The sequence below is a fragment of the Zingiber officinale genome, chromosome 3B (genome assembly GCF_018446385.1).
Source record: "Zingiber officinale cultivar Zhangliang chromosome 3B, Zo_v1.1, whole genome shotgun sequence".
Classification (NCBI taxonomy): domain Eukaryota; kingdom Viridiplantae; phylum Streptophyta; class Magnoliopsida; order Zingiberales; family Zingiberaceae; genus Zingiber; species Zingiber officinale.
The window spans coordinates 32,876,151-32,948,239 of record NC_055991.1 but is presented as its reverse complement, the minus strand read 5'-3'; the positions used below and the strand labels follow the sequence as shown (position 1 = coordinate 32,948,239).

Here is a 72,089-nt window from a genome sequence, read left to right as displayed (position 1 = left end):
TTTTGGTCTCCCGATGAAATTAAGCATCCTGTGTTCGCCCCGAACACACAACTTAATTTCATCAATAATAATTCATTCCACTAAAGAACTATTATTGAACTACCGCACCAATCCCAAATTACATTTTGGGCTCCTTCTTATTATGAGTGTGTTAGTCTCCCTGTGTTTAAGATAACAAATGTCCACTAATTAAGTAAGTTACTGACAACTCACTTAATTAATATCTAGCTCCAAGAGTAGTACCACTCAACTTCATCGTCATGTCGGACTAAGTCCACCTGCAGGGTTTAACATGACAATCCTTATGAGCTCCTCTTGAGGACATTCTCAACCTAGATCACTAAGACACAGTTTCCTTCTATAAGTGATATCATTTCCCAATTTATCGGGCTTATTGATTTATCGAACTAAATCTCACCCATTGATAAATTAAAGAAATAAATATCAAATATATGTGCTTGTAATTATATTAGGATTAAGAGCACACACTTCCATAATAACTGAGGTCTTTGTTCCTTTATAAAGTCAGTATAAAAGAAACGACCTCTAATGGTCCTACTCAATACACTATAAGTGTACTAGTGTAATTATATAGTTAAGATAAACTAATACCTAATTACACTACGACCTTTCAATGGTTTGTTCCTTTCCATTTTGGTCGTGAGCTACTGTTTATAATTTATAAGGTACTGACAACATGATCCTCTGTGTGTGACACCACACACCATGTTATCTACAATATAAATTAATTGAACAACTACATTTATCATAAATGTAGACATTTGACCAATGTGATTCTTATTTCTAGATAAATGTTTATACCAAAAGCTAGGCTTTTAGTATACAACCTAACATTGTCGACATTTTTCAGAGGACATTTATGGCACGATTATGAGAGTTGTCGAGATACCCTTTTAATAAGTAGACTCTCAGTCAAGAGTTTAAGTGACCCTTTGGTCATTGGATTGTTCCTTATTAGAGATATTCAAGTATCATTAGTAAAGAGATTTGACATACTCTTTAGACATGTACGAGTTGATCATTTATTGTACTATACTTAATGGTCAAGTAAGGGTAGTAACCGAGCAACCCTCAGACCAACCATCTTTGAAATTCGTCGAGGCTAATGACAAACAAATATTCTATTTTGGTAATACAAGCCAAGTAATTACTATCTCATGATGTCATAAATATTTACTATCATTAATGAGATTTAACAAGGATAATACGTTACATCGCTCGGAAGTTTGTGTCAATATCCCAGAACACCTACATATGTTTCAAGATGAACTTCTTAGCTTTCCACTTAAAAGTCAAGTGGAGTTCGTGATTGAGATATTTTTGGATACAACTTCGATACTCTATGTTGAAAAGAAGGATGGATCATTTCCTTTAATTCTATCATTACTCGAGGAGCTATTAATTTTGATGGATGATTTGTGATTGGTAAATATTGTGAGATCAGATGTTATAATATGTTATTTTTTGATGATCTATTAGAAGATATTTGACTCGATAGTCTATTATTTGGTATTTATTGTGGATGATGATATGAGGAGTAGCACGTGTGTGATATTTATAGATATGATGATTTGTAATTGTTGATTAGAATACAGACTCGTTGTCAGTGATCTTACAGTTGAGTGCGGATGTTGTACGGACATTATGAGTTCTTGGTAATGCTATTTGAGCATACTAATGCTCCAATTGTGTTCATAGATTTAATGAACTAGTTATTTCTAGAGTATTTGGATTGGTTTATCATTGTCTCAATTGACGATATCATAATATATTCCCAATCTGAGGTGGATCATGAACAATATCTTCACATAGTTCTGGAGATGCTTCGACGAGAACATCACTATGTGAAATTTGGTAAATGCACTTTCTGACGATCTTCTGAGAGTTATGGGACACATTGTCTCCATCATAAGTAAATCAGTGGACTCACAAAAAGATAGAGACTGCTACCAGCTGGGAGCAGGTGAACACAATACAGGAAGTTTGTGTTGGTGCAGTTAGCACTAACGATTTAACCCAGGTTTTGATGAATGACAAATCAGGTTAAGTTAGGTTTATTGTTGATCTAACACTCTGATCGAGTGTGCAGGAGAAGTCCAGACAGGTCGACGGGCTGACCAGATGTCTGGCACGAAGTCCAGCTAGGTCGACGGGCTGACCGGATAGCTGGCGAGAAGTCCAAGCGGGTGCTAACCAGGGTTGCAGGAGAAGTCGGCTAGGTCGACGGGCTGGCCGGATGGCGAGAAGTCCAGCGGGTCGACGGGCTGACCGGACGCAAGAAGTCCCTAGGTCGATGGGGTGGCCGGATGGTGGCGAGAAGTCGAACGGGTCGAAGGGGCCGGACGTCGGCAGTAAGTAAGGTAAGTCCGGAGGAGTGACTGCGAGGGCGCGTTCAGAAGGGAACATTAGGTGTCGATCCGGCTTAGATCCATTTCGGATGTCTAAGTCGAGATCGTGACTAGATTCCGGTCTCGGAAAGACGGAATCTAAGTCATACTATTTGTACTAATTCATACTATTATAAAATGTGCTAACAATCTGTTTTGCAGGATATATATTGCCTCGGACTAACTTTGTTTTGCAGGAAAAGGGAGTTTTCTGGAACAAGGTGGTCCGGCGCCCGGAGCAAATATATCCAGGCCAAGTCGTCGCCACGTGGAGCATCTCGGTTTGAGCAGCTACGTCACATTCCAGGCGCCCGGAGCAACATATAAAAGAAGCGCAGGAGCTTGAGAATCATCTTTCACATCGAGAACTCTGAGATTACTCGCTCTACGCTCCAACGACGCTCACAAAGCTCCGACGACACGATCCCGCTCTTTTAAATTCCTTGTCTGTCGGTACAGCTTTGTTTTTTCTTTTCATTAGCATCTTTTTGTATTTAAATTGTAATTATCCGAATTGCTAGTGAATTGCCCAACGAAAGTACTTAAGGAGTACGGGCCTTCGAGTAGGAGTCGTCATAGGCTCCGAACGAAGTAAAAAAATACTGTGTCTACTTTACTTTTCCGCTGCGCTTATACTCGATATTCTCGAATCGATATTCACCCCCCCTCTATCGAACGATCACGGTCCTACAAGTGGTATCAGAGCAGGTACCGCTCTGATTTGGTGCAACCACCAATCAGACTGGGGGTGAAATTCTTTTTCCTTTTTTTTCCGGTCTTCAGTTTTACACTTAATTCCAAACTGGTTTATCATTTTTTTTAAATATTTTTTGTTGCAATTAAAATTAAATTGGTGCAACACCAATCTATATTTTTCTACTATTTTTTCCCACACTACTAATCCAAGACCAAGTCTTGGGATATTTTTTTGGTTATTTACTTGTGCACAGGATGTCACAACAAGAAGGATTTAGCACAGTACGACCTCCACTTTTCAACGGGGACGATTTTCCGTACTGGAAGAAGCGCATGGAGGTTTACCTCAAAACAGACTTCGACCAGTGGATGAGCGTCACGAGACCCTATAAAATTCCAGCGGACAACTCCGGACTGGATCTGGAATCCGGACATGAAGAAAAAGGCGTTAACGGAAAATAAAGCGATCAACACTCTAATGCGGATTAACAAGAGAAGAACTAAGCAGTCGGTCCACAAAAGCGCTAAAGAGCGTGGGACAAATTGATCGAAAGCGAGGCAGCGATGCCAAGGTAACTAAACGAGACCTGCTCCTAAATAAAATTTTTAATATAAAAATGCAGGAAGGTGAAACGGCGAATCAGCTCCACGCGAGGATCAAGGACATCCTCAACGGGCTTCATGCGATAGGCCACCAGATGGAAAATAGAGACTTAATAAGGTACGCATTAAATGTTTTTCCACGTAATAGTTTGTGGGCATCAATCGTAGATGCCTACAAAATCTCTAAAAATCTTTCTAAGTTAAAATTAGACGAGCTTTTCTGTGAATTAGAATTGCATGAACAAACTAATGCTGGAGCCGAGAAAGGTATAACTTTATTTGCAGGTTCCTCCAAAGAAAAGAAGAGCAAGTCTGAATATGAAGAAGATTCCGACCAAGACTCCGAAGACGAAGAACACCTGGTGAACTTGGTAAGAAAAATGTTCACCAGGAGAAAAAGGAGCTTCAACAAAAAGGACCTTCAAAAGATCAGTTCTCCCTCAGAACAAAAGAACGTGACTTGCTACGGCTGCAACAAAAAGGGACATTACAAGAACGAATGCCCAAAACTGAAGTTCGACAAACTGAAGCCAACCAAAAAGAAGGCCCTCAAAGCAACATGGGACAACTCCTCGGACGAATCGGAGGAAGAAGAGCAGAAACATCAGAGCCACCTCGCACTGATGGCCCACGAAGCTGAAACAGAAGACGAGTCGGAAGATGGAGACGGGTCTGAACCCAAAACAAGCCACGAGTCCGTATACGTTTCCGAAGGCCCGAATGAGGTATATTTTAATTTAAACAAAAAATTCTTTAGAATTATTTCCTGTTTAAATAGTAAATTAATTAAAATAGAAAATGAAAACAAATCACTTCTTGAAGAAAATCAAAACCTCAAGGAACAAATCAAAAATTCAAATCCAACTCAAGATCTAACACTTGAGGAGGAGAATTTATCATTAAAAAATGAGATTAACAATTTAAAAGAAATGTTAGAAAAATTCACAACAAGATCAAAAAATCTAGACTTAATCCTAAATAATCAAAAAGCATACTATAATAAAACCGGACTAGGATATAAGCCGAATTCAAATAAGACCTTCAAATCATTAATAACCCAATACAAATCAACCAATCTAGCTTGGGTTCCGAAAGTGTGCTTAACAACGCAAATAGGACTTAATCAATATTATATACCTAAAGAAAAAATACATTATATAAAATCGAATAAACCAAACCAAAATCCAAAATACAAACCTAAATCAAATTCAAAATTTAAACGCTTTAAAAATCAACAAAATTATCATCAAGTTAACCATAACTATAAAAGGAATCGACACAAACCTAAAACCAAAATTTAAATTAATGCCCAATAATTCAGGGGGAGGCTCCAGAATAGTTGGCACCTCCAAAACTAACTTACCCGACAGGGTAACCTAAAACAAACTAACCCGGCAGGGTAATTAGGATTAGAGACCAAGTTTAACTTAAATAATGGTACTGGTGAAGTTTTTGGATGATAGTACGTTAGGGAAACTTGGGCATCACATGTCTAGAAAGATATGGTTTCGATCTGGTGCATTTGGCCAAGTGGAACTGACCGAAGCTACCCTTAAATGAATCCTAACCAGTTAGACCAAGATTTAGTACTAAGCTCCGTGGATAGGACTATTCGGAAAGCCTCGAAAGGTTGGTTACTACTAATGACGTCCATGTGACTCACCAAACTTAGAAGTTTATCCGAAGAATGCCTATTTGTAGAGACCAAAGCTAAATCTGAATCTAACACAAGTTAAACCAAAACTCCATAATTAAAAAATCAAATTTCATCTCACAAAATCATAGGATTCCCTGATTGATAATATAGATCGGGTGAGATGAATAAGGCTTAAATTTTTTAAACTTAAAAATTAATTTCAAAATTTTAATTTTAAAACTTAAAAATTAATTCCAAAATTTTAATTTTAAAACTTAAAAATTAATTTCAAAATTTTAATTTTAAAACTTAAAAATTAATTTCAAAATTTTAATTTTAAACCTAAAAATTAATTTCAAAATTTTAATTTTAAACTTGAAAATTAATTTCAAAATTTTAATTTTAAACCTAAAAATTAATTTCAAAATTTTAATTTTAAACTTAAAAATTAATTTCAAAATTTTAATTTTAAACCTAAAAATTAATTTCAAAATTTTAATTTTAAAACTAAAAATTAATTTCAAAATCTTAATTTTAAAACTTAAAAATTAATTTCAAAATTTTAATTTTAAACCTAAAAATTAATTTCAAAATTTTAATTTTAAACTTAAAAATTAATTTCAAAATTTTAATTTTAAACCTAAAAATTAATTTCAAAATTTTAATTTTAAACTTAAAAATTAATTTCAAAATTTTAATTTTAAACCTAAAAATTAATTTCAAAATCTTAATTTTAAACCTAAAAATTAATTTCAAAATTTTAATTTTAAACTTAAAAATTAATTTCAAATTTTTAATTTTAAAACTTAAAAATTAATTTCAAAATTTTAATTTTAAACCTAAAAATTAATTTCAAAATTTTAATTTTAAAACTTAAAAATTAATTTCAAAATTTTAATTTTAAACGTAAAATTAATTTCAAAATTTTAAATTTTAAACTTAAAATTAATTTCAAAATTTTAATTTTAAACTTAAAAATTTCAAAATTTTAATTTTAAACTTAAAAATTAATTTCAATATTTTAATCTTAAACTTAAAATTAATTTCAAAATTTTAAATTTTAAACTTAAAATTAATTTGAAAATTTTAATTTTAAACTTAAAATTTTAACTTTAAACTTAAAAATTAATTTCAAAATTTTAAACTTAAAAATTAATTTTAAAACTTAATTTCAAAATTTTAATTTAAACTTAAAAATTTTAAACCTAATCTCTAAATCTTAAAAAAAAAGGGTCAAAACACCAGGGGCGGGCGCCCCTGGTATTCCCCTCTGGGGCGCCCGGGAGGGGATCCGGGCGCCCCACCCAAAATCAACCCCGGGCGCCCGGAAAGGCTCCGAGCGCCCGGAGTTCCCTATAAATAGGGGGCAGCATGCGCCCCCAACACTTGCCACAAGCTCCTTCACTTTTGCCAAGGTTCACTCCGAACCTCAGTGCGAAAGTATTTTAAATCAAATTTTTTTACGGTGAAGACGCTGCTGCGATTCAACCGAGGTCGTCAGATCTATATTTGTCGATGGCTCCTCGGTAAATCTTCTTCACCTATCTGAAAATTTATTTGAATTTGTCTTTTAATTCTTTCTTAGAATATCTTTTTTTTATACAGTAGGAAACGAACAAATACTGGTGCTGGACCCTCTAATGCTAGCACTGACCCTAGGTTTCCCACAGATGAACTAAGGCTTAAGTTTGAGTCAACCATTTATAAGGCCATTAGGACTAAATGTATAGATAGATCGTTCTTTCTAAATTCGTGTGCCTCCGTTATAGAGGTTATAAACCACTATAACTTAAAGAACCTAGTCGAATGTACCAGTCCAGTAAACATAAGTCTGTGTGCTGAATTTTGCAATAACCTAGTGAAAGTAGACGATCTCACCTATACCACTAAGGCAGCGGGTACTGATATCACGTTTTCCCCTATGACTATCCGAGAGTTTTTAGAGTTACGTCCATCTGATTGTCCTTTCTTGTGCTATCCTCCCAGGGATCTACTATTCGGAGATCCCTACTCACATATTACTCTCGATACGATTTATTCGTATTTTTTTGGGGGAGAGAGAGATCCCACTGTGACCCAGTTTAGGTCGGTAGAACTTCGAGTCCAGGACTACGCTCTTTATAGGGTCTTAGTCTGTTGCATTTTACCACTGACTACTCGGGACATCGCTGTGATGCGCCCATTCCATTCATTTTTACTCTATGCCCTGAGTCATAGGTTAGATATTGACATCAGCCTACATATCTTCTCCACCATTATCTACTCGGCTGGATATGTGACTGATAGACGAGTTCACATGCCATACTGTCACATTCTGACAGCATATATGTCCTCGTTGCACATTGATGTCACTAGAGGAGACATTGCCTATATGACCGAGTTCGATGTTATAGCAGCTAGGAACTTCTCCCTAGCTAGGATGACGGGACTATGTCTTGGCGGAGGGGGGCACAACACCAGCACGACCCAGGCGCACAGGGGGAGGCCGAGCAGGATGAGTTCATGCTTGCACTGTTTCCGGAGGAGGCTGTTCCACCTCCACCACCAGCTCGAGCACCACGTCACGCTCCCCGCACTCTAGCCGACTGTATGACCGGACTAGAGAGAGCTATGGCGAGTCTCCAGCAGGAGAACTCTGATTTTCATCGGGACATACGGCGAGAGGTTGCCGAGTTACGAGCTGCCGGGGAGACCCGACACACTGAGCTGATGGCACTTCTCCGATCCTTGGGATCTGGACCACCCCCTTCATCATCTCAGTAGCTCTAGTTATGACTCACTTCTGTAGCTACACTACCTGTAAAATATTTTGGATCTATTTAGTGATATTTCAAACTTGCATTGATTATATTCTATCTGGGTAGCCTAGGAATGTTGAACTTCAAAAATATTTTCAAAAATGGTTTTATCAAATTATAAGTTAAACCTGTTTGTTTGTTTGTTTTCAAAACTTTCCATTTTTAGATTTTCAAAAACAGTTTTGGCCTTAGACTAGTTTTTGAATCCTTAGAAAACATGTACCCATAGGACTAGTTTTTAAGCATCTCACCAACACCTTAGGTTTACCTTGCTTGTGTTTGACAAACATAGAAAGGGGTGAGATGCATAGGCCAACTGTTTGGACTTAAGATGCTTATTTCAGTGCATCAGCATAAGTCTGGACGTTAAATATAAATCAGACATTAATCAGATTAGGTTCATTAGTCAAACACTGATTGCTCATAATCAACTTAATCTGACTAACCAAGTGAAAGCTATTATCTTCTGATAGTTAGTTAGTACCTAATTGGTTAGACAGTTGTGTAATTTTAAGTGTCAAGTTCAGGGGGAGAAATTAATTAAAATTTTGTATGTTTTTGTACATCTATTTTAAAACTAACTTATTTTTAAATGTCAAGTTGTAATTTTGTATGTTTTAAATTTAACAGAGTATTTGAAAAATTGGAAGTTTAAAAGTCCCACCTAATTTTTAAAACTTGATTTTAAAGTTGAAAATTATTACAAATTTAAACCTATTCAGTTTTGTAACATATGCTTGAAAATTAAACTTTCCAAACTTAGCTTTTATCAAAGTAGCCTTAATAAATTTATTTTGGCTAAAATTTTACTTGTTTTATGAAATATTAAAACTCTTGCTTTATTTTGAAAAATCAAATTAGCAAATTCAACTTTAAACTTGATTAACTTTAAACTTATACCTTTTAAAATTCAACTTGACTCCCCCAAGTCACCTTGCCTATCTTTTAACTTGGTTTTAAAAATTGTACTTTTATCAGTATCTTTGAATTTTTTGAACCAAACTTAGATATTTTTCAAAATTAGCTGTTTTTTAAATTGATTACTTTTTACAGTAACTCTACACTATGCTTGTTTACCCTTGCTTATTTTTTGATGAATGCCAAAGGGGGAGGGTTAAGTGGCTAAGTTAGCTAAACCAGAATTGAAAATACAAACTAACTTAAAAACCCTTTAAATGCTTGTTTTTTTCTTGCATATGTTTTCACTAACTTAACCAGGTTGTCATTCCATCAAAAAGGGGGAGATTGTTGGTGCGGTTAGCACTAACGATTTAACCCAGGTTTTGATGAATGACAAATCAGGTTAAGTTAGGTTTATTGTTGATCTAACACTCTGATCGAGTGTGCAGGAGAAGTCCAGACAGGTCGACGGGCTGACCAGATGTCTGGCACGAAGTCCAGCTAGGTCGACGGGCTGACCGGATAGCTGGCGAGAAGTCCAAGCGGGTTGACGGGCTGACCGGATGCTTGGCAAGAAGTCCAGCTAGGTCGACGGGCTGACCGGATAGCTGGCGAGAAGTCCATACGGGTCGAAGGGCTGACCGGACGTCTGGCAGGTAAGTAAGGTAAGTCACTGGAGGTGAGTGACTGCAAGGACGCGTTCCCGGGAAGGTAACATTAGGCGTCGATCCGGCTTAGATCCATTTCGGATGTCTAAGTCGAGATCGTGACTAGATTCCATTCTAGGAAAGACGGAATCTAAGTCATACTATTTGTACTAATTCATACTATTATAAAATGTGCTAACAATCTGTTTTGCAGGATATATATTGCCTCGGACTAACTTTGTTTTGCAGGAAAAGGGAGTTTTCTGGAACAAGGTGGTCCGGGCGCCCGGAAGCAAATTATATCCAGGCCAAGTCGTCGCCACGTGGAGCATCTCGGTTTGAGCAGCTACGTCACATTCCAGGCGCCCGGAAGGGATCCAGGCGCCCGGAGCAACATATAAAAGAAGCCCCAGGCAGGAGCTTCAGAATCAATCATCTGTTTAACATCTGAGAACTCTGAGATTACTCGCTCTGTTGCTCTACGCTCCAACGACGCTCACAAAGCTCCGACGACATGATCCCGCTCTTTTAAATTCCTTGTCTGTCGGTACAGCTTTGTTTTTTTCTTTTCATTAGCATCTTTTTGTACTTAAATTGTAATTATCCGAATTGCTAGTGAATTGCCCAACGAAAGTACTCAAGGAGTACGGGCCTTCGAGTAGGAGTCGTCACAGGCTCTGAACGAAGTAAAAAAATACTGTGTCTACTTTACTTTTCCGCTGCGCTTATACTCGATATTCTCGAATCGATATTCACCCCCCCCACCCTCTATCGAACGATCACGGTCCTACAGTTTGTAGCTTCCTTGGTTTAGCTAGATATTACTAGAGATTGGTTGAAGGTTTCTCTAGCATTATTATGTCATTGACTGGACTGTCTAGGAAGGATATGGAACTTACTTGGATAGAGGTTTACGAGACCAGTTACAAGGGTTGAAATGAAGACTAATAACTACACCCGTCTTAATTTTACTGTAAGATCTAACAATTAAATAATAAGTATTATTAGAAAAATAGCCTTATTAGATTTTTAGGAAATTTTTAGAAAATTTTCTAGATTTAAATGGCGGTCATATGACACGTTTCAAGGGGATGAATGTATTGGGGTAGGAGAAAGCCTATTTAGATATCCTAATTAAGTGGGATTGATTGAGAAAATTGCAAGGAACTAGGGCGCTAAATACACGAAAGCGCAGTGGAAAACATCTAGTTCCTTATCAAGAGGATCCATGCGAAGGGAAGAATAAATAACCTATATACTAAGTTTCATGATAGTTATACCTTTGGTGCCTGCACACGATCTCTCGACAGCTAGGATCTCAGCACGATCAAAGCGTTCGTGCCTCTAACGGTATGCACACGAACAAGTGTCTCCAGTTGTCTCACAAACTCTCAAAGTGGAGAAGAAAACTACCTTAGGTTGTGCTATCAACCAAGAAGGTGAGTTTCGGCCAAGATGAGGAAGAAGGAAGAAGAAGAAGAAGAAAAGTTTTTCATCTAATTATAATGCAAATTATCATCCATAATTTTCATTTATATCCATCTCATGAATATCAAAGGGTTTTTCCCTTTCATCTTCCAATTTAATGGCTCAAAATTAACCATTCAATCCTATAGTTCAAAATTGACTATTCATCTTCCTTGGTGACTAATCATCTTCTTTGGTGAACTCAAGTTCACCCAATGAGTCTAACTCATTGAACCATATCAATCTAAATTGACTCCATGAACATCAATCCAAATTGGCTCCATGAATCTAATTCAAATTAGACTCAATCTAATAATTGGATCCAATTGAGTCTAACTCAATGAATCTAATTTAGATTAGATTTAATCCAATGATCCATCATATGAATCTATCTCCAAATTAACTTATTCTTTGTGTGTGACCCAATAGGTTCTCATAACGTTGGTAATGTACCCAAATCAACATTTAGATACATAAGCAATGAGTGACATCTAGCAAGGCATCATTGCTACCCAAGTGACGAGAAAGTCGAGATCCGACCTAACCTGTCCATGGCTATCAACTTGTATGGCTTGGTCTCTTTATCCTTGATATCTAGATTGATCAATGTGGTATAGACCGTGTCATCCTCTTATCAACCTTTGTGTTTCTTGATCTCTAAGTAGATACACTCAATCAAATAAGCTCAATATCTCATATTGACTTATTTGAGCATGGTCATGCTTTCTTGTGTCCTACTAATCAAGGGGCTCACAGATATCGCTTTTGTCATATGGAAGGGATAGATCCCATCTACATCACTCACATCTCTCTGTATAATTCATTGCATACCCAGTGATCGACTTTATTGTCCACCTTGTTACAAGTGACGTTTGTCGATACCAAAGTACACAACTCCTTATGTAGGGAACCGTAGTGACTTCAAGTCTAAGGACTATCTATACCAATAGTCACATGAGAATGTTTATGACACTCATATAATGATCCATGAAGCATTCTCATGGCAAGTCATTCATTATATATTCTCTAATATATACCCATATGTCAACCTGATATCTCATATCCATTTCTTGTGAGATTAAGTCATCCATTGACCTATATGCTAGTCTCAACATATTAATATTGTCCTTGTATATTAATGCTTGACTAGGAATAGTTAAGGGAAGTGTTCTATATATATTTACAATATCTCACTATTAATTCAACCAATTGATATGTTGTAGATAAGAACCTACTACCTAAGGACATTATTATACTTATTCAATCGGCACTGAATTGAAACAAATATAATAACCAACTTTGCCTTTTATTAATAATGAAATATGCTACAAAATTAAGCCCTTTACAATCATCTCATAATTGGTACTAGGGATAATACTAACAATCTCCCACTAACACTAGTGCCAATCACTGAGATATCGAATATCCATTGACCTAGTGTGACCATCATGCTTTCTCTGTGCCAAAGCCTTAGTCAAAGGGTCTGCAATATTAGCATTGGTCGGTACTCTGCATATCCTCACATCTCCTCTATCGATGATCTCTCGAATGAGATGGAATCACCATAGTATGTTTTTGGATGAGAGCGAGGTTCCTTAGTCTGTGCAATAGTCCCATTATTATCACAATAGAGGTCTATTGGGTTTGCTATACTAGGAACAACACCAAGCTCTGTAATGAACTTCCTAATCCAAATAGCCTCCTTTGCTGCAAATGAAGTAGCAATGTACTCGGCTTTTGTTGTAGAATCAGCGACTGTGTCCTACTTTGAACTCTTCCAGCTCACAACACCACCATTTAAGCAAAACACATACCCTGACTGTGATTTATAATCATCCTTGTCAGTTTGGAAGCTAGCATCGGTGTAACCCTTTACAACAAGCTCCTCATCACCTCCAAAGATCAAGAAATAATCTTGAGTCCTTCTCAAGTACTTAAGAATATTCTTGACTGCTGTCGAGTGACTTTCACCTGGATCTGACTGTATCTGCTCATCATACTTAACGCATAAGAGACATATTGGTGAGTACAAAGCATGTCATACATGATAGACCCTATAGCAGATGCATAAGGAATCTAATCCATGCGGTCCCTTTCTTCCTTAGAAGAAGGACATTGAATGTTCGAAAGACTCACACCATGTGACATAGGCAGAAATCCCTTCTTGGAATTCTCCATGGCAAAACGTTTAAGCACCTTGTCAATGTACGTACTCTAGCTTAGGCCAAACAATCTTTTAGATCAATCTCTATAGATCTTAAGGCCTAAAATATAGGCTGCTTCACCTAAGTCTTTGATTGAAAAATAATTTCCAAGCTAAGTCTTCACTGACTGAAGAGTAGGGATATCATTTCCAATGAGTAGTATGTCATCTACATACAATATGAGAAAAATAACTATGCTTCCACTAACCTTCTTGTAGACACAAGGTTCATCTTTATTCTTAATGAAACCAAACATTTTGATTGTATCATCGAATCGAAGATTTCATCTTCTAGAAACTTGCTTTAATCCATAAATGGATCTTTGCAACCTACAAACCTTTCTAGCATGCTTTGGATCTACAAACCCTCAGGTTGTGTCATGTACACATCCTCGAGTAGATTTATATTAAGAAATGTGGTTTTGACATCCATCTGCCAGATCTCATAATCATACTAAGCTATAATAGCAAGTAAAATCCGAATGGACTTAAGCATCGCAACTGGTGAAAACGTTTCATCATAGTCGATACCATGAATTTGCTTGAAACCTTTAGCTACCAATCTACCTTTATAGGTATGCATATGTCCATTCATGTCAGTCTTCATTTTGAAGACCCACTTACACCCAATGAGTTTGATCCCTTCAGGTGGATCAACCAAGGTCCATACTTGGTTAGTGTACATGGATTCCATTTTGGATCTCATGGCCTCTAGCTATTTCTCAGAATCTGGGCCTTGTACAACTTCCTGATAAGATGTAGACTCGTTGAGACTAACTAGCACTACATCACCATTGTCAGATAAGAGAAAAGAATATCTCTCAGGTAGACGACGGGTCCTATCAGATCTGCGTAGAGCTTGTGTTACTTGAACATCTTGTGGTACCTGTTCAATTTCCATCTATTAGAGTGTATACTAAAAGTCTAGTTTTATGTATAAACAATTATTTTGAAATAAGAATCACATTGGTCAAATGTCTACATTTATGCTAAGTGTAGTTGTCCATTTAATTTATATTGTAGATAACATAGTGTGAAGAGACACACCCATTGGAATAGTTGTAGTGTAATTTGGTATTAGTTTATCTTGACTATAAAATTATACTAGTACACAATGAGTGTACACTACAACAAAAATAGCTCTTCAGAGCGCGCAAATTCACTTTCCGCAGCGCGCATTGCGTGCTACACAATTAAAAGCTATTAAAAGTCCTAAATTATTGACAGAGTGCTTTGCGCGCTGCGGATAATATTATCCGCGGGGTACTTTGAGCGCCGTGGATAATACTTTCCGCGGCGTGCTTTGCGCGCTACGGATAACATTATCCGTAGCGCACAAAGCACGCTACAAATAATAGTTTCCGCGGCATGCTTTGCGCTGTAACGACCCAACTCCTAGGTACTAAGCTGTGAGCCGGATCACTACATTAACTACTGATGCTACTGTGCGGAAACTGGGTAAAATAAAATTTCACTAGTTGACTCTATTAAATTGACAACTGGTACACCCATGCTGTTATAAGGAAGGGTTCAAGACCTTTCCGGTTGGGGTATATGTGCTAAGGAGGATACTTGACCTCCCATCTGAGCTAGAACTCGAATCTAACTTCCCAGCTAGCTGCTGTTCGATCCACGGATCGATCAAACTTGCCCTGCTGGATCGGTCTGCGGACCGATCCAGCAGAGGCTGGATCGGTCGGCCAGACCGATCCAGATGTGTCTGGATCGGTCTGCAGACCGATCCAGGCACCTGGAGACACTGGGATACCTTCTGTTCGATGCTGGATCGGTCGGCTGACCGATCCAGGGAGATACAGTAGGCTACTGTATCCATCTGGATCGGTCGGCTGACCGATCCAGGAGAAGGAAGTGCTGACCGATCCAGGTTCTGATAGTCTGAAACGAAATCAGAATTTCTGATTTCCAGCACTGATTCATGCCAAAACCTCACACTACCACTATCTAATGCATAATAAACATTCTAGCAACATGTAGTAACAATTCTAAACTTAAGCTGAAGCAAGGTTTACTAGTTCATGGCATTTTAACAACTTAAAGTGCATGAAGGTATGAATTTCTTAAAGTTCTAATTGCTTAAAACATGAAACTAAACTAATAAACTGAAAAGTGCTAAAGTAAATGCTAAATCCCCAGAGGGTCTTTTATTCCAGTTCCTTCCACACACATCCTCATCTGCATTGACCTCCAGCCTCCACTGCTAATCCATTTTCCTTTTTCCTGTATCTGCAGTATAAGGAAAATAGTATCTGTAAGCTTTAAGCTTAGTAAGAAACCATCTACCTCACAAAAACATGCAACGATGCATTTCATGACTTTTAAAACATGCTATTTGAAAACCGAGCTGAGCATGACAACATGGCATGGCATATAAAAGCATAAACTGGAACTGAAACATGGCATAGCATATAAATTAAACATGCTTTAAACTGAACATGGCATACTTATAAACTGAGCATGAAACTGAACTAGTCATGCATATATCTAAATCTGTACATGAACTCAAATCATGTAAATTGAACGAACCGAAAGCTAAATTAGTGTTCTCATCTGGTTTCAAATTTGAAAACTATACATATAATAGATGAAAATACTAAACATCTTTGTTGGGGATACGACAAGCTACTTCATGCGCGCATCCCTCGAGACCGGGATTGCAAGTTCCAAATCCAGTAGGGTTACTAGGTTATCTGAAGGGACGACTGTGGGAGTCCAGCCCATGGATATCTGATCCAAATACATTGCCAACTGAATAAAAGTAAAATACTGAATACTGTTTTATTTTACTTCGCTGTTCTAGGTTATCTGAACCTAGAGGCTATTGTGGGAGCCCACCCAATGGATATCTGATCCATATAGCTGTAATAACTGATAATAAACTGAATAAAATGTTTCTAATACATTTTACATGTTGTTAGGACGCCTACTGGTGCATCCTTCTGAACTGGGCATTCTACCGAATGCTTGGTGTGCACTGAGAGCACACCTTATAACTGAAAATTGTAAAACTACTGAACTAACGCTGAAACTAACAAGCGAGAGCAATTATACTGCAGGTGAGGGGTTTCTTACCTCAATCGCAAGGTTTTCTTACGATTCTATCCGCTAGGTTTTCCGGAAAATTGCTCCGTTCGACGAACCGCTTACGTCCTCGCGTTCCTCTCGCGGAGAAGAACCTTTTTCGTGTTGGAGTCGTCGCTGGAAGATGTTCCCTTGACCCTTGGCTTGGTGTGCCGTGCGTGAGGAAGAGGAGAAGAAGAGAGGTGCGGCGGTTTTAGGTTTCGGGTGAGGAAAAACTACGGTGAGAAATAATCTAAAACTTCTCACTTAAATCCTTATTTATATTTACTAATTAATTCATCCAAAAATCAATTATAAATATAATTGATTCCCTCTTCTTTCAGCACGGCCCTGCTGGGTTCAACTGGTTACTAGCATTATCCCTTACACCATAGGTCTCGGGTTCGATTCCCGCCTAAGCTATTTTGCGGTTCTAATTATTTTTGCTACTTCCGCTACTCGGAAAAATTCCGGAAAAATATCTAAAAATTCCAGAAAAATCATAGAATAATTCTAATGCAAGTTTGAGAATTTTCGGGCGTTACATGCGCGCTGTGGATAATATTATTCGTAGCGTGCAAAGCACACCGCGGAAAGCATTTCTATGCTAAGGATAATAATCTGCAGCTTATAAATGTACGCTGTTGATTGTCTTAACTATATTAAAAAAAATATTAATTTGATGAAAATAATAAACCAAAATTTTACAACAAATTTAGTGCAAATAAATCCACAAAATTAACAAAAGTCATAGTTTTTCATTATACCAAAAAAATTTAAAGATCTTAAACAAGATACAAAATCTCTATCAAATTAGTTATTACATAACAACAATTAAACTTACAATTCACACAAATTAATATATTATGTATCAATCACATAATACTATAAATTTCGATAACCATGCAACCGTGCTTCTTATTGCATCATCAAAGGTAGATCCGCTACCTTAGCGGCCCCCCTAGTGCCGACCCCACGGATATGGAGGGAGGTTCATGCAGGTACACAGGCCATAGACGCATGGCGGGGTAAACCCTAGGTCGTCAGTTCCTGAGAATCGGCCCCTGACCATTACGCTAGAGATACCATGCACCCACCGTCTGTGCTACGCCCTGAGGGCTTCTTATTGCATCATTAAGAAACTGCATTTCATCATTTGGTCAAATTAGGTCCACATTTTCCACCAAAACTTTATCAACCCAAACTTTCCAACATGATCCACCAAGAATAACGTGATGCACTTTTGTGTTTGGATACTGTGGATGCAATTCGACCTTCTGCAACAACTAATTCATGAGCAGACCAATGAAGTATCTTACATTTAGTATTAGCACAGATATCTCCACGACTCACATTTCTCAAATTTGACTGTAAGTAAACAATACAAAGTTATTAATTCAATCATATATATTTTTATAACAATTTTGTGATTCAGAAATACATAATTTTATGATAATCACCTGAAAAACATGACCAAAATCATCACTTTTTTTTGCACCAATATTGATATCGCTATTGCTACTAAATTCATTCCCAATACTGCTACAAATGTCACCACTAGCAATCTAATTTTATAACCAAATCGTGTCAAAGCTAATACAACATTAGAAATTTGATCCATTAAGAATCTGAACATTTCTTAATGCAAATTAAGCCTTCAACAAGATAGCTAATACCATTCATGGTTTAGTCAAAAGCCAAGGATACCCAATTCTTTTGAAGACTATTTTATCATAAACAACATAATCAATCCATCTAGTAACGTTGTCTTCATTAACCATTACAAGCATCTCTATGCTTACTTCTAGGACAACCTGCACATAATAAAGCAAACAAAATGTCATCAAAATCTTGTAGCAGGAAACATGATTTACACTAGTCGGTAACGAATAGTGGATACAAATTGAAGATGACCACATAGAAAACATAAATCCTTAATTATGATTATATAAAGCATCAAGATTTTGCAAATACAAACTTCATTCTCCTATTAGGAGACCGACTCTGTGTACCATTACTCCAAATATCTCTAATGCCAGCATGCATCTATGTTTTTATGTTCCATGCATCAAAAGAAATGAAATGTTTTACAATCAGTATTAGTAGAAACAGAATATATGCATATGATAGAATACTTCATGAAGCAAATCATTATAATAAGAACCACATCATAAGATACATCTGCCTGTGATGCATCAAATAGGTTCAACTCTTCATGTGAAAAGTCATCATCAGATAAACATATTACAACAAAAGATAATGAAAGATGAAACTATCAAATGCTCCACATATTTTATGTCAAGTACAAACTTGAATATTATATAACGACTACCAAGAAATTCTAACGCAAAATATTAAGAAAATATTCTTACAGACAAAAAACAAACCTTCATTAGATTTAATGTGTCATCAATAATTAGACAATGTAAAAAATATTAAAAAAATGTGAATGACATTCAAATTAATGTAACACCATTTTCATGAATCCATTTAGAATATCTTGGAACAATCATTGCACCTGGTCAAAGTGCCCTTGGAATATCAAGGCAAAAGGTGGAGTATATAATGAAGCAAGATTGGTACAATTTGATGTTGACACAGCGCTCTCGCTTGATTCCCAAATAGCAGAATGTCTTGATATGCCGAAGGGAACATCTGAACTTGGTCAAGAGTCGAGATCTGTGGTGTTTTGTATTAAATAAAATTCAATGGCAATAAAGGAACCATCAAATAATTGAACTTTGAAATGTATTAGTACGCAACAATAGATAGAATTATGCAAATTAAGTTAATAGAAGTATAGAAATTATGAAAATGTTAAGGCAATTAAGAATATTTTCCTCATTGAAGAAATAGAAATTTCAAAGAAAGAAAGTCATCGCAAATTATATCCAATAAAAACACACTCTAATTTTCATAGGTTTAGTCGAAGACCACCTAGTAATTCCATTAATCCCTCAAGTTAAGAAAGATGACTCCACCCCGCCACTTTCATTGCTGACATAGAAGAGTTATACAGCTTCATCAAGATTCTAACCTATAGCCTATAAAATACATCTGCAATTAAGGACTTACTATTACGGCACGAGTAAGTGACAATCTCCATTTGGTGAGTACATAGATCTATCAGGATTTCAAGATTTAGATGCTAGCGGTAGATAAATTTATAGATCTAACAAAATTCTTAGGGCCTAAATAAGAGGTATGGTGGAAGCAAAACCCCATACTAATTACTCCAAAGCACCTCTTTTGTCCAAAGTCAAACGAAAGGTGAAGGCTACACTTACTGGAAAAATGTTCATCAAACAAAAGCAAGATATCTAACTTTACCATCACTGACCACACACACATGCAAAAATCTAAAATCAATAAAGGAAGGAATAGGTCACCGTAGTTGAGATGATCCTTTATGGCGATGACAGCGTCTTCTGCCTCTAATCGATGGAATCAGGCAGATCATCCCCTCCTCTCAGTCGGTACTAATTGTTGATGTTCTTAGAGGTGGATCTGAAGTCCATGAGGAACCTGACAAGTACTCCTCGTTGGTGAGGTCAGCGAACTAGTTCATCGTGAGGCAGTAGGTGTGCTCCCCGTGGTCGACCATCGAATTGTGCTCTTCGACAATCCGGAGGTTCTCCTTGAAGACCTTGAGTTGATATTCGTCTAGATATTGGTCATTTTCGGCAGGGCGATGCTTGGCCCTCCACTCTAGGTAGAGCATTCTCACTTCCTCGTCGATACAGACAGGGACGACCCTATCTTGCTTGGAGAGGGTGAGGACGTCCTGACAGAGAACAGACGAGATGACAACAAGGGCGGAGGACGAGAAGAGAATGAGGAGGACAATGACGAAGGTGGAAACCATGAGCTAAAAAGAGGGAAGAGAGAGGGCTCACGAGGGGCTGCGAGGGTTTCGACGATGGAGAAGGGTTTTCGATGGGGTGAGATGCTACAGGGAATGATTCGGGGCGGGCGAGATAAAAAAATATGTCTAAGATTTTTAATAGTGTATTTCGGTGCACCGTTAAAATTTTAATTTTTAAAATTATATAATATTTTTAACAGTGTATTTTATATGCGGTTAAAATTTTAATTTTTTAAATTTATAATATTTTTAACAGCACGTTAAAAGTGTCTTGTTAATATTAATTTTAATAGCATACAATTTTTTGCATGCTGTTATTTGTATAAGTATAATACTATCTACAGCGTACTTAATTGGGTGTGCTGTAAAAAGTATTATTAACAGTGTGCCCTAAAAGTGTGTCGTTAATGACGTACTGCGGAAAGTCATATTTGTTGTAGTGATATTGAGCAGGACCACTTGAGGTAGTTTCCTTTTATACAGACTACATAAAAGAACAAAACCTCTATTATTATGGAAGTACGTACTCTTAATCATGATATAATAACAAGCATATATACTTAATATTTATTTCTTTAATTTATCAAAGGGTGCGATTTAGTTCGTTAAATCAATAGGCCCAATAAGTTGGAAAATGATATTATTTATATGGTGTGTTGTTTATTATAGAATGAAACTGTGTCCTAGTAATCTAGGTTGATGATGTCCCTTTGAGGAGCTCATAAGGATTGTCATGTAAACCCTGCAGGTGGACTTAGTCCGACATGACAATAAGGTTGAGTGGTACTACTCTTGGAGCTAGATATTAATTAAGTGAGTTGTCAGTAACTCATTTAATTGGTGGGCATTCAATATCTTAAACACATGGAGACTAACACACTCATGATAAGAAGGAGTCCATATTGTAATATCGGATTGGTGCGGTAGTGCAATAATAACTCTTTAGTGGAATAAGATATTATTGATGAACTTGAGTTGGGTGTTCGGGGCGAACACAGGAAGCTCAAACTCATCGGGAGAACAAAACCAATTCCTGCTCTCGGTCCTTGTTGTAGCCTCTTATTTATAAAGCCTTATGTCCACTTAGAGTCAAGCTTCTTACTCATCTTGTTGTGGCCAGCCAAGCCAAGCTTGGAGCTCAAGCTAAGGCAGCCCAAGCCAATAAGAGGAGCCAAGTTGTGGCCGGCCAAGCTTGGAGCCCAAGCTAGGTGGCCGGCCACATTAAAATAAAAAGGGTGTTTTAATTTTTAAAATATTTCCTTTTGTGGAAGTCATGGTTTTAAAAGAAAGTTTTTAAAATTTTAAATCTTTCCTTTTATAGCTTTCTACAAAGAATTAAGAGAAAAGTTTGATATCTTTCCTTATTTGTAGTTAAAAGAAAGATTTTAATTTTTGATAAAACTTTCCTTTTTTGTAACCATCCACATATTTTAAAATAAAGATTTTAATTTATAAAATTTTCTTTTTATAACCAACAAGGGATTTAAAAGAGAAATTTTTAATTAAAATTTCTTACCAAAAACAAATAAGGAAGTTTTAATTTTATGTTTAAAACTTTCCTTGTTTGGAGCACAAGTAGGTGGTCGGCCATGACAAGAAGAAAATGAAGTTTTAATTTTTTGTTTTAAAATTTTCCTTTTTAGTCATTGGCAAGGAATATAAGGAAGTTTTAATTATATTTAAAACTTTCCTTTTTTGCCAAGACCAAGGATTATAAAAGAGAATGAGGGGTGCCTCACCTCATAACACATCTTCTATTTCTCTCTTCCAATCCTTGGTGGCCGGCCTTTGTCCTTCTCTCTTCTCCTTTTGTTTTCTCTCTTGGTGGCTGGCGGCATCTTGTGTGGAGATCTCTTGGTGACCGGTTGCTTGAAGGAGAAGAAGAAGAGAAGGAAGCTCTTTTGTCTAGCATCCCTTGGAGGTTAGTTGGTGGCCGGATCTTGGAAGCCTTGGAAGAATCTTGAGTGGATTTCATCTTGGAAGATCGTCGCCCACACGACGTCCAAGAGAAGGAGAGGAATACAGTAGAAGATCAAGAGGTCTATAAGCTACAAAAGGTATAACTAGTTATTAGTTTCCTTATCATAACTAGTTCATCTTTTGTATAGATCTTGAAAAACCAAACACAAGAGATTATCGATTTTTAAGTTATCATTTTTGTTATCGATTTTAATTTTTCGATTTCATGTTTCGATATTGTGCTTCTATTGAGGTCTTTGTAGTTAAACCTTGTTTACTGTAAGAAATTAAATATTGATTTTCTTTGAAAGGCTTTGTCTAGGAAGTGGTGGATGATCCCATACCCAAGAGGGCCTAGTACCTCGCCATGTTTAACCTGGAAGTCGATCTTTGAAATAGATATTTAATAACTTCTGTAATAGGATTTAACTTAAGAAGATCACATCGGTTAAACTTGAAGTAAGAATGTTAAGTTTCGTTCCCAATTCAAGTTTAACTTCTGAAGGACAACTTGAATTAATAATGTTAATCATTGTTTGCAATCTAAGTTTGACTTTAGTAGAGCACAAGGGTAGCTAGGAAAAGTTCTATGCTTGTACAAAATTTTTATACAGGGAAACTAGAGCAGTATTCCGAGTAGCAACCAATAATTGGTATCAACGCTAGGGTTTAGCCTATGTGTGTTTGGTTTTAGTTTAATTATGCACATGTCATACATAATTTAGGCATGATAATAGTAGGATGTGCAAATAGATTAACTCTGTGGTTGCAGACTCCAACTATTATGGCCTATGTGATTTGTGTGTGATTGGACCCTCAGACATGTCGAGGGCATTTTATGTGTGTGCATGATTGTATTTATTAAATACAGCAAGAGCTGTATTAGTTTTAGGATTTTATTTTTTGTTCGATCTAGATTACATGTACATTCCTTCGTGGAATATAGGATCGATAAATGTAAAATTCTATTTTTGTCGCGGAACGTATCATTGCGAGGTGTGGTGTTATTTGAGGACTAGAGACACATCAGAAAAGGAAGCTCGATGGACGCGACAACATGAGCCCTAAGGTTGGCGGCTAGTTTTGACGATTGCTAGGGCTTGCAACACACGGAGGACAGTGATGGAAGAGACCATAATAGTTGGAAAATTATTTTTCCATATGTATTGCTTTTATTTGCTATGATGTGTGTGTGTGTGCATGTTAAAATCCTCATCTTAAATAACTAAGTGGGAGAGGGATTTATAAATAAATTCCACGGTCTCTATTACTGGTTTGTAAGTGATGCAAACAAACTTGTGCATTGGCTCTGAGTGCCTTCCTCCACATCGGATGAGTTTGTTTGCAGATCACTAGATCAAACTTCCATTATGGATGATTATAGAAAATTATTTAGGAGCGTGCGATCTTCTCCATCTGAAGGGGCACAATCATATTTAATGGACTAAGTATCAAGTAATGGTATACACTTAGACACATTTAATAGTATCCTCCCCATTAGAGTCACTGTTATTATTTGTGTGACCAAAAGAATACCAACTATTAATTTTATTTGTCATAAAGTTAGGTTGATAAGAATAAAATTAATAGGTAAAACCTCCTCTAACAAATGTTTGAATTTGTATACGTCCACACTATCGTGGCATACAAAATTCACAGTGTTTTGAGGTGTTGGTGAATTTAAATAATATTGTTTGAGAAATCAGTATTATTCTAAATAGGGGTGTCAATTCGGGTGGGTCGGGTCGGGTTGGGTCGGGTTGAGTTTTTTTTTTTTTTTTTTTAACCCAACCCGAACCCGACCCGAACCCGACCCATATAACCCGAAAATCCGATTCAAAACGACTTTTTTGGGCTATTTTCCCTATAATTCTTCACTTTTATCTCAATATTCCATCATTATCATACAAACATGATATTAATATACATAAAAACATCTAAATTTTTAAAATAAAATTTGATTTAACTCTAAAAAAACCCACAAAACCCTATATTTAAGCCAACCCGGGTCAACCCGAACCCGATTTTTTTCGGGTCGACTCGGGTTGGGTCGTCGGGTCGGGTTCATTTTTGACACCCCTAATTCTAAATTCTTAAGTTTTGACCATATCTTATTTTGTGATTCTTAGGATGACTTTCAACCCACTGGCTATTATTATGAAAGAGAACAAACTTACTAGTCCCAATTACATAGATTGGAAAAAAACATGGACATTGTCCTAACTGCTGAAGGCTATAAGTTTGTACTGATAGAGGTCTGCCCTAATTTGTCTAATAGTGATTCTAGTGAAGAGGAGATTGAGTATCATAGAAAATGGGTCAAGGCAGATGAGATGGAGCGGTGTTATATTTTGTCTTCAGTGTCAAATGTGCTGCAACATTAGCATCAGGCCATGCCCACTGCCTATGACATGATGCACAATCTCAAGGAACTCTTCGGACACCAGAATCAGGCTGCTAGGCAAGAGGCTATGAGAAGCTTAATGACAACCACCATGTCTGAGGGGACACTCGTAAGGGATCATATCCTCAAAATGATGGCTTACTTGAACGAGATACAAATCCTTAGAGCTGAAATCGATAGGGAAACCCAGGTCGATATTATTTTCTAAACACTACCTAAAAGTTTTGAGCAATTCCGCCTAAACTACAATATGAATAAAAGGATTTATTCATTGGCGGAACTACTGATAGAACTTCAGGCAGTAGAAGGACTATTTCGTCATAATTCTCAAATCCACTTTGCTGAAAATGTTTCTACTTCTAAGTCAAAAGACAAGAAGAAGAAGAAGAAGAAGAAACAAGCTGGCTCGGCAAAGAAAGTGAATCGATCTCTAGGTACTTGGACTAAAAGCAGGAGTGAAGAAGCCGAAGGGCAAGTTCTTCATTTGCAAGCAGTCTGGACATTGGAAGGCGGACTGTCCTCGTAGGAAAGAGAACAATAAAGGTATATCTTATTCTCTAGTAGTTGAAACATGTTTAGCGGTGTTATTTACCAGCATTTGGTGTGTAGATACAGGAGCCACTGATCATGTCTGCAATTCATTGCAGGGGTTCCAGGAAACCCGTCGACTATATGAAGGAGAGATAACCGTCTAGGTCTCTTGGTCATTTTACCTTCCAAGCAAGATTCACAGGTTTGAAAGTTTTCCAATACTAATAAACCCAAGAGTCCATCGGCTATTAGCCTTTGAATCCTACTCAATTTAATATGACCAAGTCTTAAATGCCAAAGATATGTTTGGTTTATTTCCGAAGGTTCCTTTCTCTTATTAGAATTAGAGGATGTGTTATTAATTTTCATTTGTTGCTTTGTAGGAGTTATTGGATTTAGAGTATATAAATTGCCAACTAATGTACCTGAACAGATATTACCCTATTTTTCTTGATAACCACTTTGTCATCAAAAGAAACAGCATATCCATCCAAAAATAGTTTAGAAACTGAATTAAATTCTTTTTGAAACTTAGTACATAAAGATAATTTCTCAAAACTAAAGTTCTATTCTTATCAAATGATAAGTAAACATCTCCCACTGCAACAACCGCCACTTTTGTAGCATTGCCCATGTAAACGGTTATCTCTCCTTCATATAGTCGACAGGTTTCCTGGAACCCCTGCAATGAATTATAGACATGATCAGTGGCTCCTGTATCTACACACCAGGTGCTGGTAGATAACACCGCTAAACATGTTTTAACTACTAGAGAATAAGATATACCTTTATTGTTCTCTTTCCTACGAGGACAGTCCGCCTTCCAATGTCTAGACTGCTTGCAAATGAAGCACTTGCCCTTCGGCTTCTTCACTCCTGCTTTTAGTCCAGTACCTAGAGATCGATTCACTTTCTTTGCCGAGCTAGCTTGTTTCTTCTTCTTGCCTTTCGACTTAGAAGTAGAAACATTTTCAGCAAAGTGGATTTGAGAATTATGACAAAATAGTCCTTCTGCTGCCTGAAGTTCTGTCAATAGTTCCGCCAATGAATAAATCCTTTTATTCATATTGTAGTTCCGCCAATGAATAAATGTTTATACAAAAAGCTAGACTTTTAGTATACACTCTAACACTTGGAACCCTTCCAGGTTCCCTAATCAGGGCTATAAATACAACCCTAATTCAAGAGGCTAAATATAACACTTGTAATCAATTATATTTGAGTTTAGCTTTGTAATTCAGTGCATCAACTGCTTTAAGAGACTTCTCCATCTGAAGAATATTTGATAGTGAGATTTACTTATCTTGGATTAGTAATCCTCTGATTGCAAACCAAGTAAACGATCTGCCTCTTCCTTCTTGTTTATTGATTAATTTCCTTTTATACAAGTGTTTATTAATAAAAGCTTATAAAGATCAAGAAAAGGTGTTCATTTTTTGTGCAAGGCAATTCACCCTCTCTTCCCGGCATTCAAGGGACCAACAAGTGACATCAGAGCCCAACTGCTTCAAGAGGACTAACCGTCGATGGAAGCACAAGAGATGACTGGATCGAGCATCCACCCACTTAAGTTCGAGGAGGACTTCGTGAACAAGAAGAAAAAGATAGAGGTATTTTTTAAGATAGATTTTGATTTATTACTAATTATGAAATTTGATTTTGTAGTATCAAAAGGCAAAGAAGAATACCAATGAATGAAAAAGGAGCAAGCCGACTTCATGGCAAATGGCAAAGCAGAGTTTCACCTGCTTATCATTTTACTACCTCAAGAAGTCAACTGGATCAAAGCCTATGAGTTAGCCAAGGAGCTCTAGGTGAAATTCCTAGAACTACATAAAGGGACCTCAGAGGCAAAACTAGCGAGACGGGATTTGCTCTGGAACCATATCAGCAACCTCCGATTAAACGAAGGTGAAATCATTGCACACCTTCACTCAAGTATCAATGAACTCATCACCAAACTCACAAATCTCGGAGAAAAGGTAACCAATTAAGATTCGGTAAGGTACGCGCTTAACGCCTTTTCTAGGACTTCTGAATGGGTATCCTTAGTAGATGTTTATTATATCACTAAGGATCTAGAGGTAAGTACTTTAGAAGAGTTATTTTCGACATTTGAAGTTCATGAAACAAGATGTGCAGATCTGAAGAAGGATCCCAAGCACAACATTACCTTAAAGGCAAAAATGGATAAACTGGAATATGAAACTTCTCTCGATAATGACAAAATGACGTTCATGGTAAGGAAATTTAAAAATATATTTAAAATTAATAAATTTAATCAAGTGCAGGAGAAAAGAAGAAGAAGAAAGATAAGATGCTACCACTATAATGAAGAAGGACACATAAAAGATAACTACCCTAAATTGAAGAGCAAGGACAAAAGACCAGTCTAGACAAAGCATCGAAATCTAAAGACGACGTGGGACGAAACATCATCTAAGTCAGAAATTGAAGTCATCACCGGACTTGCGCTAGTGGCAAGTCACCAAAAAAATGAAGATGAAGCAAGCTCATTCGAAATGAGTACCAAGAGCATCGATGAAGGCGGAGCAACATCAGAAGAAAGTAGCACTTTAGGGGGAGCTTCAGATTACGGGATTAACAAGGTAAGTCAGGTACGATCGCTACCTCCTAATAAATTATTTCAATTTATAAAAATATTATCGAAAAATACCTGTATATTAGAAAAAGAAAATGAAGAGTAAAAATTAACCTTAGCAACATTTTGTCGACTAAAGGATTTTGACAAGATAAAAATTGAAAATGAAAATTTAAAAATAAAAATGGAGAATCTAAAGAATTCTACATGTTCAAATATAGCTATTTCTAATTTAAAAAATATCAAGAACTAAACTGGTACTTTAGATATCATAAGGGTCAAATCAAAAAATTATTAACAAAATGTATCCCTAAGAAATTTTTGATTAACCTAATTGGAAGGAACCTATATTGGATTCCAAAATCATACCTGAATTGAAAAATCATTATGCATGCTTTATTTTTAATTTGATTTCATATTCTTGCTTAGAATTATCAAATTGTTCAACATAATTTATGTAAGAAACTAATTAAAATTAAATATTTCTTATAAATAAAATTTCATTACTCATCTATATAATTTTTTTTTGACCCATGTATTATTTTTCTATGAATTTTTTAACAAAATTCGTATCCTTCAATTTAAAAATATCTTACAGTGTTATTTTTTTGTATATTTATTTTTTTGTGAAACTTTATCCTTTTCTCTATCAAAGAAAATTTTCCTGAAATTTTTTTTTTTGACCGTTAGTGAATTTTTTATAAATTATTTATCCAAATTAAAATTTTTAATATTAAAACTCTCAAAAATTAAATTTTTAAAATTTTATTTATTTTTTTTTTAAAGTTACTTGCTATTATATATTTTCAGAAAATGTTTCAAGATTTTCGAGGTTAATAATTATTTTTTTTGGAAAATATGTCTTTATGTAGAAAATAATTTATTTTTTGCTTAAAATAATATAATTTTTTAAAAAATGTTGTATCTACTTTATATATAACTGTTAGAAAAATCTATATTTTCAAAACTTAACATACCTCATCTTTTCTGGATGATTGTTAGTTTTTTTTTTTTTTTTTTTACCTTTAGACTTTATTTTAAGTTATTTTTATGACAAACCCCTATTTTTAATGTGATCATTGGGGGGGGTGAAGATCTAGGGAAGGGTAATTTATCTAATTTTTGTATTTTGTACTTGCAAAATTTATTACTTTACTATTATTTGTTTCTTGATTTACCATAATTTAATTTGGGATTGCTTGTATAAAAAAGAGAGAGATTTTTAGTGCCTAGGGGTAGTTTTAATATGATCAATTAAGTCAATTTAGATTCCATTATATTTTGATGCCTTGTGTCCAAGTGTGCAGGAACTTAGGAGCACAGGAAGTGGAGCGAAAGATGCAGCTAACGAGAAAAACGACACGAGAGAGAGTTGATGGGCTTGGTGTGTCTGAGGGATGAGGTTTTGCAGAAGAGTACGCTGGCGTACAAGGAGGCGCGCAACGTTTTCAAGAGACGATAAGTCGGAGCGGAAGATTGCTCACATGACTGGGGTACACAATAGATAACCACAAAAAATAAATTAATAAATAGATTACTGTGTTCAAGGTAAAGACCTAAAACAGATAAATTGTACAATTGCACACCTGTACAATCAACAGAGAATAGTGATGTAATTTATTTGAACCATATAAGGTTTTCCATGCTAATGTGTATACATAAGGTAGTTCCATCCCATATCATCTTAAATGCCGTCTTACAATACAACTGATAAATTGCAATCTCATTGAGTTTACATGTGAAATCAGCAAGAAAATTGGCAATGCAAACAGGTTTAACATAAAAAAAAAAAATAGAAGGGGAACTAATCAGAAGGTAGACAATTTTATTCAAAAGATAAAAAAAAAAATCAACATAACAGCAGCTTGTCCAAGAAATGATGAAATTAAATCATGTAAGAGTGAGAACAAATGAGGCTGTTAATTTGTACGTATGCTAGATGGTCTAACAAAAACTTAGCTTGCACATTCTTATCCTACATACTTATAGGTGACTCTTTACAGGTCAAGTTCTCGAAAGTACTTCTGAGTACTCTAATTCACTTTTGAAAATTAAGATGCTTAGAAATGCTTCTAGGTGCTCAGCTGTAGAGGGTCCTATGTGTGTCAGAGCACTCGAAAGTACTTTCGGGTGCCTAGACGGTAGAGGATCACCTATGAATATGTAGGATAAAGATGTACAAAGTATATAAACCAAATGCACCCTTGAATTTATCATATTTAATTCAAATCAAAATTATTATATTTTTGAAATTTTGTTGAGTGTATTCATGTTCTACAATTGTGATTCCATCCCATACGATTATATATCCAAATTTAATGATAAGCTTTTATAAATATTTTAATTCACTTTTACAACATTTGAATGTATTAAAATATTATATAAAATTATAAAATTCATGATTTGTATTACTAAAATTCATATTTAAAAGTATTCTAAAAAGTATGATATGAATTAAGAAGTGGTAGGTTGATCACATTCCATATTCTACTGTTTATCCACTAATAAATCGATTCCTAATAATTCCATTATCTCAAGTTTTTTCTTTTTTTTTTCTTTTAAAAATAAATGTACTTCCTAAACCTTATCCAAATTGATCAAAGTTATCTTGTTTCGGAAGAATTCAACAAAATATCCTTTTTTTACTCATATACCCGACTATACTATTGGCAGTTCTTGTTTGGGTCCATGGGTCCGAAGTACCAACGTGACGGTATGTACGGGTTGATAAAAAGTCTTTTACAAAATAAGCAGGCGATAAGTGGGCTCCATAACCCACCCGAATTTGGCGACGTGTCGGTGGCTCCCCGTACAGGGTCTCCCATAGCCAATTTGAATTGACTTAAATACCCTCTTAGTTTCTTGTACATGTAAAGTGAATGGGTATATAGGGATTTGGGAGGTTGTGTGTATGTGTGTGTTTTATTTATTTATTCTTCATTTTTATTTTTATAATCTACATGGCTTTCTTCTAAATTATATAAGCAAGTTAAGTTAAGCAAGTGTCCGAGAAACCTCGAATGTTCCGTAATGGTGAATTGGGGATCGACTTGATCTACGGTGATAGCGAATTTTTAGGTTTATGCTGTCCATTTGAGGGCTGAGGATAATTGACAATGCCGACCACGACGGTGGCGACGGCGGCGGGGATGGCGGTGGTCTTATATTTCCTCTTCAGCCGGCGACTGGCTTCAGCGAGAGCAGACAGGGAGGAGGAGTGTGGCGGAGGGGGAAGATTATCCAAGGTGGGTGGGAGGACAGCGACGGCTGGGAGGAGGAGGATCTCGCGGAGACCGGCGCAGCCGCCGGCCACGTGGCGGGAGGCGGTGACGACGTTGGCTGACACACTTCGATTTACTTACTCAGAGACGCTGGGGAAGTGGCCGATCGGGGACCTGGCCTTCGGGATTAAGTATCTGATGAGGCGGCAGGTTAGTGCGTTTGGATCTCTGTGGATCTGTCGATCTTTTTGTTATCTGCCAACAAACTGTTCTTATGATTGCGTTTAGTCCTTTTGGATCTTGAAGTTTTGGATTTCTTCAATTGTATTTCGCTGTGTTGTTATTTCTTTTTTTTTTTTATTTTTGATTTAGATTTTTACAGGAATTGTCTGCTTGGTAGGTTTAGAGTACTACTGTTTCTTACTCCCTTCCTAATGAATAGTTACTGGTAGGGAGAAAACTGGTAATATTTCCGGAATCTGCATGTATATGAATACAGAGGACAATGTTTGATTCGATAGCAATTAACCTTTTTAATTTTTTATCAATAGTTTCCTTTGCTCCACCATATGATTCAGAGAAATGAGAAAAACATGCAAAATGATAACAAAAAAGCTTGGTAATAATAAATTAGTGGCTGAATGAAGTTCGAAAGGACAAAATCATCACACTACCTGCCAATGTTATTGATAAATAGTGTGGTCATGTTGATCCTTGTAACAGAATTAATTCTATTTGAATTTAAGCCTATGCTATCTTTTTGTTTCTCATAATAGGCCAGTCAAATTCTACATTCTCTAATATGTTTCATACCTTTCCAGGGTAACCTCAATGTTGCAAGTGTTTATGCTGGTAGTGATTGTCTAGAACTCAAAGGTCCTGAGATAATGGCTGAGTTGATTTGTTCATTAAGGCTAGTGAACCTCTGTTATCTTTTCTCCAAAAGACCGTTCCTGAATTTTCTTGAATCTGGTGGTTTTTCCAAAGAAGATGTGCTTCTCCAAGAACCCAAGGCAGGGGTGAGTAAGCATTAATATATTGGATAAGTGCATATTAGTTCTTCTCTTTATCATATTGTTTAATGAAAATGTTCAGAAAAGATAGTTAGATTATGATGGTATTTATGTGTTATTTAGAGTTTATGTGAAATTGTCTTTTGGCTTTTAATCTATTTTGGTGCTTATTATTGACTCTTTTTGCAGCTTTTGAAACCAGCTTTTACAATATTAGTTGATAGGGAAACTAAATGTTTTCTTCTACTGATACGTGGAACTCATAGTATTAAAGATACATTGACAGCAGCAACTGGTGCTGTGGTCCCTTTCCATCATTCAGTTTTAGATGAAGGTGGCGTGAAGAAATTAGTCTTAGGATACGCCCACTGTGGAATGGTAGCTGCAGCACGGTGGATAGCAAAATGTACTACACCCTTCCTTCTAAAGGCAGTTTATCAGCATCCCAATTACAAGATCAAAGTACCCTTCCCCCTATTTTCTTAGTTTAAATCTTTCACAGTATTTCATATTTTAACTTGCTTATTGTGTTTTTAATTCTTGTCTGGCAAGTGTCTTTTAGCACAATAGTTTTTGTTAGACCATCTAGCATACGTACAAATTAACAGCCTCATTTGTTCTCACTCTTACATGATTTAATTTCATCATTTCTTGGACAAGCTGCTGTTATGTTGATTTTTTTTTTTATCTTTTGAATAAAATTGTCTACCTTCTGATTAGTTCCCCTTCTATTTTTTTTTTATGTTAAACCTGTTTGCATTGCCAATTTTCTTGCTGATTTCACATGTAAACTCAATGAGATTGCAATTTATCAGTTGTATTGTAAGACGGCATTTAAGAGGATATGGGATGGAACTACCTTATGTATACACATTAGCATGGAAAACCTTATATGGTTCAAATAAATTAGATCACTATTCTCTGTTGATTGTACAGGTGTGCAATTGTACAATTTATCTGTATTAGGTCTTTACCTTGAACACAGTAATCTATTTATTAATTTATTTTTTGTGGTTATCTATTGTGTACCCCAGTCATGTGATAGATTATCACATTGCTTTATGGTAGTATTTTTCTGTTAGGTTCTTTTGAATGTTTGTTACATAGAATAATAATACTTTCTTGTGATTTTAAGATCGTTGGGCACTCTTTGGGAGGTGGAACTGCTGCACTTTTAACATATATTCTTCGAGAACGGAAAGAATTCTTTTCAAGTACCTGTACAGCATTTGCTCCAGGTGGGTGTATTCGAGCTTTTGTTTCCCATCGTCTTCAATTATAGATCTTAGAGAAAGAGTCAATACAATCATGCCTCACTTATTACTCGCTATAATATTTCTTTTGAATTTCAAATTGTGTTATCACAGTTAACCATAACTGCTGACTTTTGAGGATTTTGTTATGTAGTTCAAGTGAGAGGAGGAAAGAAAAGGAGTTAATTATATTATCTTATATTCACTATATCTCATTCTTCTTGTTTACTTGAACTGAATTGAAAAGAAATAAATACTATCACTTATTTATGTTTCTTAGATGCTTCAACTTCATTTCCTTCCATTTCCTTCTATCTAGGACAAAGTAAAATTAGAGGAACTGTAAATTCTTTTGCATATATTTTTTTTTCCTTCTACTTCTGTCCAAGTACACACAACAGAATGGTGTGTCACTTACCTTGACTCATCTAGGTTTTTGCCATGTAATTCACTACCCTAACTTGGCAAGATAATTTTTTTATCATATTATATTTTCTGATACTATGCATTTAACTGTTTCTGAAAATTACAGTCCTGCATAAAAGACACAAGTTGTGATACACTTTTGTTTTCTTTGTATTTTCTTCTTTTTTGTAGTTTTTTCATTAGATGGTGTGGTAAGTAATATGGTCAGTTATAAACAAATATGTTCGGAGAATTAAAGTAATATGGTGTCTAAGGTTTCATATCATCTTTGATGGGCCCTAATCTTTGGTACCTCAATCAATTAGTATAATAAATATATGAATCAAGAAACCCGAAACATGCATTCATTCTTTAAAACCATAAACGTCACTAGTTAGTCCGAATGTAGCTAATCTGGATGTGTATATCATCTATTTCCTTGATCTTGGTAACATTGTCGTCGCCCAGCTTTAACTCCCAAAGTCTACTGCCCTGTAAGTGGTGGTGAGGTACTCCTCTTAGAGACACAATAATAACACATCTCAGAGTCCATAATCCACTTCATATTGAAATCCTAGATATGTGCATAACCCCTATAGCATAAATTAGTGACACCTCATTGTTTGTCAATGCAACCATTGTTGTGATTAAAGGACTCAAATGGGCTAGGTCACCCCATGGCCCAATCTAACCTGGCATAAAATGGGTTGTGTTTTTGCATTACCTGACCCTGCCAACAGGTTTAGGTAGGGGGCCTCTACGCAATTTGGTCGGCAATTTGCAAGCCTGTTTAAGCACAACACAATTTCAAGCTATGCTTGCTTAGCCCAACATGAATCTGAACACCATGAGGTGAATTTTAATAGGGTCAGGCATGGTGATTTTTAATGTTATTTGGAAATGTACCATAGGAAAGAGGAAATTTTGGAAATATTAACAATGATTTGGTTCCTAAACAAAATCAATCAATAATCTTCTTGGCATGTGAATATTACTTGTAGTAATGATCCTAATTTGTAAATGAAAAATTATTATTTTCTTAGGAATAATAGAAAAATAAAGGTTACAAAAAAAGGGTTTAACATGCATATACATCTTGCTACTTTTCCTTAAGCTACCTTTTATAAAATTCTTAGATAAATGGAGTAATGTTAGTTTTTCATAAATAATTGGGAATTAAAACTTGATATTAAATTCATAGATCAATGGAGAAATATTATTTGTTTTCTAAATAGTAGGGAATCAAAGGTTATAAAACGTCAGCATTTATATCTTATAAATTACTCATTTTCTTTTTCTGTGATCTATTCTTATCCATAATCCTTAACAAGAACACATTTGCAAGCTGCTAGATCAAACATTCAACAGAATATTCCTTTATATTTATTGCTATTAAATTAGAATTGTTCCATGTTAAAAAAACTAAGTGTTCTATTTTGTTCAAAGGATTTACAACTTTCTTGCTGTGAAAGTTCCCTAAATCATAATTTATATGGGTGCAAGCAAGCCGACCCAAGCCAAGCTCGACTGTATTCAAATTTGTTCATTTAGTTATTGAGCTTGTTCTATCTTTTTATTAAAAATTATAAATAAGCTTTGTCAAACCTTTCTAACACTATTAATTTTCAATTGACATAAATGGTAGAATCTAGTTTCAACATGCTAACGCCCGCATCTTGTTGATATTGATCATCCATCTGTGTAGATATGATTGAATGAATTTTATTCAACTTGCCTTTGATACCACTTATTAGGCTTGAATCTCTGCAACCTCAATCAATCAAAGTAGCGTAATGCAATGGATGAGTAGAATTTGCACATAAATTTGGATGAATCAAGGATTTCAAACATGCATTAATGGAGAAAACGACGCACATCAAGAACACAATATTTCTGTGGAAAAACTTCTTTTGCAAAGGACAAGAGTAAAAAATTAAAGAAATAGTAAATCCATTAATACCAAGAATGAGTACACACTGTTACCAGAATGTGCTACATAATTACAACTTCTGTTATCCTTTACTTTCTTGCTGTCCAACTGAACCTGGCCCAACATTCTCGCTAGGGTTGCAAATTGCCCCACAATCTTATGGTTTAACTAAATTTGATTTTGGATTGGCATGATGATTTGGTCTTAGCGCCCCAAGTCTTTTAATGATCCAACTTGTAGTAGGCAGATTTGGCAAGTTGTTTTCCATTTCATTTACTTTAGTACTATAATTACACCCGAAGATAAAATCCCCCATCACTTTCATAATTTTGAATTTCGAGTTGTCTGTGGCTAGGTTATCATAAACTAATGGCATGCATCTTGTAATTCATCACGCCAATTAACAGATAGAAACTTCGAAGTGCATCAGATCTTTTTACTAGTAAATAGAACCTAGCTTGTCTTCCTATTTTGTCATGCATGATGTTTTATATGCAACTGAGCATTGATAATCAATATTTAATGTGCATTCTAGCATACAATCTGTTATCTAGAGTTAGCTTTAAAGCTGGACTATGCATATAGTAAGTAGGTATGGTATTTTGGCGAAAACATAGGAATGGCAGCAGATTATCCGACATTGTCAATACGCCTTTGGTACATTTGAAGATAACTGCAGAGCTTTATTGACCTTAGGCAATCAGCTGACTAAGAAAGGCACTAGTTTAATATTAATTCATGGTTGATATATCAGCAGAATAGAGTATAAGCATGCATGTTTATTTGTTCTTTGCTACAAAAATATGTATACATTCAATTTAAATATAAAATTTTACATTTCCTTTCTTTCTATCCTTTTAATGCCTGACAGTTGTTGGGACTCAGGCTTTTTTTGTTGTTGTTGTTGCCATCATCATTGTGTCATGCTCAGCAGATTTATTTCAAAGTAGTTGTGTAATATTGTGCATAAGAAATAAGTACCATTACTCAAGCAACAGGGCCTTATATATTTCATGCTATGTTTGGCTAGTGGAACAATATTGGCAATGGTAAAAGAGTAAATTATCTAGTTGCATTTTTGTCTGTTCAACTTTTTTTCCCCCGTGTGACAGCTGCTTGTATGACATGGGAGTTGGCAGAGTCTGGCAAGGACTTCATTACCACAATTATTAATGGCTCCGATCTGGTTCCAACATTTTCAACTGCTTCTATAGATGATCTGCGATCGGAGGTACACAAGTCATATTTTTAGTTGATTCTAGCTTAATTTATGGTAATTTGGGCCCTCAAAACTTGCTAGGATATTTTATCTTGTAGCATTGGGCTCGATAAGTTGGGAATGAAGGTTATGCAATGGAGATTAGAATTTAATTTCTTTTTTCTAAAGTTGCGACTGCTTCACAGGGAATAAATATTCTTTTTCCCAATTCATCTTTTGCTTTTTTTCCCCCTTGATTTATCTTGGAGAAACATCACAACGCAACTTACTACCAATAAAAATACACGAGCAAACAAAAGACGTAAAAAATATGACAAGGAGATAGATGTGCCTTGTAGCAGTTCACCTTAGCATCTTTATTTTACTCATGTAAAATTGTCTCAACTACTAAACTACTCAAGGAACCTAGGGTATGGCACCTAGACACAGCTTTTAAAATCGTTGGATAGTTGTGCTTTGCTTTCATCAAGACCATGGTTATTTATCTGCAGTTCTGCAATTATCATTTGCTTTCACTTTAGGCTAATCTTTGCACATTTTGGCTGGTATGTAGATTTTAAATGTTTAGTCACATAATCACGGCGTTAAATTTTTACCGCAGAGAATACTGCAAGCACACAACGGATTTTGCATGCTTTCCCTATGAATACTTTCCAGCGCCACTGAAGTCGGTTTTCTGATTTTCTAGTTAATTATTATGTGCTTTTGCCTGCAATGTAGGTTACAGCATCATCATGGTTAAATGACCTGAGAGATCAAATACAACGTACTCGATTCTTAAATGTTCTTTATCGCTCTGCATCTGCTTTGGGCTCTCGTCTGCCATCTATATCTAGTGCAAGAGCTAGGGTTGCAGGTGCCGGTGCACTACTTCAGCCTGTTTCCAGCAAAACTCAGGTCACATTCTACATGGAACATTATGCTTTTATCGCTTTTCATAACTAAATTAATGCAAATAATTATAAAAGTTAATAAGAACAAAATCCTTAATCTTTTTATTCAAAGGGGAAAGGAATAGACTTGTGACTGGGAATCCTCTTTTGACGATTGTTGCCATGTGAATTTGAATGTGAATGTCTTTCAGTGACCTTATATGCTGAACTGGTGATATAGATGTATACACCATAGTTGCTGAACTGGTGACATAGATGTATACACCATTGTTTTTTGTCACACATCATGATGGTAAGACAAGGTTAGTATGGAATGTGTTGAAATATTAATTCTAAAAGAAAACTGAGGAAAATAAATGTTTCCTTAAAACTAACTTATGGGACAGCCTAGTTAATAGTTGATTACCAAATCACCAAACTGCAGTGAGAAGGATAGTTATTGCCAAGGCAGCAGGTAAAAAAAGATGCTAAATAATTAGAATATACCATACCAAAAGGAAGCATGCTAAAGAGAACATTACTATATGCCGACTTCCTCCAGTATGCTGAGATTTGTCAGATTTGCAGCTACAAAAGACAACTGAATAAATATCGTTTAATAGAGTGCTCACCCAATAGACAACAAAACAGATGCAATACTGCTATAATGAAGATATTGCAACATGTTCCATATCTCTATGATGGTCATGTACCTAGGATATCTGGATAAATAACTAGTTTGTGATCCTGCAGTCATGATGTGTCAACTCATGCCTTTTCTAGACAAGGAGTGAAATTCATTTGACTTATATATCCTTGCAAATGTAGCTTAGATCTTTCTTCCTGCAATAATGGCTAAATTTTTTTATTCAGGTGTGAATAGTTTCTATTTTATGACTTATGTGTCCTTTGTTTTTTTCTGATTGTACAAGCACTTAAATTGTTTGCTGATGTTAGCATTTTGTGCTTTTCCATTACACAGGTTGTGGTAAAACACGCTCAATATGTTGCTCAAGTAGTTGTAAGGAGCCAATATTCGCTGTCATCTTGGACGTGTATGGGGGCACGCCGTCGTGCTGTTTGCACAACTAAAGAGAAGTCATCTGACATGGATTCCCCATTTGAAACAAATTTAGGGACAACTATTGTTGATTGTAGCAATCACTTGGATGATCCACATTCTGATAGTTCACAAGGCTCAGACAATGAGGAAACAGAGGAAGATGAGCTAATACAGCGAGATCAAGTTGTCAATGCCTCTGCGGTGGAAGAATTGACAGGTGATTTGTGGTTTGATCTAGAAAAAGAACTCAACCAGGCTGAGTCCTCTACTGCAGAAGCGCAGCAGGAAGTGGAGGCTGCTGTGAAAGAAATAATAGATGAGGAAAATGCAGTGTTACAAGCAGAGAAGCAGCATAGCACAATTGTCGCTACGGAGACCCTCCAGTTTTACCCTCCTGGTAAAATCATGCACATGGTTTTGTTGCCAACTTCAGATCCTCAGGAAGATCAAACCGAGCATATCTTACTTGATGAAAACAATGTCGGCATCTATGAAACCCCCAGATACCTCTATAGTAAGATTAGACTTTCAAGAACTATGATCAATGATCATTACATGCCTATGTACAAAAAAATTATGGAGCTATTGATTGATAAGCTCGCTAAGGAAAAGGAGGATGATCACAGAGACACAGTTTCATAATGTTAATTAATACATCTAAATATGAGCTTTGGTTATGTTCATATTTCGTAGATATCAAGTTATCTGCCTACTCCAAGCGTGAGACAAAGGTTCAAGTCTTCAAGTGGAACAATTTATTTATCGATCAATTTTATTTAATATCCATTAGACAAACTATTGGACAATCATTTCGGTAGAATCTACACAAGTCTTGTTTTATATCCTTTAGATTTAGTATACAACTATGATCCTCAATATATTAATAACTATTTAAGTCAAATTAGAGACCCATCTTATCTAATATCTGTTAGGTTTAGTACATAAATATAATTATTTGTAAATGTAATTATGGATATTGAACAATCAGATCAATTGAATCCGAGATTAATCTTATTTAATTTCTATAACTTAAGTGCACAAATTTTAAACCATTGATAAAGCAAGTAATCATTTATACTATAGGAGTGGCCTATAAATTTTGGATCAATTCCTAATGGAGCCGTTTAGGGTGAGAAGTAATCTACAATTTAATCTCATTTTTCACACATGAGTGAATTTTATATTTAATATCCATAGGGTTTAGTACACAAACATAAACATCAAGAAATTTAACTATGAATATTAACACCCTTTTCAATCAAATCCAAAACAATATCTGAAAAATATGAAAATATACCGGGAGGAAAGCTATATTAATTCTGTATATATAAAACAATCGTTAATTATAAAAATATATACAACTTCTTAATATATAAAATAGGAAAACAAAGACTTAATTTAATATGAATTAATTACATAGAATATATTTAGGAAATCATATTTAATTAAATTGATTTGGTCAATCAATTAGAATCATTTCGTCAATCAATTAGAATCATTTCTTTAATACTCCTTCTTAAGTTGGAGCATGGATGTTAAAAATACCCAGCTTGTAAACAAGTGTGCGAAATGGAGATTCACCTAATGCCTTGGTGAATATGTCTGCGATCTGGTTTTCACTTGGCATATAAGCGAACAATGTGATAGTCTATCTCAATGTGTTTTGTCCTTTCATGAAAAATCGGATTGGCAGCGATGTGCATAGCTACTTAATTATCACAATATAAAAGTACTGGTTGTTGATGATTAATGCCCAAATCTCATAATAAGTATCTTAGCCAAGTTATTTCACAAGTAGTGGAAGTCATGGATCTATATTCTACCTCAACTGAAGACTTAGATACAGTGGCATGTTTCTTACTTTTCCATGAGTTAAGAGCTTTTCTAAGAAAAACACAATAATCAGTGACTGAATGCCGTGTAGAAATGTCTCCTCCCCAGTCTGCATCGCAGAATCCGACCAAACTTAAATCACCTTTATAAGGAAAAAATAATCCTTGTCCTGGTGTATCATTTAAATATCGAAGCTATCGATGAACTGCATCAAGGTGAGGCTGTCTAGGATCTTGCATAAATTGACTAAGAGTATTGACTAGAAATGAAATTTCTAGTCTTGTGATGGTTAAGAAGATCAACTTTCCTATCAATCGTCGATAATGCATCGGATCTTTGAGTAAGTTGTCATTATTTGAGGTGAGCTTCAAGGATTGTTCCATGGGAAACTTAGCAGGTTTTACACCAAGCAATCCTGCTTCTTGAAGAAGATTGAGTGTGTATTTGCGTTGGTTGATGGAAATGCCACTTTTTAGAATGTGCTACTTCAATTCCAAGGAAATATTTTAACATTCCAAGGTCCTTCAATTTAAAGCAAGTTACAAGAAAAGCTTTCACATTGTTGATGGCCTTTTGATCATTCCCTGCTATATTCATATCATCAACATACAATAAGATGATTGTAAAGGAATTTCCACACACCTGTGTGAAGAGTGAGTAATCAGCCCATGATTGTTGGAAACCAAACTTGGTAATCCGTAAAGGGATTTATGAAGTTGACATACAAGTGACTTCCCCTATCGACGAAAACCAGGGGTGGTTGCATATAGACTTCTTCCGCAAGGTCACCATGTAAAAATGCATTTTGAACATCCATTTGGTGAAGGGCCCAACCACGAACAGATGCGATAGGTAGTATGCATCGAAGAGTGGTGGATTTTGCAACTGGAGCAAATGTTTCATTGTAATCAATACATTCTCGTTGGGTGTATCCTTTGGCAACTATACAGGCTTTATATCTTTCAACAGTACCATTAGAGTTGTACTTGATCTTGTATACCCATTTTCATCCAATGGGGTGATGTCCTGTGGGAAGAGGAACAAGGGACCAAGTCTTATTTTCTTCCAGTGCAGAAATTTCAGCATTCATCGCTTCAATCCATTTTTGGTCTTTACAGGCCTGCTCATATGTTTCTAGCTCGACCAAGTGAGAAACATTATAGATGAAAGTATTGTTGGTGCAATCGACCTAGGTTTTGATCGGTACGATCAAGGTTTTGATGTGTGTGTCAAAGAGTTTAAGTTAGGTTCATCCTTGTATTTGATATGTGTATTTGAGTTGTGCAGGTTCGCAAGATACACATGTGACTCAGGTTGATGGCTTCGGGTCCGGTGAAGGATGAAGCATCCGAGGGACCGTGGACAAGGCAGCGAGGACAAGAGCCGAGGGAAGCAATTTCGAGGCATACGCGAAGGATGGCATTGGGGACGAGCCGCAGGCTTGAATGCATCCGAGGGACGAGAGCCAAAGAAAGTATGCTTGAAGGTTCTGTTAAAGCTGCAAAGGAAGCGTCAAAAGAGTCGTAAGGGTGAGGGTACGAGTGCACGAGAGATTGTACTCGGAGTAAAAACATAAATTCTAGGGTTTACTATAGCGTTACTGTAGCAGTACTGTAGCAGTCGACTGCATGTTTTAGCAGTCGACTGGTGCAGTCGACTGCGCAGTCGACTGGGCGCGAACAGAATGGTTCTGTTCGTTCGGTCGGTGTAGATCAGTCGACTGCAAGTTTTAGCAGTCGACTGCACCAGTCGACTGCTAGTTTTAGCAGTCGACTGGTAAATGACCGTTGGTGCTGGAAAGTAGCCGTTGGCTACCTCCAACGGTAACACCAGTCGACTGCATGTTTTAGCAGTCGACTGGTGCCGAGATGAGTTGATATGATGATCAACTCTCTCCCTTATTTATAAGGAAGCTTTGGGGCTTGAAGGAGGATACTAATGATTATTGAATAACTCCTTGTCATTGCCCAAAAGCTTCCAAGCCTACTCTCTTCCTCCTAAACATAAGTTCATCATTGTAAAGAGGAAGAGATCCTTTGTGAGAGGTTTGCTCCACCGAGAAGGAGAAAGCTCTAGCCGGAGATTGCCGGGGACTGATCCACCGAAGGATCAAGGGCTCGTCCACCTCAAGGACACGTCGTGGAGTAGGAGCAAGCAATCTCCGAACCACGTAAAAGAATCGTGTTAGCGTTTGTATTCTTACTCATTGCTTTCTTGTTTTAGTTTCATTTCCGCTTGCGCAAACTAATCGTGTAGAGAAGAAATCGAAGTTGGGGGTGACCTAGCTATCCAACCCCCCTTCTAGCCGGCCACCGATCCCCTACAAGTGGTATCAGAGCAAGGATGCCCTTCAACGGACTAATCGCCAAGAAGAGCACTTCATCAAAATGGCCGGCTCAAACATTCATCCACCCAAATTCGAAGGGGACTTCTCTTGGTGGAAGAAGAGGATGGAGGTATTTTTCGAAACCGATTTTGACATAATGCTAATCATGGAAAATGGTTTCGAAGTGCCTAGGGATCAAGACAATAAGATACTTGAGAAAACAAGGTGGAGCAAGAAGCAAAGGGAAGAACATTTAGCAAATTCAAAAGTCATCCATCATCTACTAAATGTTCTTCCCCAACAAGAAGTAACAAGGGTGGGAACCTACTCAAGCGCCAAGGAGTTATGGGAAAAGCTAGTGGAGCTTCATGAAGGCACATCAGAGGCAAAATTGGCAAGAAGAGATCTTCTCCGAACTCAACTCAACAATGTAAAGCTTGAGAAGGGAGATAAGGTATCTACACTTCATGCTAAAATTAAAGAAATTTTAAGTGGACTAACAAGTGTAGGTGAGAAACTCTCCAACCGAGACATCATAATGAAAGCCATCAATGCCTTCCCAAGAAACTCGACATGGAGCTCTATTGTAGATTCATTCTACATTTCAAAGGATCTAGAGAAGAGCTCTCTAGATAAATTCTTCTCAACAATGGAGCTTCACGAAACAAGGGTTGAAGGATTAGAAGGAGAAGCAAATAGATCAAGAGGAGTAGCCCTTGTGGCAAACAAGGGAAAGGGTAAGAAGAAGAAGTCTTCATCCCCACCATCCTCCGACTCCGAAGAATCAAGTGCCTCAATGGATAGTGATCAAGAGGCATATATGGTAAGGAAGATGAGAAAAGAATTTAAATCTTTTTCTTCTAACAAATCACATGCTAGGAGAAGTTTAAGGGGCAAGAGTAGAAGAAGAAAGATCAAATGCTACAATTGTCAAGGAGAGGGACATATGAGAGATGATTGCCCTCTCTTGAAGAAGAAGGAAGGGAAGAAGAAGGAGGAGAAGAAGACAAAAGAAAAGGGGAAGAAGGCTCAAAACCTAAAAGCAACATGGGATGATCCTTCATCATCATCGGAGGAAGAAGAGCACCATGTAGTAAATTTTGCTTTAATGGGAATTGATGATGTAGCCTCCACCTCATCCAAGCAAGAAGAAGGAAGGAGCTCAAGTGAAGATGAAGAGGGGAGCTCAAGTGAAGGGGGAGGTCAAACTTCGGATTCGGACTTCTCGGTAAGTGAGGTACATAATCTTCCTCCCCATATTTTAATTAAAATTATTTCAAGCATAAATGATGATTTGTTCAATGCAAAAAGGAGAAATAAATCCTTGAAACATGAGATTATGTGTCTTGAAGAAAAATTAGAATCCATGTCTTCTAAGGACAATGATATGCATGCTTCTTCTTCTTCAAGTTCAAATGTATCATGTTTAGAAGAAGAAAATAAGGAATTAAGGAAAAAGGTAGAATACCTTACCAATGCCCTTAGGAAATTTGAAATTGGCTCTAAAACCCTAAATATGATCATTGGGAGCCAAAGGGCAAGTTTTAAGAAAAATGAGATAGGATACAATGAACCAAATAATGACAAGACCTATCATTGTCTACTTGCTAGGGGGCAATCAAAAACCAAGACCATAGAACGAAAATGGATCCCCAAGGAATATTTGGTTAACTCAATTAGAAAGAATTTCTATTGGGTGCCAAAATCAATCCTCAAGGGTTAGAAGATTTTGGGTTTAGTCAACCAATGAAATCATAGTTCAAATCCTTGAAAAATAGTTGACTTGAGACCTTAAGGGGGAGCACTTAGCCTTGATAGAAATTCATGATCAATAGGGCTAAGTAGAGGTTACCTTTATCTCACAATGACTTGAATTATATTCTAACCATAAATGTGAGATACTAGGATGATACAAATAATTCACTTATGCTTATTGCATTTTGATGAGTTATGAAATGTATCAATTTTTAGTGATCATAGGTCAACTATGGGGAAAGCAAATGTTTAATTAATGGACATCTTGCCCATAGATCATAGTTGGACATTTCAAATGTTTTGAAAACAATTCTATGTTTTATTTACTGTGGTTTAGCTATTTTGAAACATATGATTGCAAAACAAGGTTTCAAATTGATACAAACTTGATTGATTTTTAAAGTGTTTGAGTTTTTATCAAAACTTCAAAAATATGATGAATTTTCATGGAAACATATTTTTCCTTGTTAAAGATCATTATAAGAAATATGTGTTCAAAATTTCATGATTTTTCGAATTTTCTAGAATTTTTTATGTATTTCTGAAGTTGGCTTCAGAATGCTGAAATTTGGTTTTGGTATGTGCCAGTCGACTGCGACAGTTAGCAGTCGACTGGTAGTTGTTTCCCAGCACATTGAAGAGCTGGTTTTGGGTATTTTTAAGTCCACATTGATACCATAGTATGTATACATGTTTGGTACAATTTTTGATGGTGTCAAAGGGGGAGAAATGCAAAGGTTTAAGTTAAAAAACCTAACTATGTGCAAAACTTGAAAATTATGGTTGAGAGCATATGTTAAGGGGGAGCTTGGGTATTATGCTTTGCTTCTAATTTTCATGTTGATATTTATGCCTAACTTAAACATATTTCCACATATCAAAAAGGGGGAGATTGTTGGTGCAATCGACCTAGGTTTTGATCGGTACGATCATAGTTTTGATGTGTGTGTCAAAGAGTTTAAGTTAGGTTCATCCTTGTATTTGATATGTGTATTTGAGTTGTGCAGGTTCGCAAGATACACATGCGACTCAGGTTGATGGCTTCGGGTCCGGTGAAGGATGAAGCATCCGAGGGACCGTGGACAAGGCAGCGAGGACAAGGGCCGAGGGAAGCAATTTCGAGGCATACGCGAAGGATGGCATTAGGGACGAGCCGCAGGCTTGAATGCATCCGAGGGACGAGAGCCAAAGAAAGTATGCTTGAAGGTTCTGTTAAATCTGCAAAGGAAGCGTCAAAAGAGTCGTAAGGGTGAGGGTACGAGTGCACGAGAGATTGTACTCGGAGTAAAAACATAAATTCTAGGGTTTACTGTAGCAGTACTGTAGCAGTACTGTAGTAGTCGACTGCATGTTTTAGCAGTCGACTGGTGCAGTCGACTGCGCAGTCGACTGGGCTCGAACAGAATGGTTCTGTTTGTTCGGTCGGTGTAGATCAATCGACTGCAAGTTTTAGCAGTCGACTGCACCAGTCGACTGCTAGTTTTAGCAGTCGACTGGTAAATGACCGTTGGTGCTGGAAAGTAGCCGTTGGCTACCTCCAACGGTAACACCAGTCGACTGCATGTTTTAGCAGTCGACTGGTGCCGAGATGAGTTGATATGATGATCAACTCTCTCCTCTTATTTATAGGGAAGCTTTAGGGCTTGAAGGAGGTTACTAATGATTATTGAATAACTCCTTATCATTGCCCAAAAGCTTCCAAGCCTACTCTCTTCCTCCTAAACCTAAGTTCATCATTGTAAAGAGGAAGAGATCCTTTGTGAGAGGTTTGCTCCACTGAGAAGGAGAAAGCTCTAGCCGGAGATTGTCGGGGACTGATCCACCGAAGGATCAAGGGCTCGTCCACCTCAAGGACACGCCGTGGAGTAGGAGCAAGCAATCTCCGAACCACGTAAAAGAATCGTGTTAGCGTTTGTGTTCTTACTCATTGCTTTCTTGTTTTAGTTTCATTTCCGCTTGCGCAAACTAACCGTGTAGAGAAGAAATCAAAGTTGGGGGTGACCTAGCTATCCAACCCCCCTTCTAGCCGGCCACCGATCCCCTACAAGTATGGTGTGAAGGAGAAAGATTACAATATGACACATACCTTGATAATGGGTGTTGAGTGCTGGATTTAACCAGAAGAGACGAGGTAGTGGCTAACAGAGTATGGTTGACTTGATAATCTCGAAAGTGGGATGGTTTGTGACTAGGTCTAGTAGATCTTCAGAGTAGTGATTCTGGTTGAAGAGAAATTTCATTCGGCTGATGTGGTTGTTCTTGTGTGTTCGGGTTGTGTGTAGGCATGATATTAGGTTAGAGGTTAATGTGGCTATGAGTAGGATTATTGACATCTTATGTAGGTTGAGTGATTAAAGATATCTCTATGTCGTTATCGATAGGCTTTGGCAAAACTGGCATATCGTCTTGGTCATCATATGACGTGGTTGAGTATGGAAAAATATTTTCATAAAATATGGCATCTCGAGAAGTAATAATTTTTCTGTCAACCAAATCATAGAGAAGATACCCTTTTTGTCCTGGTGGATACCCAAGAAAAATAGAACGTTGTGCACAAGCATCGAATTTATGAGTGAGTTGTAGATTTGTGGCAAAACAAAGACAACTATAGATCCGTAAGTGGGAATAAGAGGGTATTTTATTATGCAATTTTTCATATGGTGTTTTATTTGATAAAAGTGGTGTGGGTAAATGATTAACAAGATAACATGATGCTTTAATGTGCCTCCCTCCCCCAATTTCAAAGGAAGATTGGCTTGAAAGCGAATACATTTAAGAGATGACGATGTTTACGTTCAACTACCTCATTTTGTTGGGGTGTGGAAGTACAGGATTGATAAAAATTGGTGTCATTGCTATCAAAGAAGGTTTGCAAAGAAAGAAATTCTAGCCCATTATCATATCTTAATGTTTTGACTTAGTGATTATGTTGTGTTTTGACCCAAGAGAAAAAATTCTTGATGATTAATTGAACTTCAGACTTTTGACGCATGAGATGAACCCAAGTATAACGAGAATAATCATCAACAATAGTCAAAAAGTATTTTGCTCCATAATAGGAGTGGATTCTATGGGGCCCCCAAATATCACAATGTATTAGATCAAAAGGTTCATGATTGGAAATATTACTAATGCAAAAATGTAAACGATATTGTTTTTCTAAATGATAAATATCACAAACATTGCTTGATTCTAAAGAAATATCTGAAATAATTTTAGATAATGACCAGAGTGGATGAACGGAGGGATGCCCAAGACGTTTATACCAGAGGTTGGATGTATGGTTGATGGTGCTGCAAAGGTGAGGGATCAGCTTCACTATAAGGTAATACAAGCCATTACTTTGTTTGCCCAACCCAATTGTCTTCTTCGTAGTTAAATCCTGCACAACAATCAGGGTAAAATGTCACTTTGCAACCTAGAGCCTGTGTAAGTTTGCTAATGGAAAGCAAGTTTAACTTGAATTTTGGAACATAGAGTACATTCTCAACAGTCATATTGTTGCTTAATTTCTTAGACCCGATGGATTTTATCTCTGCATGTCCTCCATTTGGTAATTGCACAACAGCATTTTTAGAGAAAAATTTAATTGCAGTACGTGGAGTATTACATACGTGATCAGTAGCACCACTGTCCAAAATCCATGTACTCTTGGTATAAATAGAATCGATACCTGAGGTATTGATAAGAGGTTCAGTGTTACTGATGTCTTTACGAAGGAGGGTCATAATCTGATCATATTCTTTTGTCATCAATTGCTTGGTTTCACTCCTCTCAATATTGGGAACTGCAGGGGAATTTATAGATTTTTTGCCTTTCGGTTTAATGTCTTTGCCATGATATTTGTGCCCCCGAGGAAAACCATGAATATAGAAGCAATGATCGATGGTATGGCCATCCATTTCAGTATTGGTACAGTAGAGCCTTTTGCTGCTCGTTGAGCGGTGAGATTTTACCTCGGTGACCCATCGAGAACCAATCTGATTTTGTGTCTTGGGTTGTGCAAAATTTACAACATGTCCAGAATTATTTCTGTTGGTCGCCACGTCACTTTATCTCTCATGTTGTAAAATAAGTGCAAGGACCTTTCGGGTGTCGGGAAGCCCCGGGGGAGTCTCAGCCAGAGGAAAAATCTGGTAGCATCTCCCCTATACACGTGACAATCTGAAACATTTATACATACAAAAATATACATCAGCCACACACTATTGGAATATATACACAACCACGCAGTTTATACTCAACCCTCAACCCACTCGGTTGGAACATAATATTCACAACCACGTGTGTGTGTGTGTATATATATATATATATATATATATATATATATATATATATATATATATATATATATATATATATATATATATATAACCCACTCGGTTGTACAAAAATAAAAAATATAGTGAAAAATGATAGAAACCCCTACAAACCGAAAATAAGACTACTAGCCGGCTAGACTTACACCACATAACAAAACAACACAAGACACCACAGTACAACAACCCAGAAACTAATCCGAAATATACCAAGCTAAGTACACCGAATACATAAACCAAATAAAGTACTAAAGAAACTAGAAAGCAGGTCTTCGGATGTGACGTGGGAACCAACAGACAGGATACTCCAAGCGACTCCACAAATATCTACCTTATGCTTGAAATAAAAATATATCAACGGTGTGAGTTCAACAACTCAGCGGATACCAGATAAATAGGTATAATAAGTTATAACTAATAGTAATAATCATGCGATACAGTTTTCTGAGCAATAAAGAAAATGCAACTGAAAAGGCTGAAGAAAACTGTACTCACCAGGACCTCCTATCTGAACATAAGGGTAGTCATACCAGATACAACATGTCACCTATATGCATGTCAAACATATGCAAACACTTAAATGCAGCAACCAATATGCAGCAATCATAAGCAATAAATGCAATCATGTAAAATGATGCAAAATGACATGTGTCACCCCTGACGCCAGTCAGCCATCTCACATGCGATGGTGAGACCGAGTGTATAGGGCTATGACAACTATGCACTCTGCCATCACTGCTCCTGAGTGATCGAGTGGACAGGATGTTGTCGGAATACACCTATCCTCCTACCCTAAACAGAGTGGGGCAGCGCAATGCTCTCATCTCCCTCAGACAGTCTAGAGGAGGGATCCCTGCTGGCTATTACGCTGCGTCACCACTACCCATGAGCGGACCAGGGGAGCCTAACAGAGCAAAACTACCACACACCCTGCCTGATATACCACTAACTCATGAGTGGTTGTGTGTGCAGATCCATGTACTAGCGATGTGCTCAACAATAATGGAGCTGACAATCGCACAACATGCAATCATGCAAGATGGTGCATGACACTAAGCATGTAAATCCTGATCATAACCACCTCTACACAATATGTGCCAAAAAGGAAAAGGGATCCTACACCAATGATCTAGGTAACATAAATCCAAGTACCCAATTCAGATATATCAAATAACTAGACTACTACACAGTAGGGTAATGTATGTCATTATTCCTATGAACAGGAGTAAACATGACAACAAACAAGAGAATATAAGCATGAATGCATAATAGACAAGAATATAGGCAAACTACAAGAACCAAATAGTGACATACCAAAGTAGATGCAAACATAGTCATTACTACTAGCAATAAACTATTATGCATTTCTAAAATGACTATATCAAAGAGATAAGTCAGAAGTACCCGCCTAAAAAAAAAATGGAGATCGTATCCAAAAGATCTCACGTTGAGATGCCCGTCTTGAATCAAGTCCTGCATATCAAACATATAATTTAACTACTTTACTATGTATTCAGTAGCTAAATAAAATTCCTATTAAATCAGGAAACCTTAATCCATCGATCAATTACCCAATAACCAATCCATCCCTGAATGATCAATCTTCTACATAATGAATCAAACTAATCCAAACAAACTCAGCCAACTTTGATCGTGCTAATGTTGACCCGCGATCGGAGAAGTTTGATGCTGGAAATTGGTGGCTAGAGTTGGATGACGCTGCTAGCCACCCAAACAGATTCCCCAAATTAGCATTGTACCTAGACCTATACTTTAGATCAATCAAGCTTAATTCAACAACCTTACCCAATCTAGATCAGAAGTAGCTGCTGGCTTGTGATGATGGTTTGTGAAAATGACCACGCCTAGCCGGTGTGTAGGCGACACTACTTCAACCTAGTCCAAATGGCAATCGGAAGAGGGAGATCGTAGTGTAGTGAAATCGAGGGGTAACCGGAACTCTTACCTGACTTGTGGTTGTAGCTTCACCAATCTAAGCTCGCTCACAGGAAACCCGCGATGGATCGAGCTAGGGCTGCTGGCGCTAGGGCAGAGGGAAAGAGCTGGTTCTGCGTCGGTGACGAAGAGGAGGGAAAGAGGAAGGAGACGAGAATCGGGGCAGAGGCGATCGACGTCGATGCCCGGCGACCGACAAACGGTGGTGTGGCCTCACGTGGCGATGGCAGCATTTTGCAAATCGTGTGAGGCGAACTCGAGGCAAAATACTCGAGGCTTCTCCTTGGCCACCGGTTATTATCCGCGAGGGAGAAGAGGAAGAGGCATCGCGGCGAAGCCAGTTGAGGAAAACGAAGAGGGGGTTGGCGTCAGGTTGGCTAGGGCACGGGACAGAGAGGAATCGGCGGTGGCACGAGCTCGATTAGAGAAGAGAAGGAGGGGTTCGGTGATGCGGCGTAGAAGAGAAGAGAAGGAAGGTGGAGATCGCGGTGTTGAGATGAGGAGAAGAGATCGAGAAGAAACGGCGGAGAGGAACACAGCATCGGGGAAGAGGAGGAAACAAAAACAAAAGGAATCAAAAAAATTCAATAAATACCTAGGGTTATCTTAATTAAACCCTAAGTTCACTCCTTAATCAACTCTCAATTAATTTGGATATTCTAAACAGACTTTTCCCAAGCTAATTAATTCATTCTCGTAAACTCGTCATACGAGCTCCAATTAATTTTCAGAAAATTTCTAAAAATTCCTAAAAATTCTCTTAATGTTATTCGTCCATAAAACTTTATTATTCGATTACAGTATCTTACAGTCGGGAAGAGGATTCATTAAAAGTATGAATCCTCGAATAATGGAAAAAGAATCATTCAAATCCATACGGAATTGCATGACTCGTTCGTTTTCTTCTCTTTCAGCGAAGCCCTTGAGACCACCACAAGTGCAAGTAATTGGGTCGTGGTATGAAGATAGTTCATCCCAAAGAGTTTCATCTTGGTATAGTAGATTGACACAGATTGGTGTCCTTGTCGAAGTTCCACAATTTCTTAAAGAATTTGAAAAATCCGAGAGTCATTCCCTTGCGAAAATCTATCTTGTAAATCATTCATACATCGGTTGTGGATTCTGTATAGATAATACTACTTGCAATGTTAGAATTAACAGGGTTAAGAATCCATGAAAGTACCATGTGATTACAACACTCCCATGTTTGAAATGTATCATGATTTTCTTCTGGCCTCTTGATTGTCCCGTTGATGAAACTAATTTTGTTCTTTGCACTTAAGGCAATGCGCATTGCGTGACTCCATTTCCAATAATTATTTCCTTTGAGTGGTTTGGAGACGAGAATGAGATTGGGGTGGTCGAATGATGCAAAGAGAGAGGATCCGATTGGTTGGCTCCCTTCTCCTTCGAGCTTTCTCCCATTATTTTAGCGGAAGTATATTGTTTTCATAAACTTTGTTTTGATACCATAAAAATATGAAAGTATGTAGGGAGAAAAGCTATATTAATTCTGTATATATAAAATAATAGTCAATTACAAGAATATATACAACTTCATAATACATAAAATAAGCAAACAAAGACCTAATTTAATATGAATTAATTACATAGAATATATTTAGGAAACCATATTTAATTAAATTAATTTGGTCAATCAATTAGAATCATTTGTCAATCAATTAGAATCATTTCTTTAATAATATCCTTTAATATTCATTAGCTTTAGTATATAAACATTATCATTAACAAATTGAATTATGGATATGAAACGACCACTTCAGTCTACATTACACGGAGATCAATTTATATTTAATATTCATAGATTTAGCACACCAACATAATTATAAAAAAAAAATTTAATTATGATGAAAAAGTAATTCAATTCGATCCGAGATCAATCTTATTCAATATTCATCAAACTTATTACACAAACTTGATGATGGGCAAAGCAAATGCTCTACAACTTAAACTTATTCATCTCTCACACTTAGGTAAATTTCAAAGGATAAACTGGTGTCTTGTCCGGAAAAAAGAGACCAAAGAACTTCTCCAATTCCGCCGGACCTTTTTGATTCTCGTTGAACATCGCGAACAAGTATGTCTCAATTGCAACCTCAGGCTTCTTTGGTGTCCCTTTCGCAACATGGTTGATCAAATTTTGATTGTAAGTGCCAGCATTGTTGACTTCCGCTCCAAAGTCACCGCCGGATGGCCAACCACTCTCGGAAACCACCACACCCACACTAGCCCCTCCAACTTTCTCCATCGCTGCATTGACCGAATCCAACATTGCATCAAATAGATTTTGGTATCCAAAATTTCCATCTTGAACTATCACCCCGGTCGCTTTGAATAATGCATAGTCCAATGAAATATCCTTGGAGTTATCCTTGTACGCAAAATATGGATAAATGTTCACAAGGAGCGGAGCCTCATTCGCCGCGAGGAAATGCACAATGGGGCTGATGATAACTTTTGCCGCGACCGTGAAATCCCCGGCCGAAGGCGGATATGAAGCCCCGAGCACGGTCATGGCCACCGAAGTGGTAACTTTGATGGTGTTAATGTTGTTCGCGAGGAGTGCACTTTGGACATTGCACATGGCGGGGAGGATGAACTGAGCCATATCACTCGGAATGATCTCATTGCCGACGTTGATGTAACGAAAGTTGACATTGCCGATGTGGGGGACTATATTGGTTTTGACCCAATTTTGAGCCGCCGAAACATCAAGGGCCAATCGTTGCACGTCTTGGTTGAGCGTCCCGACTATGAGACTTATGTTGGATCCAGCCAAGGCGGCAAGCACATCAGGGTACGGTTCATAGATTCTCATGCGATCGATTTGGTTGGACTTGAACAGAGCCACAACCTCTGGAGGTGGTGGCAAGTTATTTCCTACCCTTCCATAACAAACTCCAATAGCACTCACTCCTGCCCAAAATTCATATTAGTAAATAATAATTAATTACACGAACATTTTAAAAATATTTTAAAATATAAACAAATAATAATAATAAAAAAAATAATTATGGGAAAAATTACTTGTCGGAACCATAAAAGCAGTCGAGACGATTAGCACCACAATGGCAATGGAAGAATAATGAATATTTCGCATAGCCATGGCTTTGCTTTCGTAGTAGGTAGAACGATAGATTAGTCGTGTAGAAGTAATGTAAAACTCTAGTTATATAGAGATGGTAATGGTGACTTTGAAGGTTATTTGGAAACATAAGGAGAAAAGAATTAAAATATTAATAATGATTCAACGTGTTTCCTTAGCAAGTAATATTTTTTTTGTAATAAATAAGTTACTAATTAGTTTTATAATAAATAGAAAATATTAAATTCATGTAAATTCTAGAGAAATAAAAATATATATAAGAAAGAAAACCCCTAAATATAATAATTTTTTAAAGGTCTTAAAAACCAGCATTTATATTTTTTTCCTTTGATATATTATTATAATAATCTCTGTCGATGCTATTAATAGAAAACAATGAAAGTTGAAATTATAGTTTTTTTTTTCAAAAACACTTTTTCATCAATGAGAATATTTTTTATTAAATTATAATATTATTTTTAAAGTATTTAAATAAAAATTAAGATCATAGTTGAAATTTAATAAGATAATATAATTTGTAAATTGATGTGATTTGCACTCATAAACTTTTTTTTTTTAAAAAAAATGCCAAGCTCAATATGTCAAGTATTGCTTGTTATTGTATTTATACTTACAAAAAAAACTTGAATAAATTCTGGTATTTGCATATTTTGGAATAGGAAATTAATGAACATTCAGTATGGACGAATGGATTGTAATGATATAATCAATCACACAAGGCTTGTACTTCTCATTGATAGATATTGATATTGTCTGAGACGGTTGATGAAAGAACCATCGGTAAGTTGACGTTGATATTTACTTTATTGTCAATCGCCAAAGAACAATAGAAATTGGTATAGGAATTAATTAGGGTCTAAATGAAAGAAAACAAGAAGAGAGTTAGAATGACGAACGAGGGTTCTTCAGTGCAATTCCTCTTATGCTCAAGTCTCCGATAGAGGAGAATGAAGAAGAAGAAGAAAAACGGTGATTTGGGGTTTCTAGAAGTCTAAAGGTGTGTGTGTACCTACGGCCACAAGAGAGGGCGGCTTTTTATAGAGTTGTGATTATTATACTCTTACGTTTTTCAAGTGTTCGGAGATTTACATTTGTGTTACCCATGTTTTCTGAAATAAATAACTATTGTACCCACCTATTTCGGACTAAATAGTTGCGGTTTCCCTTAGAAATAATGACTATGTTATCCTTATCTTTTGCGAGCAACAGCTCCTCGTCATTGTTGTCGGGGTTCCAATCTAGATCTAGGAAACTTAGAGTTAGAGACAACTAGGGGTTGGAGAACACCCAGAATTGGGAATGACCCGGAGTCGCAGATCACCCATAGTTGGAAACAACCTGGTGTCGGAGATTACCTGGAGTCGGGGAAGCCTTGGAGTCAAAGATCATCTTTCTGTTGACGTAGAGCCAGAGATGACGCGACACTAGGAAGGACATTGATTTGGGGAGTGACCCAGAGCAGGGAGTGACGTCGAGTCTGGAACAATACAGAGCCAACTATGGCATCGGATCAGGAACTACATAGAACCGACTTGGGCGTCGAATTGGAAATGACACAGAATCGAGAGCGACACAGAGTCGAGGAGCGGCCTTCTGTTGACTTTGATGACCACTTCAGCAAGATATTGACTTCTCTTCAACCAAGTGGCACCATTTGAGATTTCCTCCCATATCATCAGTCTCCCTTTTAAGTACTGTTTAAGGAGATGAAAGTCGGACTGACTGAACTATTATGTAGTCGAATATAGTAGTTCAATCTGTCCTGACTGTAACAACCACATAGTGAATCCTAAATGTGTTACAATTGACATTGCGCGTTAAATGTGGCCATGCCTATTAAATGTGCACCATATGCAATCTATCTCAACCCTCAAGTCTGGAATATGTCAGTATGTTTTCGAGGTTGTATCTTATTAATGTGATGTGACCACTTGCAAAGAAAATAGAGCATCATCCGAAGTGCAATGATTACTGAGGTTTGGTTTGATCCATGTGCTCAATGAAACAGCTAGAAATCCATCTCACCCTCGTGATTACAGAGATCCAACGGTCATAGTTGAATGAGAGAGGGTATATTAGGTCAAAGAGATAATGTAAAATATGACACACAAATAATAATTAAATAATAAGATTATTTGACATATAATCTTATTAGTTTTTTTAGAAATTTTTAGAAATTTTCTGAGATTTAAACGAAGTTCATATGAGTCGTTTAAGGGGATAAAGCTATCCGACGTAGAGAAAGCCTGTTTGGAATATCCAAAATGGGAATTGATTGAGGAGTGTACTTAGTGTTTGATTAAACAAAACCTAAGTTCATTGGCTATTTTTATTTTCCTCACCTCCCATCGCCGCACACATCTCCGCCCGAGCTCTCCTCACCCCATTTCCTCTCCCTCTCACCTCTGCCCACTGTTGTCGACGCCGCCCGACGCCGTGCAGCCCGACGGACGCTGCACCATCGCTGGTGACCCTTGTCATTCCAGTAGAAGCTATGTTGGGATGCTAGTGTTGCCGATCCACTGTGCCCTAGCTATCCTCACCGCCCAATCTCCTTCGCCCTCTCCTTTCTCCTCTCCGGGTTGCTGCCGACTGCAATGGCCGACGCCAGTCGTCAGCTGCCAACCACCAGCCGCCGTGAGACTTGACAGTAGAACACCGGTGCCCTAGGTTTTCAACTGCCTTGCCTGATCGCGTTGCCGACGCTGGGAGAAAAAGAATTGACAAGGGGATTAGTGCAATCCTATCCCCTTTGCTCATGGAATCGGGAAGATTCATCACCTCTTCTTCCCGACTACAGTCGCAGACCACATCTCCCTCCACCTTTTTGCATCATCGCTGACCACCACACTTGACACTTTTCTTCTCTGATTATCCTTTGGTCAGTGTGTACGCTTGTTGGTATGATTTGGGTACATGAATCAGATTATGTGAAATTGGTTTGAAATACTTGTAGCTTTTGGATCAACCACCCTTCTTCCAGCAGCAGCTTCACAGTAGCTCCGATCTGTCTACCTCTGTGAACCACCATCGCTATCCGTTGCTGCCATTGAAGCGACCACTATCAGCCAGAATCTGTCGCCGAGCTAGGGCTATCGTTAGCCCAAGCATTGCCGACACAAATCTGTGGTAAGGATATAGATTTAAGCTTGATTTGAATTACAAGACTAATTAATGGATTCATGATGGTTACTGTTTTGATTTAGGGCTGATGTAGATTGAGGTTTGTGGTGGTTTGAGATTGTTTGTGGTTGTTGGGACAACCCTTGTAGCAGGCCGTCACTGTTTGTAGTTGATCCACAGCTTCAAACATCTTTTCGGATGTGAACTCCTTCGGCTATGAGCCACTAGTGACCATCAATGGAATTTGGTGAGTACTGTTTGAAATGCTAGTTTAAATGGAGTTATTTATGGTATGATTTAATCTATGAAAAAGAATCTAGATTAATCCTTGGAAATAATTAATTGATATGAGGTGAGATTTGATGTTATTTCCAGTTGTGGTTTGGTTGATTAGTGGATTGGTTAATTTAGAGGAGTACATGAATGTTGGCGGAATCATTAGATTGGTATTGCGATTAGTGGTGATGGGTTGGATTTATACAGTTTTCTTTTGGTAGTATTGAATGGATTGTAATTAAGGATTCATGGTTGAGAGTAATAGAAGTTAATCATTGATTAAAGATAATTAATGATCGATTTGAATAGGGTTCCTCTATGGGATTGGATCTTTTGATTTAGTTGGTTGTTGCTTATCTGATTAGCTAAATTGTACAATATATTATTTGCAGGATATTGATTCAGACGAGTGTCTCGACGTGGGGATTATTTATCGCGATTGTCAGATAAATGCGGGTATTTCTTGCTTTATCTCTTTAGCATATTGATCTTGGTGCATGAGCTAAATGTTCAGATAGTGACTGTGTTCATCTTGACTCCACTCTTATTTTTCCTGTGTTTGATACTTCTACTCAATCTTTGAGCTACTTGTTTCTATATCTATACAGTCTCTCGTTGCTATCTATGATATTTAGCAGATACTAGACACATGATACTAGATATTAGATATTGGATATATATAGATACAAGATATCATGTTTACTTATTTTGACTGCTATTTATTCATGTTTTAATTGAGCATGTTGGCTTTATGTAGCATACCTAATTTCTGTTTATATATATGATGGCTGCTGCATTTTACGCATCATGTCATTGCATGCATGCCGACGACCAAATCTTCCTTGTGGTTGAGAGGGTCGTTGGCTAGGGCCGCACACTCGGCCACTCATGGGTAGTGGTAGCTAGAGCGTGCCGCTTGTCCTGACGTGCTCCCACTCGCTCACTCATGGGTGGTGATTGTTGGAGTTGTGAGCAGCAGGGACTCCAATCGCAGATGTAGCTATTTAGCTACTATGCAACTGTCTCCTCTGCCACTCGAGAGTAGTAGTAGCTGGAGTGATGTACAGTCTGTCATTGTCCTGACCTCTCGACCATACAAAGGTCATGGTACAGGAGGGTGGGTGAGAGTGACCATCCGTGCATACGTTGGTATTATTATATTGCTATTGCTTATTTATGCTGTTGTTGCTTACTTATGCTGCTATTGCTTATTTATGCTGTTGTTGGTTACTTATGCTGATATGCTCACATAGGTTTAGATAGATACCTGAGGTATGAGTTTAGACAGTAATTTGCCTATTGGTAATATGTATATACCTCACATGTTATCCATGTAGGTGTGAGCAGTACTGTAGCAGGTCTTTGTTGTACCTGACCTTCTATTACTAGCCTAGGATATGATTTCATGTATCGACACTTATTATGATATCACTGTTGTATCTCCTATTTTCCCTACGAGACTGTATACCTTTGTATCTCTAGTTCTTTAGTATGTTCATGCACTATTTGTCTATTACCCGCTGAGTCTTAGTACTCACCACCCCTTAAACTGGTTTATTTCTCCAGGTACCAGGTAAAGGATTAATGGAGTCGCCTGGAGATCCTATCCGCCAATCCCATGTCACATCGAGCTTCTTCTACCGTTAGTGCTTTCTTTTGTATTGTTGATTTTGTACTTGTTCTTGTATTTATGTATTCTTTTGTATGGAGTTTTATTTTGTGGTATCTTGTATTTGGTTTGGTGATAATGTGTTAAGTCGAGCCGACTCAGAGTTAGATGTTTTGATCGTTTCATGTTCATTATTTTATGATTTCCGCTGTGCTATGTTTTAGTCGAGTGGGCTGCATTATTAACTGTGTGATTATGCTATATTTCAACTGTGTGGTCTGCATTATTAATTGCGTGGTTGTGTGTATATTCTAGTCATACGTGGATGGTGTATTTTGTATGTATGTATGTCTCAGATTGTCACCGGTACAAGGGAAATGCTGTCAAAATTTTTTAGTAGGGACTCCTTTGGGGGCGTGATAATTTATTGGTATCAGAGCGAGGTTTACGAGGCCTATTTATTGTGTTTTGGTATTCCGTGATTCGGTTTCTCGATGTGACTTTTCGAGTTTTGGGACTAGGCAGCGACAGAAATCTCCAAGCTATTGGAGGTATGTTTACATATTGTTATCTTACATTTCTGTTTGTACCTGCATAGTTATTCTGATAGTTATGTCATGTATTAGTACTCTTTTATTAGTATCTATCTAGTTGTTTGTAGCATACATCACATGTGTTGGGTCAATCATTGATCACGGTTGACCCTACTGGAGATCAAGGATTACAATCTCATGGGATTTCCTTTACCATACCACCAGTATTATTAGTTTCTGTTATCACTAGTTTGGTAGTGGATAGTATCTGCTAAATATCATGTTGTTTCGATTAGTAGAGGACCGATGTACCCTTGTTGACTTGCTTAGTAGAGTATTGATCTACTCTAGTTTGTTCGGTTCGTAGAGAATCAATTTACTCTTGATGTTTCAGTTAGTAGAGGACCAATTTACCTTTGTTGACTTGATTAGTAGAAGAATGATCCATTCTTGTCGGTGTAGTTAGTAGAGTACTGAGTATTTTTATTAGTTCAGTCAGTAGAGGACTGAATTACACTATTTCATGAAGATTCTGGCCTTTGGGTTATTAGTCTTTCGTTAGATAACCTAGAAGATACATTTGAGTACATGACTTGTACAGACGTAGAATGGACTGAAATATCCATATACCATTATTGGCTTGAGTAGTCTGTAGAGGATCGATGTATCCTATTCTATGGGGACTTTGACCATGGATTGTATGTACTTGATTGGGTAACCTAGAAGGTACATTCAGTTAGTTGACCTCTACTGTTGTGGGATATTGTAGAGCTAGTTGCTTAACACTTACGAGATATAACCGTTACTCGGTTGTATAACTTGGTGAGTACATTCAGATATATGACTTGTGCTGGTAAAGAAAAGATGATGTTAGCTGCGTATCCTTTACGTGACTAGACACCACGTGAAGGAAGATGCAGAAGACTACTTATGAGAGTAGAGCATTCCTTGTTGATGATTATGAGATGCTCTAGAGAGATAGTATTTCTTTACCTCCTTCTGTATAGCTTGCCATTAGTTCTTGAACCTAAAAAGGAGGAATCGTGGTATAACGGTTTATAAGGCGATGGTTAGCCGACTCACCTAATGTTCTTTCGTGGGAGATCCTGACTCATGGACCGATTGGATATGATTAGATATCCTTGATGATACCTAGAGATATATGACCTATAATTATATGGAGAACATGATGTTAGTTGATTAACACCTCTGTAATCGAGCTGTTATTAAGTGAAAATATCAGACGATGATTTTCGAGGAGTAGAGCGTCGATTGACAGTTATTTTGATCGACTATCTAGTGATAGGGCTCCTCTGCCATTTTTGTATGTGGCTTGTCACTAGAGGTTACTGAACCTCTAGAGCAATCGTAGTATGTGTTACAACACAATGGTTAGTTATCTCAGCTAACATTATCTCCATAAGTAGCTCAAGACTTTGACCACATGATCATTTATTAAAGGTCTTGAAAGTTATATTTTATATCAGAGTGTTCGACCTTTTGTCGATAATTATTGGAGGACATTTTATAGGTATGCTTATAAGATTTGTGGTGATATTCTATGATAGGTAGACTTTCAATCAGGAGGTTGAGTGACCCTTTAGACTTTGGGTTGTCAATCCTTTATTGTGGATATTTGAGTATCTGAAGAAAGAGATTTGACATACTCTTTGGATATTTTTGGATAGGATTAGTAGGGTTTTTATACTCATATCGGATTGACCATATCTCTACCATTTGGGGAGTTGGTCACTAAGAAAATTATCAGGTTTGATTGATATTGAGGATGATTTGAGATTGATGGATATTACTAGATCAGACGTGGTGATATGTTATTTGTTGATGATCTATTCGTGGATGTTTGACTTGGTGATCTATTATTTGGTATTTGATGTTGGTAGCAACATGAGGAGTAGCATTTGTATGCTATTTATGGAGTTGGTGATTGTAGTTGATGATCAGATTACAGACTTGTTACCAGTGATCTTACTTTTGAGTATGCTTGTTGTATGGACATTAGGAGTCCTTGATATTGCCATTTTGGCTTACAGTGCCCTAGATATTTCCATGAACTCGATGAATTTGTTATTCTAAGGATATTTGGATCAGTTGATATTATCTTCATTGACGAGGTTGTGATATATGCCCGATTCGAGGTGGATCACGAACACCATTTTCGCATAGTTCTAGAGATGTTTCGATGGGAACATTTATATGCGAAGTTTAGTAGTGCATATTTGATTGTCTTCTATGAGATTTCTAGAACACATGGTCACCAGTAGGGGTACAACTATGGATCCACAGAAGATACAAGCTGTTACTAGTTGGGGGTAGTTGAAGTCTATACAGGAGACACGCAGCTACCTTGGCCTGGCTGGATATTACCAGAGATTGGTTGAGGGTTTCTCCAGCGTTGTTGTGTTGTTGACTTGACTGTCTAGGAAGACTGTGGAATTTTCCTAGACATATGTTTTTGAGTTCATGAATTGAAACGAAAAGCTGATAACTGCATTGTCTTAGTTTCACCTTCTTGTGTAGACGGATTTATACTCTACGCAGAAGTATCGTACTAGGGGTTAGGTGCAGTTATGAAGCAACACGGTTGAGTAGACCATATTTTTCTCGATAGTTGAAAGATCATAAAAAAAAAATTTCTGACTCTTGATTTGGGATTAACAACAATCATTTTCACGTTGAAAATGTGGTGACATCTTTTATACGGGATTCATTATTTCTGTGCGAGATTATGTGTATTCCTGAGTTAGATCCGGTCCAGGAGGAGTTACTTCAGGAAGCACATCGACCCAGATTTACGATACATGCAGGTGATACCCGATATACAGAGTCTGGAGGCATTCCCATTTTTGGTGGAACGACATGAATAGAGACATCATGTATACGGTTGATTTAGATACTAGAATGAGAATGAGAGTATGATATAATGGACTTTGTTATGAGATTAACCAGGACATAGAAAAAGATATGATTCGATTTGAGTAATCGTTGATTGGTTGAGTAGCTTTGGTCACTCTCTACCGATCCATAGGGTGGACTCTTTGGATCGCTTAACAGGGTTATACTGTAGAGATATTACCGGACTTTATAGTATATCTCTAAGTATTGTATCAGATTGAGATCCGTAATTCACCTCATGTTTTTGGAAGATTTTACCGCAGACCATGAGTATAGAGCTATGTTTTGGTACAACTCTCTACCCTCAGACAGACGGACAGTATGAGTGCATTATATAGATGTTGGTGGATCTGTTGATAGTGTGTGTGATGTATTTCGGAAGTAGTTGATTTATTCACAGTTGGTTAGGTAGCAATGTGGAGTAGTGGAAGCAGGGTGAACTCATAACCCACAGAGTCATCTCTTACGGTTGGAGATTTGTTATGATCTTGGATGGAGGGGTATATGAGTTTGTTGTTTGGTTGTAACTTTTACATGAGGTTCCCGAGTTGACTAGGAAATTTAGGGATCAAATTTTTATTAGTGGGAGAGAATATAAAATACAGTACACAAATAATAAGTTCATATGAGTTTAAGGATAAATATCAAAGAATAAAAATGTTGATTGAAGTGTATTAGTGTTTGATTAAACAAAACCTAAGTTCATTGGCTATTTTATTTTCCTCTCATCTCCTCTGAGATTACTACACAAATATGTGGTAAGGATATATATTTAAGCTTGATTTGAATTACAAGACTAATTAATGGATTATGAGCACTAGTGACCATCAATGGAATTTGGTGAGTACTGTTTGAAATGCTAGTTTAAATAGAGTTATTTATGGTATGATTTAATCTATGAAAAAGAATCTGGATTAATCCTTGGAAATAATTAATTGATACGAGGTGAGATTTCATGTTATTTCCAGTTGTGGTTTGGTTTATTAGTGGATTGGTTAATTTAGAGGAGTACATGAATGTTGTTAGAATCATTAGATTGATATTGCGATTAGTGGTGATGGGTTGGATTTATACAGTTTTCTTGTTGGCAGTATTGAATGGATTTTAATTAAGGATTCATGGTTGAGAGTAATAGAAGTTAATCATTGATTAAAGATAATTAATGATCGATTTGAGTAGGGTTCCTCTATGGGATTGGATCTTTTGATTTAGCTGGTTGTTGCTTATCTGATTAGCTAAATTGTACAATATATTATTTGTAGGATATTGATTGAGACGAGCGTCTCGACGTGGAGATTATTTATCGCGATCGTCAGATAAAGGTGGGTATTTCTTACTTTATCTCTTTAGCATATTGATCTTGGTGCATGAGCAAAATGTTCAGATAGTGACTGTGTTCATCTTGACTCCATTCTTATTTTTCCCGCATTTGATACTTCCACTCAATCTTTGAGCTACTTGTTTCTATATCTATACAGTCTCTCATTACTATCTATGATATTTAGCAGATACCAGACACTTGATACTGATATTAGATATTGGATATATATGGATACCAGATACCATGCTTACTAATTTTGACTGTTATTTATTCATGTTTCTTATTTAGCATGCTGGCTTCATGTAAGATACCTGATTTCTATTTATATATATGTTGACTGCTGTATTTTACGTATCATGTCATTGCATGCATGCCGACGACCATGTCTCCCTTGTGGTTGAGAGGATCGTTGGCTAGGGCCGCACGCTCGGCAACTTATGGTTAGTGGTAGCTAGAGCGTGACGCTTGTCCTGACGTACTCCCACTTGCTCACTCATAGGTGGTGATTGCTGGAGTTGCGAGCAGTAGGGATCCCCGTCGCAGATGTAGCTAGTTAGCTACTATGCAACTGTCCCCTCGGTCACTCGAGATTAGTGGTAGCTGGAGTGGTGTATAGTCTGTCATTGTCCCGGCCTCTCGACCATACAGGGGTCATGGTACAGGGGGGTGTGCGGGAGTGACCATCCGTGCATACGCTGTTATTATTATATTGCTATTGCTTATTTATGTTGTTGTTGCTTACTTATGCTGCTATTGCTTATTTATACTGTTGTTGGTTACTTATGCTGATATGCTCACATAGGTTTAGATAGATACCTGAGGTATGCGTTTAGACACTGATTTGCTTATTGGTAATATGTATATACCTCACATGTTACTCATGTAGTTATGAGCAGTACTGTAGCAGGTCTTTGCTTTACCTGACCTTCTATTACTAGCGTAGGATATGATTTCAGGTATGGACACTTATTATGATATCACTGTTGTATCTCCTATTTTCCCTACGAGACTGTATACCTTTGTATCTCTAGTTCTTTAGTATGTTCATGCACTATCTGTCTATTACCCGTTGAGTCTTAGTACTCACCACCCTGTAAACTAATTTATTTCGCCAGATAGCAAGTAAAGGATTTATAGAGTCGCCTGGAGATTCTGTCCGCCAGTCCCATGTCACATCGAGCTTATTCTACCGTTAATGCTTTCTTTTGCATTGTTGGTTTTGTACTTGTTCTTGTATTTGTGTATTCTTTTGTATGGAATTTTATTTTGTGGTATCTTGTATTTGATTTGGTGATGATGTATCAAGTTAAGCCAGCTCGCAGTTAGAAGTTTTGTTCGTTTCATGTTCGTTATTTTGTTATTTCAGTTATGCTATGTTTCAGCCGAGTGGGCTGCATTATTAACACCGTGGTTATGCTATGTTTCATCCGTGTGGGGGTGCATTATTAACTGCGTGGTTGTGTGTATATTCCAGCCGTATGTGGCTGATGTATTTTGTATGTATGTATGCCTCAAATTGTCATCGATACAGGGGAGATGCTATCAAAATTTTTCGGTAGGGACTCCTTTGGGGGTGTGACGGAACTTGTCTGTGCCTTTTTGGACTGAACCACCTTCTTGATATCCTTCTTTCTAAGCCCCTTCTTCTTTCTGTAGAGCTTTCATACTAGGTTGATGAGCTCGACTTCTATCTCGTTGTCGTCATTATCCGAGTTGGGTTCTTCTTCGGACTCGGGTTCGATCTGACGCTTCTTCCTTGCATCCTTTGTCTTGCTTGTACCTGCAAACAATGCAACACCTTTCTCGACCGGCCGAGCATTAGTGTGTTCATGTTATTCAAATTCAGAGAATAACTCATCTAATTTAATTAAAGACAAATCCTTAGAAACTTTGTAGGCATCAACCATGGAGGCCCACAAGGTGTTGCTCAGAAAGGCATTAAGCGCGTACCTTATAACGTCGTAGTTTTCCACTTTCTATTCGATTACGTGAAGTCCATTCAGTAGATCTTGAATTCTTGCGTGAAGATGGCTAGCTGTCTCTCCTTCCTGCATTTTGATGTTATACAATTTATTAAAAAGTAAGTCATGCTTTCTTACCTTTGTGTCTGACGTGCCTTCGTGCAGCTCGATTAGTTTCTCCCACAATTCTTTTGCACTTGAGAATGGGCCGACTTGGTTAAACTCCTCCTTTTTAAGGCCACATTGAAGGATACACGTTGCTTTAGTGTTGGCTTCTACCTTCTTTATTATGCTAGGGTCCTAGTCTTCGCATGATATGGGTTTTCCTGTGCCGTCAAGTGGGAGCGAGATGCCGGTCTTCATGATCATCCATACCTCGAACTGAGTTTGGAGGTAGGACTTCATTCGGTCCTTCCAGTAGCCGAAGTCTTCCCCGGAGAAGAGCGGTGGTGTTAGGATGTATATTAAAAACCTAGCTTTTTGTATGAACATTTTTTTATAATAAGAATCACATTGGTCAAATGTCTGCATTTAGTTAAATGTAGTTGCCCATTTAATTTATATTGTAGATAACATGGTGTGTGGTGTCACATAGAAGATCATGTTATCAGTTCCTTATAAATTATAAATAGTAGCTCAAAACCAAGATGGATTGGGACAAACCATTGGAATGGTTGTAGTGTAATTTGGTATTAGTTTGTCTTGACTATAAAATTACACAAGTACACTATGTGTGTATTGAGCAGGACCATTTGAGGTTGTTTCTTTTTATACTGACTGCATAAAAGAATAGAATCTCTGTTATTATGGATGTGCGTACTCTTAATCTTGATATAATAACAAGCACATATACTTAGTATTTATTTCTTTAATTTATCAATGGGTGAGATTTATTAGTTAAATCAATATGCCCGATAAGTTGGGAAATAATATTATTTATATGGTGTATTGTTGATTATAGAAGGAAACTGTGTCCTAGTTATCTAAGTTGATGGTGTCCCCTTCAGGAGCTCATAAGAATTATCATGTAAATCCTGTAGGTGGACTTAGTCCGACATTATAATGAAGTTGAGTGGTACTACTCTTTGAGCTAGATATTAATTAAGTGAGTTGTTAGTAATTCTAATGGACATTCGATATCTTAAACACAGGGGGATTAATACACTCATGATAAGAAGGAGTCCATAATGTAATATGAGATTGGTGCGGTAGTTCAATAATGACTTTTTAGTGGTATCAATTATTATTGATGAACTTGAGTTAGGTGTTCGAGTCAAACACAGGATGCTCAAGTCCATCAGGAGGCCAAAACCAATTCCTCCTCTAGGTCCCTATTGTAGCCTCTTATTAAAAGCTTTTTTTTATCCACCCAAAGCCCAGCTTCTTACCCAAGCTAGGGGCCGGCCACATCCATGCTTAGTACCCAAGCAAGGGGTCAGCCAAGCCTTGCTTGGTGACCAAGCAAGGGGCCGACCACTAAAGAAATAAAATGAGAGATTTTAATTTCTGTTAAAATCTTTCCTTTTATAGCAATCTACAAAGGATTAAAAGAGAGATTTTAATTTTAAAATCTTTCCTTTTTTGAAGTCATCCACATGGTTTTAAAAGAGAGTTTTAAATTTTAAAATCTTTCATTTTTTGTTGCCATCTATAATGGTTTAAAAAGAGAGATTTTAATTTTGATAAAACTTCCCTTTTTGTTACCATGATTTAAAAGAGAAGTTTAATTTTAAACTTTCCTTTTGTAGACATCACAATAGGAAATTTAAAAAAGAGAGATTTTAATTATTATTAAAATTTCCTTTTCTTCCATGACCAAGGATTATAAAAAAGAGGTAGAGGGTACCTTATAGGAAAAATGAATAACACATAATACATCCCCATATTTCTCTTGTTCCCTTAGGGCAGAAACCTAAGCTTTCCCTCTTCTCTTTTCCTTGGTGGCCGACCCTTCTCTCTTTCTCTTCTCCCTTTGTTTTCTTCACTTAAGGCTGGCGGCACATCAAGCTCCATCTTCTTGTGGCCGGTTTACTTGGAGGGGAAGAAGAAGAGAAGGAAGTTTCCTATTTTGGCATTCCATGGGTGGCCGAAACTTATAGGCAAAGAAGAAGGTTCGGGTGGATTTTATCTTGATAGATCGTCGCCCACACGACGTCCAAGAGGAGGAGAAGAATACAATAGAAGATCAAGAGGTCTTTGGCTGCAAAGAAAGGTATAACTAATTATTTATTTCCGCTGCATAATTAGTTTGTGTTCTTTGTATGGATCCTGAAATATCAACACAAGAGGCTATCGATTTTGTGTTTTTATTGTGGTCTCTACTGTAAGAAGTTTAAATATTCAATTTTTTTGAAAGGCTTTGTCTAGGAAGTGGTGGATGATCCCATACTCAAGAAGGCCGAGTGCCTCGCAATGTTTAACCTGGAAGCCAATCTTTGAAATAGATATTTAATCAACTTCTGTAATATGGTTTAACTTCTGAAGAACACATGGGTTGAACTTGGAGTAAAAATGTTAAGTTCCGTTTCCAATCCAAGTTTAACTTCTGAAGAACAACTTGAATTAAAAATGTAAGTTTTTTTTGTAATGTAAGTTTAACTTCTGTAGAGCACATGAGATGCTAGGAAAAGTTCTGTTCTTGTACAAATTTTTGAATAAGGGAAACATAACGGAATTCCAAGTAGCACCAAACAAGTGGTTGGGCTGTGCTATAGCCTTCTTAATGGGCCATTGAAATCTAACACACAAAGAAAAATAAAAACTTGTTCCAAGACTTGATCTTGGATTAGTAGTGCGAGATAAAAAAAATAAAACCCGAACTCAAGTGGTGTTGCACCAGCTTCGAGTAAAAGCTTCGATTGTGAAAAAAATGGATGAGAAAGCGGTAATTATACCGATTCTGATCGACTCCGAAAAATCAAAAAATTACCACGAAAAATATTTCTTGAATGGTGGTTGCAACAATTCGAAGCGACCCCGCTCTGATACCAATTGTTGGATTGAAAGTGCTAGAGGGGAGGGGTTGAATAGCGCTCGTGGCTTTCACTTTTCGTTATGGAAAACTTAATGAGTAAACACAGCGGATATAAGAATAAACAATGCAAACATCAAGATTTACTTGATTCAGAGCCTTGGGCGACTCCTAGTCCAAGGCCCACGATCGTTGATCACTTTCGGTGGACAATCACTATCAATTTGTAAATCTTTACAAATTTTAAAGTATAATTCAAAGTAATAAAATATACCAACGACAAAAGAAAATAGTGAAGTTGAAGCGTATGGTCGTCGGAGTTGAGTTGCGGCTTTTTTGGAATGTTCTTTAAGCAGCACACGGAAGATGGATCACGTTTCAAATGATGCCCTAAGCTGCTGGTCAAATCCTGCATATAAAGCTCGTGGAGGGCACCCCAACACCATGAAGGGCACCCTCACCGGCACCGAATCCGCATCGTGGATGAGCTCTGACCACTTCACAGCTTATTCGCCTGAGGGCACCCTCAACCTCCATGAGGGCGCCCTCGCGCCAAGGTCCAGGGCACCCTTAACCTCCATGAGGGTGCCCTCGCGCTAGTGTCCAGGGCGCCCTCAAGTTCCATGAGGGCGCCCTCTGCTCAGCATCCAGGGCGCCCTCAAGCTCCGTGAGGGCGCCCTCGCGCTTGCTGCGAGAGGGTTTCTTCCTATAAAATAGGTTAGTCCAGAATCTAAAAACATATCATGCAAAAAAGAATTAGCACAATTAAACACAATAAATATGATTATTTGACAATCACCGACTATCCGATTCTGACTTCAAATTCTCGACCGAAAACCCTAGGTCGAATCGATGCCTACTGTTCCCTCCTGGGGAACGCGTCCTCACCTACTCCACTCAGGAGAGTTTACCTGTTGCCAGTTGATCCTCTAGACCAACTGGACTTTTGCTCAGCGCCCGAGGCTCCAAGACTTTCCGCTGGACGTCCACTCCATGATCCACCCAGTCTTTCACCTGGTTCGCAATATCAGGACTTTCCACATAGAGTCCTCGACTCTAGGACTTTTTCCCAAAGCCCTTGACCCGCCAAGATTTTCCACCTAGGGTTACCACCCCCTAGGACCTAGGGTTACCTCCCCCTAGGGTTTTTCACCTGTCTGATCGCAGCTAGGACTTTTGTCTAAGTACACTTAGGACTTTCTTGCAAACTTATTCACACACATTAGATAACAAATAACCTTAACTTTGAACCCTTTGCCATTATCGAAACTTAGGTTCGATCGTCGGATGCTTTCTGCACCAACAATTGGGGCTTCAATTTCTTCTTCCTCTAGCTCATTGCCCTTTCGGTGATGAGTCTGGTGAAGAGTGGTCTCGCTCTGATACCAATTGTTGGGACACTTTGGAGCTAGAGGGGATGAATAGCTTCATGCGTTTCATCGATAATGATGTTGAAGTGGATAAAACTCGACACAAAAGCTCCTCAATGCTAACAAAAGGATTTACTTGGTATCCACCTCAAGAAGAGGTGACTAATCCAAGGATCCACACATGACACACTCTCCACTAGGAAAACAACTCCTTCTTGGAAGCAATCTGGAGGTGGAGAAACCTTTTACAACTCAAGTACAAGAAAATACAACTCGAAACAAGTAATCAAATATAAATATAAATTTACTAACACTTTGAACCTTGAATCCCTAGAGCTTTTCTTGTTTTAACTGCCTCTTGAAGCTTACAAGTGTAGCAACACCTCAACCCTAAGCTTCCAAGAACTGGATGAGAAGATGCTGTGAAGAGTTGTCTGAAACAGTGCTAAAAAACTCCTTTTCTAGGGTTACCATTGACGCCTTAATCGATTAAGAAACCCCTTAATCGACTACCCCAATCGATTAGGCCTTTCTGAATCAATTAGCCAGATCGATTCAGCAACATTCTGTTCGATCGCAAGAAATAGCTTAAGCGATTAGCTTGATCGCTTAAGCTTCGAACATAATCATTATGTTCGAAGCATAAGTCACCGTAAGCGATTACCCTAATCACTTATAGTGTTCTAATTGATTAAAGGACCTTTCTCGTGATTCAAGTTTAAGCAATTACCTTAGTCGCTTAAGATATGGTAATTGACTACCTTAGTTGATTACCAAACCCTAACCTCCCAAACCGAAGTTTAGGATGCCTTTACCCAACATCTGGTCAACTTTGACCAGTTGGAAATCCTCTTTGCCTAGCATCTGGTCAATCTTGACCTACAAAGACTTCTTCACCAAGTGTCCGGTCAATCCTTTGACCCACTTGGACTTTTCTCCTTGTGCTAAGTATTTGATTAATCAATTGACCTACTTGGACTTCCAATCACAGGGTGTCCCATCAACCTTAACCCGCCTAGATTTCCACATGTCTGGCTTCACTCACTAGAACTTTTATCTAGTTTCACTCACCAGGATTTCCAATTGTCTGGATGCACTCACCAAGACTTTCAACTGTTTGGCTTCATTCACCAAGACTTTCACCTAGCTTTACTCTCTAGGATTTTCCTTCTGCCTAGCTTCATTCACTAGGGCTTTCAACTGCCTAGCTTCACTCAACAGGACTTTGACTTAGCTTCAGTTACTAGGATTTTTCTTCTACCTAACTTCACTCAGTAGGGCTTTCAAACTGCGTAGCTTTACTCAACAGAACTTTCACACCAAGTGTCCGGTCAACAATGACCCACTTGGATTTTCTTCTTCTGCCAACCTTCCTGTTGGACTTGTTCTTGTCTAACCTACAGTTAGGATTTTCTAGTCAAGTATCCAGTCAACTTTGACCTTCATGATTTTTCTTCATACAAAATTGGTCAAACCTTGACTAATAGAAAATTGCACCAACAATCTCTCCATACGGATAATTGCACTTGCAATGTCTATATATTGTCAAACATCTAGACTCAAACTTGAGCGAACTCAAGCTTAGTCCAACTGGTCAACCTTGACCTAGGGTAATTGCACCAACAATCTCCCCTTCTTTTTTTTTTATGTTTGACAATATGTTTAAGTTATGCTAGCCTCAACTTCTTCTTCACGCCAAATCATGATTGAGGTTTTTCTTCCTTCTCCGTTACTAAGAGGATAAACTTCTCCTTTTTGGTTAAGAAGGTTTAACTTGAACCCTACATTCTCTCCCTTTGGCACACATCAAAATTCTCCCTCTGAAGATTTATTCATATATTGTTTACAACCTTACTTTTTGTTCACAATCCCACAATGAAGCTCACATACCCTTCATTATGCTCAATGCTCATCCTTGAGCAT

At 37.3% G+C, this 72,089-nt stretch overlaps 2 protein-coding genes and 2 long non-coding RNA genes across 4 annotated transcripts; 2 read left to right on the top strand and 2 right to left on the bottom strand.

Moving 5' to 3' along the window:
• Nucleotides 1–17,637: 17,637 nt before the first annotated feature.
• LOC122056344 lies at nt 17,638–19,813 on the bottom strand. Its single transcript, XR_006133117.1, has 3 exons — nt 18,955–19,813; nt 17,897–18,250; nt 17,638–17,804 (listed from the first exon to the last, which is right to left on the bottom strand). It is a non-coding gene; the product is annotated as an uncharacterized LOC122056344 (long non-coding RNA).
• Nucleotides 19,814–30,774: 10,961 nt separating this feature from the next.
• Nucleotides 30,775–39,467, top strand: LOC122056343. The gene is made up of 7 exons (XM_042618263.1): nt 30,775–31,228; nt 31,840–32,037; nt 32,221–32,493; nt 33,167–33,269; nt 36,732–36,850; nt 37,559–37,735; nt 38,693–39,467. Exons 1-7 carry the CDS (start codon nt 30,914–30,916, stop codon nt 39,413–39,415), a joined length of 1,908 nt encoding a protein of 635 aa, XP_042474197.1. The 5' UTR covers nt 30,775–30,913; the 3' UTR covers nt 39,416–39,467.
• A 13,485-nt stretch (nt 39,468–52,952) lies between these two features.
• On the bottom strand, nt 52,953–54,089 carry LOC122054796 (glucan endo-1,3-beta-glucosidase-like). The gene is made up of 2 exons (XM_042616227.1): nt 54,011–54,089; nt 52,953–53,899 (listed from the first exon to the last, which is right to left on the bottom strand). The coding sequence occupies exons 1-2, from the start codon at nt 54,087–54,089 to the stop codon at nt 52,953–52,955; spliced, it is 1,026 nt and encodes a 341-aa protein (XP_042472161.1).
• A 2,324-nt stretch (nt 54,090–56,413) lies between these two features.
• On the top strand, nt 56,414–59,291 carry LOC121968188. The gene is made up of 5 exons (XR_006107986.1): nt 56,414–56,970; nt 57,046–57,218; nt 57,296–57,459; nt 57,881–57,944; nt 59,055–59,291. It is a non-coding gene; the product is annotated as an uncharacterized LOC121968188 (long non-coding RNA).
• The last annotated feature ends 12,798 nt before the right edge of the window (nt 59,292–72,089 follow it).

Excerpts from the sequence above, each read along its gene's own strand:
- LOC122054796 (XM_042616227.1), bottom strand. The coding sequence starts at position 54,089 with ATGGCTATGCGAAATATTCATTATTCTTCCATTGCCATTGTGGTGCTA. Across the intron at positions 53,900-54,010 it reads TGCTTTTATGGTTCCGACAA|GAGTGAGTGCTATTGGAGTT; the intron begins GTAATTTTTCCC and ends AATTTTGGGCAG.
- LOC122056343 (XM_042618263.1), top strand. The coding sequence starts at position 30,914 with ATGCCGACCACGACGGTGGCGACGGCGGCGGGGATGGCGGTGGTCTTA. Across the intron at positions 32,038-32,220 it reads TCCAAGAACCCAAGGCAGGG|CTTTTGAAACCAGCTTTTAC; the intron begins GTGAGTAAGCAT and ends CTCTTTTTGCAG. Across the intron at positions 32,494-33,166 it reads ATCCCAATTACAAGATCAAA|ATCGTTGGGCACTCTTTGGG; the intron begins GTACCCTTCCCC and ends TGTGATTTTAAG.